This window comes from Megalops cyprinoides, chromosome 5 (assembly GCF_013368585.1).
Source record: "Megalops cyprinoides isolate fMegCyp1 chromosome 5, fMegCyp1.pri, whole genome shotgun sequence".
In the NCBI taxonomy this organism is placed as follows: domain Eukaryota; kingdom Metazoa; phylum Chordata; class Actinopteri; order Elopiformes; family Megalopidae; genus Megalops; species Megalops cyprinoides.
The window spans coordinates 14,703,282-14,775,370 of NC_050587.1; the positions used below are offsets into that span (position 1 = coordinate 14,703,282).

Sequence of the window (72,089 nt, forward strand, 5' to 3'; positions counted from 1 at the left end):
TAGTTCAGATTACTGTCTTGAAGGGTAGAACTTATTCTGATTTTCAGAACTGATAAAATGATAACAAACAAAAAACTCCAGTGACAATATGAGTAGGCCTATACCTGCCTGACTTAAACTATCTGTTAGACTGTTTACCTTCCAGGGTAAGGGATACTATGGCTTATTGTCACTTAGTTTCACTGCTTGTAAATTCAATTCACCCTGTTGAGAGAGGAGCGAGAGCTTGTAAGGCAACTAATGCAGGGCACTGTGCTTTTGGTCAAAAAAATAGGTCAAGTCTGTGTTGTCAAATACGTTCACACAGACCACAGAACATTTTTACAACTGACAGACTGAAGAACTGCAGCTACAACATCCCAAAAGCTGTCTTCAATCACTCATCCGTGACTACCGAATCAATCCATGTCCCTGTGTTCGGTACTTACAACACTAGCCCATTCACACGAGAAAATGATGAACTTGCCTATACAAGTATGTATGACATAATGAACACATGACTTGTCCTTTAAAACAATGTGGAAAAGTGTTTCAGCCATTTCCAATTCCATATTAAGCCACAGTACATACATTAAATTTTGAAATTTTTCTACACAAAAGGATGGAATGTACAAAAAAGTTTGCTACATGGTTCATTTTTGTCTTTGTGCATGAAGAAACAAGTTAAAATAGCCACAAACTGATAAATGAAACGAAAAACTGGTACTGGGTACCAAATAATTAAACACTGCAGTCTCAAAGCTCAGCAGGGAGTCTCCCATTCAACCAGCTGGTATTCCACAAAACAACAAAAAGGACAACCTTTCATAACAATGTATATATACCCACAGATGCCTCTACCCACTAGCACTTATTGCAAGACTACAGCTCACCCGTAACATGTTTTACCTATGTCTGCCACTGGGTGGAGACACTGGCCAATGAATTTGCTTTATCAAAGGTGCAAATTACCAGCACATCTAGCAACAGCTTCTTGAAATGGACCGTCGAAGGAAAAACAGCTGTTTAAAGACAAAAAGTAATGTGGGAAATTAAATGAAATATATCAAACCAGTAGCCAGCAAGGTGTCTGGAGCACTTCTCCTGAGCACCCACAACATATCACAGAACAGGCAGAAATAAAATGGACAAATCCTCATACTGTACAGATTCAAGGATTTCATCAGGGCTCTAATGTGGGCAGGTGCCGAGACACTGGGCAGTTGTGTTTGACTGTAGGCCAAGGGATTTGACTTTGGTGACACCATCATGGTAACAACAGTAGGATACCATGGTGCCCGAATGTGTAAATCAAACTAAAACACATCTACAGACTCTGATAGTGGAGACCTATCTAGCCCTGTTTTTAGTCTCTTTCCAGTTCATGTACACCAATATCTTATTTGGATCTGTTGTGAAAATGTGAAATCATGTGAGTAAATATTTACTTTGCAAATCTGTCCTGAAATGCACTGAAAAAGGCAAACAGCTGAAACCTTTGGCATTTATCCTGTGTAGCAACTATGTTAAGTAAAATGTTAAGTTACATGAAATCATAAATAAAGTGTGATTGTTTCCCAAAAGTTAGGAAGTCTCTCAGCTCAGTGCAGACCCAACTACCCAGTTTTACAGATTACAAGAGGCCATAAAAAACACTATTTTTCAACCTGTTTGCCACTCAGGGAAACATCTTGGAGAAGTAGGGACATGATAACAGCAGCAGTCATATCAGAATATTATGACTGGAGATGTAAGATTAGTTTTCATATAAACTACATTCTAAATTCTCTTTAGTTGGTTGACAATCATTTTGTAGAGTACAAAAAAGGGAATAATAATAATAATAATAATAATAATAATAATAATAATAATAATAATAATGACACTGAGCTTTGAGCACACCCTGCATTTTTCAAATCACATTTAAGATACTGTATAAACTCCCAAGAAGAGCAGAAATTGAATTTGGAGTCTCTTATGGACAGACTAGTTTGTTAAATCCAGCCAGATGTTGGGTTTAATATCTATATATTCTTTTTAGATTATTACTACATAGTTAAATACTTATTGGTTTTGTATTCTCCAGAATACAATCAATTTAAAGCACCAACAGGATATTGATTAAATTACAGTACAACTAAGCTTAGATTTTATTTATGTTCAGGAGCAACTTAGTGTCCTTCAGTATTATATATATACCTCTTTAAATATTATACAGGTGTATGATTGCATTTTAATTTTATAAATAGTCTTTATGAACAAAACAAATGGTTCTAAATACATTCATAATCATCACAATTATCATGACTTACACATAAGTACTTGGAATGAAACTGCAAATTGTAAAGCACAATCTGCTAATATACTGTCAGTTGAAGTTACCAACATCCTTTACATTAGCTATTAGTGATGTATACAAATATTGAATACAGTCCGTTTTAGACCTTGACAGCAACATTTTCCTGCTCTTCAGCCTGTCAACATAAGTTGCAAGATCCAAACCTTATGGTTTTGAGGCAGCCGAAGACTGAAGCTGCCACGCAGATGGAGGAGATAGCTGTTCTGATGATGTGTTACCGCTGAGTGCTTTTGTATACTGACCCTGTCTTAAACTTACTGTACCCTGATTGCAGCGAATACGTTTAGGCGTATGGTGCGCTCATTTCTAAACTCTTCCTGCCAAAGTAACATTGCACTTGTAAGGCCTGAGACAATCTACCCACAAAGATGCATTGCCCTTAACTCTGAATAACACAGAGAAGTGTTCCGTGTTTTCACTACTTACAGTGACTACAGAAATCAGTGACAAAATGGTATGACGCTGATGACAAAGTAACGTATTCAAAGCAAAGACAAACCGCTCTGCAGCTAGACAGAATCAAGCCCTTAGATAAAGCCATGTGGGCACATACAATCCACAACAGGCAATGTCTGCTTTAAAACAACCCGGGTGGGCGACGAACATCTTACATTAAACAGAACTGAAAGATCCAAGACCTCAGGGCTGGACTGGGTTCAGCATTAGTCCATAAGTGCTGGCTTCATAAATACTGACTTCCCACACACCATGCGATCGGTAGGTTATGAGGGAGCTCTCTTGTATTGAAGTATATATTACAGTAATATAAGATCACAGTCATTAGCTACAGCAGTACGCTAAACCAAAGAGCTCCTATTGCTCAGGTTTTGGCAGTAACCACAGAGCTCAAATATTACTCCCTAAAATGGCTTATCAGCATCAGTACAAATGAAATACTTCAAGCTGGATTTATAAAAATGAAAAGAGTGAATTGCAGCTTATAAATTGACTTGTTCAATGTGTTGCGTGTGTGTGTGTGTTCCTGCCTGCTAGCGTACGGTTCCAGATGTTCCGCTCCAGCGAAATGACTCTAACCATACCGTTCCTGCTCTTCAGCGGAGCAGGCGGAGCTGCTGGGAGCCAGCGCCGGAGTCTGTCGGGTTGCTGCTCCGTCGCTAATGAAAACAGGTTTAAAAAATAAAATAAAATAAAATAAAGAGAGACTGCAAAAGAGAGAGAAAAAGAACTCGTCTTGTAGTAAAGTGCGATTTGAGTGTATTTCACCCTTGAAACCGGGAGAGATTGTCAGGTGAGAGTCCCGGCTGCACGCGCGGAACGCCTGCGGCCCCCGGGCCTGGAGTCGTCTGTGCTCGGCCGGCGGTCTTCTGATGTCATCAGTATCACAGTAGGGAGGTTAATAAGAGCGATGGGCTACATTCATTCAAGGTTCCCCCCTTGAGGGGCAGAGTTGCAATGGGGGGGGGGGGGGCAGGCCAACAGGGCGGGGACAGGGGACGGGGGGTGGGGGTGGGGGGTCACGGGGGAGGCGGGGGTCTCAAGCTCTTGCATTTCATCTCATCCAGACTCTTCCAGTATTTGTAGTTCTCCGCCAGGTGCTCCATCAGGCCGGGCAGACTGGCAAAGGCTATAGAATGAAAGAGAGGTTGAGACAGGTTAATACAGACACACACACACACACACACACACAAAAACGTACACACACAAACACAGGGTGGGGGATAGCTTTCGGGCCGCCAGTGGGCCACGGGTTTGAGTCCCATGTGGGGGGTTATTGCTGTCAAACAGCTTTCGGACCCCCAATGGGGCACGGGTTTGAGTCCCATGTGGGGGGTTATTGCTGTCAAACCCTTGGAGAAAGTACCTGGACAAACCCCAGGATACGCCTGATGTAAGACAATGCCAGCAGCATGCAGTAATCCGCCCCAGAAGGCGAGTGGACATTTGCGAACATTCGCGTGCCACATTTCAGCAATTATGAGAAGATCCCAGTTGATTTAGCCTTGTTATTATATTCATTCAAAGTCAATAACGCTGAGAGCAGCAAAGCCACACAGCAACAGAGCACCAGGCCGAAGCTGAGTGAAATAATCTCTCTCGAATCGAGGAGGGGGGCGGGTGTGGGGGGAGAGTCATTAGAGGAGAGCAGCTGAAATAAAACCGTCTCAACTGTGTTGCCAGCTCCCTGAAGGGGCCTGCCAGACGAGCGGTAATAAACGGCCCAGAGGTTGAGATCACTGCTCAGACCCCACAGAGTCTTTTCATTGTCAGGGATATCTTTAGAAATCCAGCTGCTATCTCCCAGGGCTTTCTGCCCAGCCTCTGCCTGTGACTCCCGCCTGTATGAGACACACACAGGGCACGTTTGGGTGCGCTAAATCAACCCGCAGCGGGGGTGTCCCGCACCCCTGTCCGGTCAGGTGAAGAAAAGCACCTTGGGACGAAAGCGGAGCGACGGAGTGGGAGAGACCAGCCAGGGCCGTGTTTCCAGGGAGCAGCCGCACACCACAGTCCATGTGCCTGTCGTGGCCAGCGGTGCTCTGGAGGTTAGGCCGCGGCAGGGAGGTGGGCCCCTCCTCCACACGAGTTCGCCCCTCTTCGGGGTCTCCGGCCTCTCTCCGGGGGCCCCCCGACTCTGAGAGAGCCCCACCCAGCTTGTTCAGTGTGGGCTCAACCCCGCCGTGACCCTGGGATTTAGACCCTGCCGCGCTGGGATTCCGCCCCATTGGTTCTTGACCCTGGTCGCGGAAAGTCCCCCCCCCCCCCCCCCCCACCCCACCCCATCCCCATGGAGGCCTCTGGTCCCTGCCCGCCGTGCTTTCCAAACTTTCCATGACATCAGAGTGCTGTTGACAGTAAATATGTTTGTTCTCGAGGGTAAACGGGGTGGGAAAGAGCTCCCGTCTCTCCCCCCGGCCCTGTGTCCGCGGCCGCTACGGGAGGGCCGAATCAGGCAGCTCTACCTAATTTAGGGGGACGAAGCTTGCCCGGGAGGCATGGGAAAGCTGCACCCGCCCCCTGGCAAACCCCGACCCCTATCCCCCCCTCTTTCTGTGTATCCACAAAGTCCCACTAAACTGGCACTGCGGCTAATTGTATGCTAGCTCTGGTTTTGGTTTACAGCGAGCGGAGCCAAATTTTTGGCTCTTGAGGGCATGGTATCTGCCTGATATATAGGTTCTGACACCTTGGTTTTTATTAAAAAATCTTGAGGAAATAAAAAAGCAATGGGAAGCGCTGATTTTGGGACCAAAAACAGAAAACGCCTCCTCGAAAACATAAAACCCTCTTCAAAAGTGATTTAGGTTACGGGGTTGCTGTTTTTGTTTTCTCAGTGTTCTCACGCAAATATGTCATGCAATGAATTATTTGGGTTTAGGGGAGAAAAAAAAAAAGATACCTTCTTGCATTATGATTTCTAGGAAACCAAAACTATCTTCATCTGCAACCCTGGTTTCAACATAGCGCTATTAAATGTGACTCATAAAAAAAGAACAGTGTGTACATAAAAGCATCAGGGGTGAGCATTAATGAAACGTTCTGGCTAATTACCGTCCCAGGCGTCGAACATGTCCGTAATGAAGTAGTCGATGAAGGAGATCTGGGACTTGGGAATGCTGCAGGTGTTGCGGTCGAAGACGGGCATGACCACGGGCAGGCCTTGCCTCTTCTCCTCGTCCGTCTGGAAGGCGCACATTGCAGAGAATTGTCAGTTTACTCCGCAGAGGCCCTCTAAGCTGATCCAGCTGCATCAGGGCATTGCTCAGGGGTGCGGCGTGCCCCATCAGGGATTTGGAGTCCCTCTCCCCAGCCATTCTGCTATACTTCCGCTCTCACACACACGGACAGTCTCACATATATGCATGCACGCACAGATATACACACAAACGTGCACGCACATGTCCACACACAACAGCCATAAAATGTCTCTCTTGGGCATACACTCGCTTTGCCAACGCACGCACGCACGTACATATGTGCATGTTCACTTCTCTGTACAGCACTGATGATAGCACCACTCAGCCACACCAATGAGAAGACCAGATGGGGCAACAAGACCGATCATAAACGCAGAGGATTCTGCAGGCCGTTCTACAGTGTTGGCTGGGAGATGCAGCGTGAGGACGAGTCCTCTGTGCTCTACACAGCACTGCCACTGCCCCCTGCTCCCCATCCAAAGCAGACTCACAGGGCACAGGAGCTGCTGAGCGGGCAGATCGGAGGGTCACATGCGAGAACAGGGAACAGCATCACTGGGCGGGCAAACCTGGTGCAAGCCACTCCCATTATGACATCCTCAGGTGGTAGGTGTGCTTAGCACTCTACGGCTTGGGAAAAAACCCTCTCTGCTGTTTTTTTTTTTTATTTACATATTTTTACTGTATTTTCACAGCCCCATTGAATGTGGCATTTGACTTCATTACACTCAACATCATTAAAGTGCCCAACATGAAACCAGTAGTTATACACGAACACCTGGCTGTGATACACTCTGTGGGCTTCATGACTGATTTGATGGTTCACGGTGAGGTATACATTCACACACTAATGGCTCTGAAGGCCAATGAGTCATTGAGCTCTTTAGGTTAACACACTGCATCAGGGCTGGATAATGAGTGGTTCGGTGGCATGTTCAGTCAGTACTCCTCATGACTCCTTCTATCAATGACATGAAGTGCACCTCCCTTTACCGGACCATAAACTATTCTCCCTCAGTGACACAACAACACCGGGAAATGATGGATGGTACATACAGCCGGTCCCTCTCTAGGCCGTTACCTGGGCGAAGTACTCCTCGGAGATACGCCCCGCCCACTCGATGCAGAGCTCCAGGGGGCGGCAGGGGTTGGCCACGTCAGCACACTTGATCATCATGCGCTTGATGAGCAGACGGTTCTCCGGGGAGTTCCTGATGCTGGCCTGACCCTCACAGTCGCTGCCCTCGCTCTGTCACACACAGACAAACAGGGAGATTACTGACAATCAAACACACACACACACACACACACACACACACACACACACACACACACACACACACACACACACGACACACACAGGGAGATTACTGACAATCAAACACACACACACACACACACAACACACACAGGGAGATTACTGACAATCAAACACACACACACACATCACACATACACACACATCACACAAACACACACACACACACACACACACACACACACACAGATATCGCACACACAGGGGGATTACTGACAATCAAACACACACACACACACACACACACACACGACACACACAGGGAGATTACCGACAATCAAACACACACACACACACACACACGACACACACACACACACACACACACACACACACACACAGATATCGCACACACAGGGGGATTACTGACAATCAAACACACACATCACACATACACACACATCACACAAACACACACACACGCGCACACACACATACACACATCACACACACAGGGGATTACTGACAGTCAAACACATTGACACACTGACCACACACAGATGGGATTACTTATCATGCAATGATCACACACACAGGGGTTTACTTATAATCACACACACTGATCACATTTGTAATATGATTACTTACACACATACACACACACACACATCCCACATAGATGGCATCATTAACAAAACGGGCTAAAATCAAACACACTGATCACAAACACAGGGGGGTACTCACACACAACAATCACACAAAAGTACTTACCAGACTCTGATCAAACAGAAGATCTTACGTACAATCACACACTGATCACACACACACTCTCATGCACTAGAGATAACACACAAACACAGGTCTTCCCCTCACACAAACCGGTTACACAGACAAATCCCTCGGATCACTCTGGCCATTTAGCAAGGATTGATGTTTAAACCCAGTGTTGTACCACTCAATTCTGCATTCATACAAACAAAATGGCTATTATCTAATCATACACTCTCCTTTTGCTAGACTGCAGTCTTTGTTCAAACAGAGACCCTTTCCTTTTACTTTACAGTGATCTGACGATCAGTTTAATCTAATTCTTTTAATAATTTAGGCGTACAGCACTGCAAAAGGAAACAGGCACTCAATGTTACAGAAGTGTCTTTAATCATCTGGCTAACCTGCCCATCCACACACTGCCCGGGTTAGTGCAGAGGCCACACGGGGGACTAGGAGCACAGAAACAGGATCTTACATTGGAGCTGGACTCCTCCATGGCAGCCATGGGCTTGTTGATGCTGTTCACGAACTTGTTGACGTGCTCGAAGTGGCGCGTCATCTCCGTGGCCAGCACCATGTCGATGATGGCCTGCCTCAAGGTGCGGAACTGAGTCCTGCCGCCGGGCCGGGGGGGGGGGGGGGGGGGGGGCGCAAAGAGACAGGGTCAGCCACCAGCGGACACTCAGACCAGGGGCCTATGCCACTGACCCAGGGTCAGTGCAAAGACCCCCACTGTCCGAGCTTTTCCATCACATGTGATTTTACCATCGAAGCATTACAACTACAATGCATGGTTAATAAATCGTATGCATAGTAACATTTTACACACATTTCTATTACAGTCCCTCCAGCAATTCTCCTACACGCAAGTGTGAGGGGATTTGAAAAGCTTTTATCATAGGCACAGTAATTTAGAGGTGTTGTGACTTGTGACAAACTCAGTATACCTATAACCACAATCACAAAAAATTTATTCTGTTTCTTTCCTTGGGCTACAATGGAACAGACTCCATTCAATGTATTACTTATTGCTATTACGTTTGCTTAGCAGAGTGACTTACATCACTTACATCAATTTTTACATGTTATCCATTTGTACAGCTGGATATTCACTGAAGCAATTCCATTAAGTACAACAGCAGCGGCCCACCTGGGAACAGAACCGGCAACCTTTGGGTTACAAGCCCTGCTCCTTATCACTGTGCTTTCGCAGCTTCATCACTAAAACACTGGCTGAAATCACTTGATGGTTACGATCAACCAGGAGAAGCAAGAGGAGGCAGTCAGTCTCTGGCCCTGCTCATGCGTAATGTGTGCGGTCACCCAGGTTGAGCGGTAAAGCGCTAGGCCGTGACACTGACCTCTCCATGTTCTTGAAGATGTTGCACTTGTTGTCGCGCACGGTCAGCTGGAAGGCCAGGGCGGCGTGGTGGCTCTCCAGGACGGCCGTGTCGTTGTAGAGGATGGCCAGCTCGCTGCCCGCGTTGCACAGGAAGGAGTTGGTCCGGCCCGGGTGGTCCACGTCGTGCACCGTGGCCGCGATCAACGCCGCCACCTCGTCCAGCTGGTCCAGGCTGCCCTGGGCCGCAAAGCGCAGATGGACACCAGCGTTAACGGGCTTCTCAGCCGGCCACTGCAGCAGCGTTTACACAAGCTTTGATATGCAGGTCAAAGAAGAGCCAAGAATTCACCAGCAGTCAATGTTCTCTGAGTGGCAGCTCAGCTATGATAAGGGGCACTGCTGAAACTTGTTTGAGTTAGACTGTGATGGTGAGCAATGAAATAAATATGCCTTGAAAAAACAAAAGAACTCTTTGCTAATAACATAGTCTCACTTGCTCTGAAACATATTCATATAATTGTGACCCAGACTTTTTCCCAACCTTACAACCTGTATTTCTATGCTCATCCTCCGGGCATCTTTGTGGGCACTCGGCGGCCTTGGAGCAGTCAGCACAAAAATTTACGTAGTTACTAGTTATGATGAGGGTGGAGAATATGAAACATGGATGCATGAATGTCAAGAGGCATGGCATTGATTAATTGAGATTACTGAGATACTGCAATGGGATAATCATTTAGTAAGTGGTTAACAATTTGGTGCTCGAGCACAGAAAACAATTGAGAAGGGCCCCACAATTAATCAATCAGGGCCAATGCCTTTTTTAGTGATGTGTGATTGGACAGAAGTTAACACAAAACAAACTTACATTAACATATTGCAGCTGAAATAGACACATTGAGCAATTAGGCCCTGGCGCAGCACTCCGGAAGAGAACATGTGCATTTTTGGGGTGTACCTTGACCCTCTCCTTGCGGAGGAAGTAGGCGGTGGCGTGGAGGACGTCAGCAGCGTGCGTGGAGTTGTGGTAGGAGTTGGAGGCGTGGTAGTTGGCCTCGATCACCTGGAGCCAGGACCGCAGAGTGGCCTCCGTGCAGTTCAGGAACTCACAGACGCCGAAGCGGGTGAAGATCTTCAAACCGAGGTAGGTTAGGGGCCTGGGAATAGACACGGGGGGGAGGGGGGGGGCGGTGAGAGGATCAAAATGGGTCATTGTGTTTACTTGTGGGCTGCTTCAGTGACGTTTTTCTGCTTTGGATTGTGGCTGCTTTAGACATGATGTCACTATTGCATTCTCTCTCTTTGACCCCCCACTTCCCTTTCAGGTCAGGTACTTTATTTACATTGTGATGGTGCCAGAGCGGTTGCATAAATGTCGACAAAGAAGCAAAACAATCAAACAAACAAACCAAAAACTGTAATGATCAAATGCTACTGATGTATGTAGCTCCGATGTATGTATTTCAGCAATTAAAGTCGAAATGTTATTATCAATAATAAGAGTATCTCTCTCTCCGTCCCTCTTTTGCTAACAATCTCTCTCTTCCTCCCCATCTCTCCTCCTCTCTCTTTCCTTGATTCTCCCTCCCTCTCTCTGCCCTTGTCTCTCCCTCCTCCCCCCTCTGTCAGTCTCTCTCACACCCTCCCTCTACTTCTTGCTCCTGTTCTGGCTCCCTCCCTCTCTCTGTCCTAGTCTCTCTTCACCTCTCCCTCTCCGGCACTCTTTCCCTCCCCTCCCTCTCTCTCACACCCTCCCTCTACCTCTCGTTTGCACTCTCTGTACCTCCCTCCCCTCCCTCTCCCTCTCTATCACTCCCTTCCTTTCCTCTGTATGTCTCTCTCTCCCCCCTCACCTCTTGTGTGTGGCAGCCTCCAGCTCCAGGATGTTGAAGTCCCAGCGGTCCTCACCGTCCAGCATCTCGGCGATGGAAGGGGGGATGTCGTTGAGGGTGACGGGCATGGCCATCTGACTCTGGGTTATGTCTGTGGAGAGGCACACACAGAGGACCAGGGGGGGCAGAGGGGGCAGCGTTCAACACAACCCTTTGTTACAGCCAGGAGGAACATTCCTGGGAATATGTCCGTTTCGCAGAAAAGAGATGTACTGCTTAATGGAATGGATTTCAGTCACTATCCTTCTGTGAATCATGACTTGAACAAATGTAATGACATTATGCAATCATTAATATTCTCTTTCCAAATGGTAATTGATGAAATTACATAAGGACCTGAAATCACATTACTGTACACCAAAGAATGTAATCCTTACAAATGTGGAAAGAGGCTCCTGTTGAATGTATGTATTGGCAAATTTTAAAAAGCACTTCTTTTCATTTTCAAATTTAAAAACACATGTTCAAATTCTGTTCAAAGTCTAGATTACATTATATTCATTCTCCACCATGTTGCCCTTCATAATATTGCACATTGGTTGTAAATTTAACATTAGAATATGGCTTGTGAAACATCATGTTATCATAAAAACACATCTGTGTTTTGTCATAAAAAGACAGCTTTAAGGCATGCTTCAGGGATGCTTACTCTGAAACTTACTTTTTGAGAAGACATACTCATTCCCAGATAATCTTCGTAAGCCATCCTATAGAAGAAGGTAAGAATGAATACTTTTTACCCATCTGCCGAAAAAGATTATTTTGAAAAGATGAAAAACATTTTGTAATTATTTCATTTCACCCCCTCCTTGATATGCTACCTTCACTGTTTTTGTAATAAACCTTTATTTCAGACATAGAAGACATACTCATCACAGTTTTACTGTTAGTGTTTGTACATAGAGTATTTTGGTGTGAGGCCATTTAAAAAGTGAAGACATTTAAAAAGCCATTAAAAAACAAAATGTAACATACAAAACAGCCAGTTATTCAGATGTCATTACAATCAGGAAACTCTTATATGAAACAGGGAGTGGTCTGTGCCAAACTGCGCGTTCGACAGGGCCAGTAAGCTGAGGGAAGCAGGGCAGGGGAGCACAACATAGAATGTGGAATTCAGGTAACATATTGCAGTAGACATGCCCGCTGACAGTCATTGGATAATGTGTTGCCGGGGTGACAAATTCCAAACTGTGATGACAAAGCAAGGAGGTCCTGAAAGAACTTCCCCTTTGCTTTCATTTGTAGCCAATATATTTGATGGATTGATCTGAAGTGTTTACATATGGGTACAGCACAAACCTCATAATGCATTGGTGGGCTGTTTCCTGGCTGGCTACCAAGCTGCCTGTTCCCTTTTTAACTAAGTGCATTGCCCATTCATTACAGGTACATACAGTACCTCATCCTCAAGGATTGTAAGTATTGTTTCAGGGATGACACACCTATGACTGATATTTTCCTTTGATATTATGAGAAAGTGTAATCCTATGCACACTGAAATAAACGTTATATGATTTCTGACAGATTCATTCCTTTATTTAGAAATTAGAAGGAATTCAAATCGATTTTGTCCTGAGTATCCAGTACCATGTTGTTGAATATTAGCATAAATAAAACTCCATTTATGCATAAATGTTTCTAGAAAAAAAGTATATGGATTCTGGGTACTGATTAACTGGGTACTGTTAAATGTTGATCATTCATGACATACTTTAATGCGCCAGAGCCTATGAAGCATAAGGACTACATCACCTCTTTAGACAGAGGTGACCGGGCGAAGATGATGAGGTCATTTGCCCTGCTGAATGCCAAAGCTTGTGAGCATCAAGCATAAAAGAAAAACACAGGGGCACCGATGTGCTCCCATTATTAAGAGAACGCTGTTGTGTTGTCGATAACCCCCACCACACAGGAACTGCTTAGTCTACAATCAGATTGAAAACAAATAAAATCAAAAAAATCACGAAACCAAAAGCCTCCCCGAGGGTTTGAATGTAAACAGCGAACACACAAAGCGAAAGCACTCTGTACACAGACAGAGAACCGTGGGTCGCGACGCCCTGCACGGCTCGGGGGCCGCAATCCGATAACCCCCCCCAGAGAGAGGGGCCCGTTCCACTCACGCTCATGAGGCCTCCCACCAGGTCGTTGGTGTGCGGGTCGTCCTCTTTCGAGGCCAACTGCGGCGAGTACAGCTCGGTGGTCCTGAGGATCTCCAGCACCCTGTCCAGGGCCTCGGCCACCGTCACCGGGCTGCTCTCCTGGGCCGCGTTGATGATGTTGATAACCTGCGGAGGGGCGGAATCACGAGAGATCACGCCTCGGCCTCGCAGGGCGCGCGGCACAAACAGAGCCAGGGGGCAGCGTCAGCCCTGGAACAGAGCCCTCCTTTCTTACTGCGTGTGGCATCGGAGTCACGCATGTGATCACAAGCGCTAAAATCATGCCTGGGAAGTGAGGCTAAATAAGGAGAGGGAAACCAATAATAACCTGGGAGCGGCTGGGACGGAGGCTGCTTTCTACACAGTGATTTATTGTCTTTCGGGATTGAACAGCAAGCCACATGGGGGAATTCATTTCTCAAAAGGAAGGGGTGGATTACCTTTGTGATCGGAGCCTCTATGGTCATGGAGTGGATTCGGGCCATGGAAGAGTACCTGCGATTTTGTAAACTTGGAGCTGGAAAACAGACATTTGTAAAAATGAAAAGATAATAATGTAACACTGACTGAGAGCAGAACCAGAAATAAAGACAGCCACAGCTGGTAGCCTACAACATCAGTGTTACATTATTTAAAGGCTTTATAGGTATTGTTATGTCCAAAGCATTTTATCCCATTAGAATTGCATGCCAAATGCAGGTTGTAATGAATTTAAGATGATCACTTTTAAATAATTGAAACAAAAAAGAGGTGAACGCAGCCCGGTAACATGGCTCCTTTAAATGATATAACTGGAACCGCAGATCTAAACAGGCCTTCGAAAACAAGGTCTGAGCAGAGGTGAAACGAGGCTGTCTGCTACGACATTCCCTTACGCAATGCGGTGAGGTAAACAGGAGTGAGAGGGACCTCTCAACCCAGATCCCTAAAATAACGATGGCTGCGTCAGAGGGGCCGATGATGTCATCAGAGCCCGCCGCGTCTCCGAGGCCCCTCTCCGGCGGAATTGCAGCCGTAATGCGTCTGACTCACTCCCTTCCACCTCTGCTATGCCGCGTCCCTCCCTCCCTCCCTCCCTCTCCCAACAGGAGCAATTACGGGGCGCACATCTTCCACTCCCAATAGCCCAAGGAGGGCTACAGCAATCATACCATCGCTGCTCCGCGAGCTGATCGACCTGACGTCAACTGACTCTTTCCTCCTGTCCTTGTGACGCAGGGATTGGCATTCTCAGGAGGGACAAAAAAAAAAAAGACAAAGGGACAAACAATAAGCCATTCTGTCTGGGTGCTGATGACAGTTTACCACAATACAAGCTAGCACAGCTTTACCCCTTTTAGCAAGGTCTAACGATCCTTTTATTAATTGTAGCCCCAGTGCATGAAACCTACAACACACCACACAAGCCAAAAAGCCGGGACTCACACTACAATATTCTTGCAGCACACATGACATGTCACTCAGTGATATAACATGGCAGTATTAGACAGAATTTAGACACATCCAGTGATCTGCACAGAGAAACTCATTGGTACCTGACTGTGAATTTTCTCCGCTGTATTTGTCATCCCGGCTTATCTTGTGCCCCTAGCAAGACAGGGAGCTGGTTAGTGTCTACTGTATATAGCATGCAAAACATTCATCACTATGTTCTTAAACATTTCTCGTAGCCTCGTACCGATGTGTTCATTCAGAGGCAATGAATTCCTGTAAAGGAAAAATGAGGACTCCTGGATCTATTCCCATGTAAACAGAAATATGTAGTTTTGATTATAAAGTGTCATACACAGGGCAAATCCATTTAGGATTCCTGATGAGAAATGGTTTACATACATATTTGACATTCATGAATACTATTCTAAACTGTTTAATGTTGAAAACATCTCTAAGGGGAAATTAATGTAGCTCAGTCTCAGCAGCAAAAAAATGCAATTGTCAGGATTGAACAGGATCCCTTTGCCCTTCATTACAGGCTTGCTTACACCTCACACTTTCTTATTTAATCATGTATTTATTTACTCTGTGGTCAGAATGACTGATATGAAAACCAACAGCTTGAAGATCTAACTAATTTAGCCTGACACAAATTAATTATCTAACCTAAGGCCAAGACTCAATAATAAACATTTCTCCTTCACTTTAACAAATAAATGTAAATGTTAATACGACTAAATTGAAATTTAATTCATTAATCTTGGTGATTGTTGACCTTGCCAAAGTGTGCTAGTGAAGAATAGAATTCTTCCATTTGTATTAATTATGAGTCAAAGGCAAGAGCAAATATCGATTGAATCTGGGCCTTAATCGCACCCAATCCCAGGCTTATTCTGGTGGTCGGGGAGCTGTGGCAGAGCACAAAGGGAGGGGGCTTTACACCGCCCCGTCAAAGGGTGCACAAACACCTGCAGTGTCACAGCCTCCCGCCCTCATAAAAAAAAAAAACGTGAGGACAATTCACACAGACAAATGACCAGAAGCTGAACCTGGTTCCAACTCTCGCTCCGCTGTGTGACCGTGCTGTGAGCCCCCAGAAAACAAGTGGCGCGGGGTAAAAATAGCTGGGGCCAAGGGTGTCCTGCGTCTCCTGTGACATGCCGCTTCCCAGAGCGGGGAGGGGGGGGATTGATGGGCCGCACCGCGGCTGGGCCCGCGTGTGGGAAAGAGAGAACCGCAGGAAGCGTGTGGGCCGCTCCCCCTGACCCCTCTCTCTCTCTCTCTCAGTGCCGCTCCACAGGACGGCGGTGGGCCCTGGCCTCCGTCAATCAAGCTAGATGAATCACTTCCTTGCCCCCCACATGCAGCGTAACTACAGTGGTGCCTCAGGCCGGGCCTCCAGAAATTGTGATTCAGCGGGGGGGTGGGACGCGGGCCTCGCCTGCTCCCCAGCTGACCTGAGAGAGGGCTATTTTTAAAAAAGGCCACTGCTAAATAAGTCATGAAGGTGGAGACACGATGACGCCGTGACATCTTACAATCGCAACGCATATCCAAACTGTCTGCATAAAGTAAACAGTACTGGAAAACCTTGATCTGTCATTATGTTATATGTTGATGCTGTCTGTAAAATCAGTTTTACTTGATTTAACGCATGTGACATAACAATGCACCTGAATGCTATCACACAAGTTTTTTGCCAAATTCCAGGTTTTGCATGTACAAATTACAATCCTCACACAGAATATAACAGAGATGGATTATGTTAAGTAATCCATCCATCCACATGTGAACAGAGATAGAGTAAATGTTAAATGATCCAAATAGCACAAAATGTGTTTTTCCCCATAAACATGTTTTTCTTAGAAGACAGACAGTGTAAGAGAACACAACAGTGTAAGATCTAGTATTGCTATAGTACTCTTATAAGATAGTACTCTTATTTTCCCAGTTTACATTGCAGGTGGTAGGATTCCACACATACAGCACATATGCTTCCTAATGGGTGATATTGATGACCCCAGTAAACCTGTAATGTTCTGCCTCTCCTCACTCTGCTTGCAAAATGCCATGATGCACCAGGAGAGAGGGAGCAGTGACCAGAAACGCCTGCTGACTGCTGGGCACATGCGCTAATGGCTCCATCACGCACAGCCGCGGCTCTGAGAGAGACCGTCACCCGCTGCGCAGGCCCGGGCCGAGGTGCCCGGCGGTGACACGCCAGCTATTTGTGCCTGGGAAAAGACGGCGGGGCGGCTCCTCTCTCAGTGATGCCCTCCCCGTCACGCCGGTGCAAAAATAGCAGCGCATGGCGCTGGTGGGGGAGCCTCTCGCCCCCCCTAGTGCAGAGGTGACGAAAGCTGGGGGGGGGGGGATTCACACGTTATAGAGGGTGGCGGTTACGGGCCTTTCATTAATCAGCACTGAGCGCTGGCTGGACGGGGAGCGTGTTTGTCAAGCTCCGTGCCAGCTGTTAGACGGCTGATACTTCAAGCTTTCAGCATCACTAGCTGTGGTGCTGTGTGTGTGTGTGTGTGTGTGTGTGTGTGTGTGTGTGTGTGTGTGTGTGTGTGTGTGTGTGGGGGGGGGGGGCTCACAGATTTGCCTTCATCCTGGCCCAGAACAAGATCATGAAAAATGAACATTGTGTAATCTGAGATTAATAACCGGTCAACTAATCGGTTCCTTATCTCATCATTTCAAACAGAAATCTGTCCAAACGCTTGCACATTTGTTGACGCCACTCGTAGCGTCCAGCAGCCTTTTCCCGACACGCATTTACTAAACAAACGGGAGATGCGACAGGAACGTGCAGGAACGCTAATCTCCCTGCCCTTCCCTGTCAAGATGTGACTCAGTTTCGGCCGAGTCCAGCCACGTTGCTCATTACCTCACAGCAAAGCCTCTTGGGAATGTAATACCCCCACAGCTCATGTTACCAGAGCGGCTCGAAGTTTGCGGGGAGGAAGGGAGATATCTGATCTACAGGGAAGATTGTGTGGATATAACCCACTAATCCCATTACTGGAGCCTCACAGCGCTGTGGGATTATCTGATGTCCGCACACTCGTCTGCGCTGCCATGCCCCTTTGCCAGTGGCCCCTCCCCACCAGATGGGCGCTGCACCAATGAGAGGCTCTCTCCTGGCACACAGCTTTACTGTGCGCCATCAGAAGCACAAGCAGTAAACCCACCCTCTCCTGGCACGTAGACTCTGTCTGACGGCATCTCACTTTGAAGAATCAAAGAAAGGGCCGAAGGTTGACTTTCGCGTACCCTTTGGCAAGGTGCTTAGCCTGCAGTGTTTCAAAAAACATCCAGCTGCATAAATGGATAACATAAAAGCTGCATTTCATACTTACCCTTGTATTGAATTTTAAAGTTAACCCCACCCCCTTTACAAAAAAGACTAGCTAATGCTTCCTGAATCTTACTGACATTTTAATGAGTAAGATAGTTTCACAAATACAGAACACATGTAGGTATGTTCAACTGTCAACTTCACTCATCTAGTAGAAAAAAGCATCAACACTCTATCTCCACTCCAGTGCAAATCTACACCTCCATCACACTTTACCAGATCAATGCCAAGCAAGCAATGTTCACTGTTAGCCACGATAAAGGCTAGACTGCTTGAGTGAAATCCAAACCGATTAATCTCCCCTTACTGTCCTGCACAGCCATTTGACCATAGTGTAGTATTTTCACCAGCTTCTTTCTTTTTCTCACTGAGAGAGAATGGAACACATAGTGCAGAACATCATTCTGAATCACACTAACACACAATATCATGCATCAAAATCCCTGTCACTACTCCAGGAAGGCATATAGCCTCCTTTAAAGAGGCAGAGGGACAAAATGTGGGGAATCAATGAAGTGAATAGTGTACGTCGAGCAGCATACAGTGAACAGGACTAATTCAACTCACCTTCATCATACTAGATGAAAGCATCAAAAAGCTATTATTGGCAAGAACACAGCTTTACACTTGTAAAAATAGCCTTGGTCCCTGGCAGCCAGCCTTACCCAGCCTTAACTGGGATCCTACTTCTTTAATGGCACGATAGCTTTGAACCCCACAGAAATCCACGCATCCTGCTTCATAATGGGCTTGGACATCACCGTAACAGCAAGCGGAGCAGCTGGTTTTTCAACTTAAAAAAAGGAATAGGTGTGAGGAAAACTCCATATGGAAGACTTTCTCTCAAAAAAATGGTTATGTGACTGTCAATGCTGCACTGGTAAGCAATTTTAAAGTCCCTGTAATTTTACTTAATACTGCAGTGTGATCTGCAAAAAATGATCTCCAACATTTACATCAATCAGTTATTAACTTAAAGGCATACATATCCCTATATTCTGAAATTATTTTGATACAGCCTGATATTTTGCTGGTTCATAGTTTAATTTACTAATTTCAGGATGTAATATGTGAAGACATACAATATATTGATTTGTCCACTAGTACATGTAGGCGTGGTTTTGAGCAAGTTGGTGGCAACATTCATAACACTGAAGCAGGCTCATGGAGACACCTCTCAGTTCTAAGAAGCTTTCCAAGCAGGGAGATGAGAATGAAACGCAAGGTTACTTGATGTAGACTTGGCATTAACAAAAAAACATTCCTGCATTTATCAAGCTGACACGCACAGGGACATGGACTCCTCTAATTTATGGCGACATTCACAGCTTCCTGCTGAAAATTCAATGTACCAGGGCTGTGTTCCTCCAACCTTGCAGGCACTTTGGCTTCTGAGGGAGCCATCTGTGTAAAGCTACCCCTGAAGGTAATTCCGTGGGTGCTACAAGATGTCAAAGCTGGCTGTGCCAACGTGGGAGCCAATTTATGAACGTCATATCTGCTTACATTTTCCATAAAAATTACCTTACATAGTACATAGTACTTGCATTGGAGGTTATAACTCTGACAACTCTTGAAATATTCTTAAAATGAAATTCTGAATCACATGATCACTCTTTGGCACCTGCAAGCACTCTGCATTCTGAAAGAATCACCTGGAAGAGTCTGATAAAAGCCGGAGTTGTACATTGCCTCACCTGTTTATTGTTGTCACTGTGAGGTCTCTTGATTGACACAAAATGGCGGATTTTCCTGAAAAGAGTTGCACGGCAATAAGTAAATGATGACTGCCACTCCAAAACTCCAGTGTCACAGCTTTGATCATCTGAAGGAGTTACACATTTATAAGACATGATGTGAATGTAATGTCATAAGCTCACAGACACACAATATGGACCACAATGTGCACGCTGCAAAGTGACAGATGCAAAGGCCTACCCTCCTTGACCAATGACAGGGGTGATTTTCACATGCTGCTGTATGCTGTCCCCGCACTTCCTCCTGGCATAGTAGATACCCTGCCACTCCTACACAGGACACAACACTTTTAAACAAACTGCCACACACACACACACACACACACACACACACACACACACACACACACACACACAAACAAACACACACACACACACACACACACACAAACACACACACAAGCACACATACACAGACGCTTGCACATGCACAAACACACACACACACACACATACACACTTGCACATGTACAAACACACACACACACACACATGCACACGCACGCGCATGCACAAGAACATGCATAAACACACACTTGGGCACGCATACACACATACACACAAACACTTCCTCACAGTGATCTTTGCGCATTTACATTCAGCTCATTTGAGATCACTGCAATGACACATCCACACAGAGAAATACAGCCTCAGTCCAGTGTTGAGCCACAGCAGTCAGGCACCACAGAAGGCTGCTTATTACAAAGCCCCTGCTTCCAACAGCCAACCACAGATACACTGTGCGTTTCACTACAACTGGCAATTTGTGTTCAATTAACTTCTAGACTCAGTACACAGACATATTCACAGCTTAGAGAGTAATCTCTTTTCAGGAGCAGCAATGGCGCATATTTTAATGTGTTCAGGCATCTCTCCATAGCTGCATCCTCCTGACTGGCCCTGCTGTTGACACACACTGACCTTGCCTTTCTTTATGCAGGTGTTGATCGTGTCCAGCAGGTCAGCCCTGTTCTTGTCGCTTTTGGGTAATTCCGTCAGCTCTTTGCCGATGAGCTCTCCTTTGTGATACCCCATCATCCTCTCGAAGGCAGGGTTTACATACTGCCACAGGAGGAAAAGGTTGTCAAGATACTACATGTACTCCATTACCTCACAAAACAACAGCCACAATACAAAATTGCAATATGCTGTTTGACATAAATTCAGTTTTAGTCTGCTAGTTAAATAAATCTGAAAAAATGTAAAAGCTTAACACATGATGTGTTGTTGATACAATATCATTTTAGGTCCTTAAACCACATGTTGAATGTACTAAGATGAACATATCAGTTCATTTTAGTGATGTGTTTTCTGTCCAGCTGGCTGATTGTACATTGTGCTTGTCCATGTAGATATGATGCTTGATCAAATTATGTGCATAGGTATAACCTATAAAAAACTTTTTATCTTTTTATATGTTGATTGATGCATGGCTTTACGCTTTATAGATACATACATTATAGTCAGTGTAACTGGATCAATCCTAATTGTTTTAGGGTTTTTTCATAGACACTATAAAGTTAGATTAGTTAGTGCCTATACAACAGAGTAGCAATGCCTTTAATTCATCATTGGAAATACAGACAAAACTTGTTGGTGAGAGGGCATTGGTCTTGCTGCTACAGCACCATGGTGGCTGTCACAGGTATACACAATACCTGAATGACGTGGTCCTCGCTGGTGATCTCCACCGCCTCCTGACAGTGCTCCAGTGCGGTGAACACAGAATTACAGGCCCTGGAACAGCAGTCACCATTACACACCCCACTTTCAACAGACTTTTCTAGGACAATCAAGGGTTTCACCTTCATCATATTGAAACTTCTCAACAGGAAAAAATGTTATGAGGGGTCTTTGGAATAAGTTACTATACTGAATCATTTTAACAAGACGATAGAACAAACAAACAAATGCAAGTGCTTTTTGTAAGTGCAACACATTTTCAATCCAAATCATCTACAGGTTGAAACAAACATTTTTTGTGGTCTTCCTGAGGTGGGGTAAAAGTAGCGTCCCACTGCCTCAGGAGATCAGCTGGATATAACAGCATGACCCTAAGACTAACAGTAAGCTCTGTGCTGAAATGGTCAAGGCCTCCATTGGGTTTGCCTGTAGTGGTGGCTGATGTGATTCCACTGGGCATACCTCAGTTTAAACTGTGAGCGCACTTCTCCATGCTCTATCTGGATGAGCTCATTGTAGCAGGCAGACACACTGCTGTTCTCCACAAACCTCTGGAAGAAAAGACAACACGCCAAGGACATGGGTGACAATGGTGTCAGATATCCTGCTTAAAATACGCTGGCCAGGAGAAAATATAACCCTGTCTGTAGATCATATACTGGGAGTTATGCTATGATTGTAAAGGGATTATGTCTTGTGGCAATTGTACTGTGCTAGCGCAATAAAAATATTGACGAAGATTAAGTAGCAGAGATTCGCTCAATCTAAGGACAAAACAAAGTATAAAGGTGTTGATGTTTTGGTTACATACATTCTTATATTTCATAAAATGGTTGTATATATCATTGGTTATGTAGATAATTTTTAATATTTGATAAAATCTTAAAATGTTCATCTATATAAATTTGAAGACACTGTATTAATAATGGAGCCTCACTACAACTTACCCAACACTTCAATTTACACACCTTTCCCAATGATAGCACTTCCACTATGCAAACAGTCTTTCATAAATACAATAAAAAAAAGAAAAAACAGGCACCCTGTAATTACACACAAAGCTTCTCCTGTTCAGATTTGAAAAGTAGTTAAAGCAGAGTGAAAGCAGATAGAAGCAAGATAACACACAAATCCTATCCATTACATCATAAATTACAAATTGGATTCCATTTCATGGCTAAAATCGATGTAGCCATGAACATGGAACCTGAATGAGAGTTGCATTACAATCAGTTCAGGCGTCCACCAATACAGTACTCCACTTACACAACGCAGGGAAAGAAAAATGCTGCATGCGTAAACAAATGAATTATTAATGTGTCAGCATATGAAAAGGGACCATCGCTGACATCACCAAGTACTACACAAGGCCGGTCAACCACAGCACGGAAAGGTGATAAGGATATCAATAAAGGCGCTTGTCAGCCCTCGTGCAAAGCAAACGAACACAAAGCGTGGCGTCCCCTTTGTGGAATTTTATATCCTTGGCGTGCTCTCTTCAGCTGGCTTTTTGACACTAATTGCATTGGTAAACAGGCTGGGGTCATATGCTGAGCATATGCTGCCTTTGGTTAAACCTGGCACTGGGTTTAGGCAGAGCCAAAATCAAACAGATCCAATTCCCAGAATGCAGGATTTATTGACGGGATATAAATGGTAAACAGTCCAGCCCAGTCCAGATATTTGCTGTTGATGGTGCCTGCCCAGCGTAATCCGTGTGGAACTCTTGCCAGTTCTACTCTGAGGCTCTGTTTTGGCAAACGATAACCAGCTCATCTATGATTAATTAAAGAGGCAAATATGTTTTTCTGATTAAAACCGTGAGCTGTGCGTAATTTAGGCTAATCTACCTCATTGTCCTCAGGGCTCATGTTACGTTACTTTGCTTGTGCACATGGATTGCGTTTGGTCTCCAGGGCTTTCCTGTCCGGGGGCTTAGGAGAGCCTCCAACATCACTGAGATCACGCTTGTGCGCTGTTGGATGGAGCTGGTATGCATCTCCCTCAAAGCCTGCACTAGCTACGCCTGCCGTCTTGATATTACATGGCGCTGCTTTAACGAGGTCATTGTGGACATTCTAAGTCAAATGGATTAGATCCATCTTGTAGCCGCAATCACACTGGTGGTATAAAGATGATAAGTTCAAACATTAGGGGCACTCCACAAGTTGGTATCAACAGGCTGAGACACTGTGGTTCAAGACTTCACTGGTTGAAGCAGTGGATACATACTCTGCTGAATCCTGCATTCAGAAGGGGCAGGGCTGAGGGCTCCTCCTGATCCTGGGGTCTGAATGACAGAAATATGAAAGAAAAAAACAGCACAGATTAACATATCTAATGCCTAGATCTGGAGGGCAGCAGGTTCTTTGGGTTGTTGTTTGTTAAATAATTGGGTAAATAATTGAGGGTTAATTAAGGCCACAGCAGTCAGTAACAAATAGTCATGCGATACAAGAAGAGGGCTGCAGCAATGCATTATTCCAAGAACAGAGACAAATGCACTCAAGTTCATTGCGTTATATTTCCTTAGCAGATGGTCTTACCCAGAGTGACCCACATAACATCCAATTTTTACATGTTGTCTATTTATACAGCTGGATGTTTCCTGAGGCAATTTGGGTTAAGTACCTTGCTTGAGGGTACAACAGCAGCGCTTCTCCTGGAATCTGAACCAGCCACCTTTGAGTTAGCCCTGCTTCTTTCAACTACAAACATTTCTGCACCATGAATTCAAAATCTATCTTACATTTATTCAAAAAATACCCCCTTAAATCAACACGTCCAACAGCCTTGACTGCTACCAAAAGCTGCACATCTGTGTTGATGGGGTCATATGGTGGCCAAAGGTTTAAATGATCTCTGACCACTTGTAATAGGGAGAACACTCATCGTGCCCACTAGATTGGGAATACTCACATTTGTGGCACCACTGCTAAAATCACAGCGTGTTCAGAGGGCTTGGTGGCACGGATTGACCTGGAAAATTAAAAAAAAGTGTTAGTGTCAGAGACTGTGATTTCAAGTGCTACTGTTGCCGTTTATAAAATTTCAAGAGACACTGACATTGGATTTTGATACCGCACCAAACCATGCTCTGTCTGCTCTCAAGCAATTTTCAAAACTATTACTGTACTCTTTAAAGCCAGATGCAAAATATGCCAAAAGAGTGCCAGAAAATGTGTAAGGGTCATTTGATGTGCAATAAGCAGCTACAGATGATGCCTCCACATTCCCCAGACCTGTGCTAGTGTGCATGCAACCTCTGAGCGCTGCCAAACAGAGCTGTATTACTGCACTAAAAACTGTTCTCATAACATTGTAATCTTGATATTCTGAATAGCTCTTAACATTGTACCAAATAAATGCTTTGGCCAAACTCATGAGGTAAGCGTAGTCCGCACAGCTAATATCATTCTAATGAGGCACGTTCAGAGTTGAGACCTTTAGTATTGCATATGCCTGAGACATAATCAGCCACGCTAGATCTCTGACAAACGACCCTACGCAGGAACCAGTATAATTCTGTCAATGTTGAACAAACAACAGATCGCAGTGTAATATTTATAGTTTTAGCATAAATTACCCAACAGGTGTGCGATAAGTGTATCAGTGGGAAGTGCTCCATACGGCTTTCGTTAACGCTAAACATGCTCCTTCTGAGCAAAGTCAAACCTGCCTTGCTGCTACTGTGCCACTGTCTGGCACAGCGGCAACGAGGCAATAGGTTAACATTAACTACGTACGCAGACTGCATGCATCTGGTTCTGTACTTATTCAACCATAACTCTGAACTGTCAGCCAGCCATAGGGTTACTGCAGAGGACAGGACAAAGCGGGCGAGAAGAGCGACCAGCTTCAGCTCACCTGCAGACTGCTTCAGCTTCGAAGTATCGGGAGTGTCTGCCGTCGATCACGATGATCTCGTGGTTCTTGTCCAGGAAGCACTCGACGGCTGACTCGGGCGTGCGGGCGATGTTGCACCTGAACCCGGCGCGGTCGCATGCCCACCAGAACGCGTCGCTCTGGCTGTCCTCCTTTGCAAAGACCAGCAGCACCTGGGAGGGCCACAGGAACATCGTTCAGTTGCCAGGGCATCAAAGGGAAATCTTTATAAAAAGCCTGGCTCCACATTCCACATCTGCTTAAACTGCATCGAGACACCGTCACGCCCAACCGTTCATATTCGTAAATGTCAAACTCAAAAGGCAACAGCCCCCCCCAATGTTTCAGCTATTTATTCAAAGCCAGACTGAGGTCCTCACCAAGAAGAAGATGTCAAGTCAAACTCATAATTGGATCTGGGCCAAATGCATTCCATTATGGTCACACTGCACTTTACATGAATCATACATTAAGTGGCTGCATAGCCGTGAGCGATGAGTGATGCTATATCTTCACTTAATCATAACTCATTACAGACCTCTGACTCAAATTATGCTTACTTAAAACCAGCTGCTTTTTGTGATTGATAAACAAAGCAGAATTTATTTTCCTCCTGCTAAAACAGCTTATGAAAATTCCTTAATACAAATGACCATGGGAAACATATGGCAAAATAAATACAGGCTGCGCTTTAATCTTTTAGGAATAGTTTCCAGAAGAGTTTGTGATGTGATATATGGAGACAACAATGAAGGATTATGGGACCTCTCGCAAACACAGGTGGAATCTAAAATGGCAATTAATTATGGTGCAGTAGAACAGCCATTGGCAGGACAGGGCCTTAAAGGCAACACACTGCTTCAAATGGGGGTCTTTCGAGTATTTGATACATGGCCTTCCGTTTCTCAGTCTTTTGCTCCGTCGAAATTATTTTTCCAACATCTAAAATTCAAGAAGATGCTGAACTGTTACTTGACAGTTACCATAAACCCAAGGCCTTCATCTCCTGATGTTTTTTATTGTCTGTCTGGCTATTTATTGCTGGATTTGGGCGGCTCTGGTATGCAGCGTCGGACGCCTCAGTCATTACCGAATGTTCTGGGCTTTTCGGTGGTGGGCTCCACCTGGGTTAATCCCGCTGTATAATTCATTAGCGCTGCATTCCTGCAGGCGGGGACATGTGCCCCCCCCCTGTAATCTCTCATCCGCATAATCCTCAGAATCACAGGGAGGGTGGACGCATGGAGAAATACCACTCTCAGATTTTCATTTTGAACATTTTCTGTGAGGCCCTCTGTGTTCAGCCAAATTTGGACGTAAGTCTCGGTAATGCTGCTCCTGTGTTTCATTTTGTTCTGTTCTCAGTTTGATAATGCACCATTTTCATAACAGATGATCCCATCCATAATAAACAAAGGATGAGTAGAAAATACAGCTGAATGGAGCTATGACCAGCAGGGCCAGATGAGCAAGTAACAACACAAACATGTAACACTTCAAACTGAATTTCATTTATGTGTTTATTTATCTGCTGATTTCAGAGGACCGGGTCTTCTGGTGTAGTGGGTTAGTCTGTTGTAATGACTAATGGGTAAAATATGTAGTTTGGTCAAAAACTGGGCAAGAAAATTTAGCGTGGATCCAGGGTTTTGGCTACAGCCCCAATATCATTAATGAATCACAAGGGAATGTTTTTGTAGATGTGGGGACAGGACACCTTCATACAGACAGAAACTGAAGGCACATAAACTCACATAGGTCTGACCGTGAGAAGTGTGATACAGGCAATTGAAGAAAGCACACATATTTAAGACGCCAGAAACACTCCCACCGCTTTTATCTTGCTGTAAAGAGTAATAAAATGTTAATGAAAGATAAATCCAAGTGACCAGATGTTAAACTTAAGCTTGGGCAGCATCTGTTGCTCTTAATAGGTCAGTCCAGGAACTAGCTCCCCTTCAAACAGTGGGAGACAGGAAACAGAGAAAAACTGTCTACAGCCAGCTGGCCAACGTCCAGTATCAACAAGCCAGTTCACTACTGTCTCACAGCATCAGAATCTCTCCAGGCAGGGGAGCTGGGAGGACAAGGAGAGGTTTCAATCAAGGTAAATACAGGAAAGGCACTGGGTAACCAAAATAAAACCAAAATGAAGAGAGAAATAGCAGGAACTGAGCATAACAAGCTGGCAATATTTTGTGTACAGTGTGTACTCTCGCCTGGCGATTATGAAATGAGTATGACATAAATATGAATGTTTCGTGAGAAAAGGCTCATGAGGCTCCAGCCAAGAATACAATATTTCTGTGCGGCAGCCCTCCACATGTCCTTAGGTTCAGACTAAAATGTTCATTAAAAAATGGAAACTTCTACATGCAAATGGGAGCAGTTTGCAGAGAAAAGGCTTTGGCCAAAAATTAATCTCACCACAAAGAGCTCTGAATAACATAACAACATGAGTTAGTTGTTGCTGAAATCAGTAAAAAAATATAAACAATGAAAATATGTACCAACACTTCTTAGTTTTCTTTAAACAAAAAGTTAAGTACTTTGTTATCGAACTTTAAGAATCAATCACAGCGAGGTTGTTTTGAACCTGGGTCCTAATTTCTTTTTGATCTCAGAACTCAAGGTTGACGAGAAGTTTCTAGTCGGCATTTAAGTGGGGTAATTCATGCAGTGCTTTGCGCTCTCCCGGATCTTGCCCCAGTCGGCCTCAGGCGTGGCCGTGAGGGAGAGGATACGGAGGACGCTCTATGAGCAAAGCCCTTCCCCTCCCCCCCCCCCCCCCCCCCCCCCCCAAACCTCTCTGCTGCCCAACTGGCCTCACCGTGAGTCATGAGAAAGGCTCCCTCCACAAAAAGCCCGCAGGCTGGTCTTACAAGACGGCCCGTCACGGTGGAGAGGGTGTGAAAAAAAAAAGAAGAAAAAAAAAAAACCTTGAGAGAAATGAGACGATATTTGTGGACGCCTGCGAAAGGTCAACATGCTTTCATCCTCTCGCGGTTGTGCAACCATGGAGCTCCCCTGTGAAATTCTACACAGCCGCAGTGGGGGCGGGCCATCTAAGCCACCTCGCCCCGCGCCGCCGTGCGCTGACGGACAGGGCCGCACAGGGTCGCCACCTCACCGCTGCCCCCGAACCCCGGCAGCACCGTGCCAAAGGGGGGCGCCGAGGCCAGGGGACCGAGGGGGGCAGAAGCACCAAAAAAGAGATAAAACAGACAGGGGCAAAGGACACTGAGACAACAGGGGAAGAGAGAAGGCTCAGGAGAACACAATATCATACAGACACAAGAATTAGAAGAAAGGTGGAAAAGAAGGAAGGTGAAGAAAGGATGGTAAAGGAAGGTGCTTGCTGTGCCAGAAAATCATTGGCTTCAGAGCAGGATCGCAAAGAACACAACATGTAAGACCACAAGATACAAGAGTGTGAGTTTGACCAAAACAGAAGTGTCAAAATCATGCTTCAGGTTAATGAATACCAGGAATATAATCTGTGTTTACACACGTTTTAGTCTATCAAAAGGAATGCTGCACACTAAAATGAGTTCCGCAACAGATTTGACTGTATCTTTTTTGACTACAGGACCTTAAAGGCAGTGTGGCTATGACTTGAGTAACAAAAACTCCCACTCTATCACAAGTTCACAAAGCAGAAAGGAGTCGATGTACTTTTCAGAGCTTTTCAGAGCTTTCAACAACTTTTGGTTACCCGTGAAAATGTGTGGCATTATTTTACCAGCTCAGTGTATGAATGGTTTCCCATTCAAAGGAATGCAGACAGGTCTAATATTATTTTGTTAGCTCAATGCATTAATAGAATTAAGGCCATAACACTGGAGCATGGCTGATGCACAGAAAAGAATGGAGATGGCATAATGCTGGGTTTAGCCTTGATTCCTGACTGTGTGATGCTACTGATCAGACATTTCAAGACGGTGAAAGGCTAATCCACAGAGTTCGCACACCCCAGCCAGACATTTCAATGTTTGGGTGACACCCAAAAATAGAGCGGTGTTGTTTAAAGCTGAATTGTCATTGGCATCTGACCATGTTGCCAAGCCTATTTAAACATCCAAGTGCTACTACGCACATGCCACACCACAGCCAGGAGCAAAGTAAAGCTGCAAACACCTATTACTATACTTCTGTTTAAAGACAAGGAGTATAAAGCCTTTGCTTTGTAATCTATTAAATACACATCAAGATACAAGGACATCAAACACACATAAAGGACAAATAATATTGATGGGAATACAACTTCATGGCAGCATTCAAATGCTACTGTGACCATATATTCACACCAATCAACGTATTGCAATTTCAAAGGCCTGGATAAGATATCATGCCCCAGACACAGAATATATATGCTTTATTTAAATTAAAATTTTAAGCATTTACTAAAATGGCATACAGACACAAGCTACCACGTCTCCATGGAGTTACTTTGCTCTACAGAGTTGCTCTAAAATTTTAATCACTAAGTCAGCCTTTAAAATAAACAGACCTCAGCTCTTTTTTGAAGTGTAAAATGTGCATACAGAGTAAAATATGGGACCCACTCCCTCATCTCTGAGTCTCCAAACTGGACCTCACTCAATCTCACCAGTCACACTATCCTTCCAAGAACACCATAAAATAAGCATCATTTCAATAACAGATAAACCCTATACTGAAACTTAGGCCTGAATTTATACCTTTACCTTCTGAAAACTGAAAAACTACTGTTATAATTCTTGATGAATACAGGACAGTACTCTGTAGTGGTGACCGAGCTATGCCCCCAATGAAGGCTCATGTAGATGAAATGCTTGGGTGTTATTCTTGTTTTGAGTGTCTTGTTTTGTTCATACTGTATGGAAGTGCAAAGAAAATAAAGAAGTCTAAAAAACAGCTCTGGCCTTCCATCAATGAGAGTGCCGTGAATCCAGATAATTATGCCTGGCTTTTCATAAACATCTTTACTGGTGCTGTTGGGGCTAATTTCTCCTTTTCCTGTCTCCATAAAAGAGCCATAATTTCTTTCAATGCGCACCCTAATCTATTGCCTAAGCTTTTTCCTGCAGTAATTTCTCTTCCATGAGCAAAAGACAACAGCCTGCAAAAGCATCAACATATTCCATTTCGGTGGTTTTATGATAAAGGATAGCGGCCAGTCTAAAGGAGCGCTCAACTTTGCGTGTGACCGGAAGGTTGCAGGTTCAGATTCTGGCTGGGATGCTGTTTCCTTGCCCCTACGTGAGTTCCGTAACTAGATTTGCAGCAGAATAGATCCAGCTGAATGAACAGTATCAAATGTAAGATATGCAAGTTGTTCTGGAGAAGGCAATGAATGCATAATGCAACCCTGTAAACTAGTTTGATTGCTGATCATTGCAGGCTGTGTGTGTTAGAACAACCTGTCTGCAAGCCTGCCCCCAGATCCTCTCTGTCCACACACCTGCAGACCTGAGTCAGGTGACCTTACACTCCAGCTGGTGGTGAAAGAGGGCACTTTTCTTCTCCAATGATAGCAACCAGGCATCTTAAGCATACTTAAAATGGTCCACCCGGACTTCTTATAGATCATAACAGGGTCCTGAGTTCCTGTGCAGTGATATAAATTTTGTCATATTAAAATAAGTATTGCAGCGTTTACCAACAGAGAAAGCACATGTACAACAGAATTCTAGTTGTAGCTCTTGGTTAAATATTAGCCTGGAGAGAATAAGTGCAGGAATATCCAGCTGGATCTGTCCTCTGGCGTGTACATGATGAATGGACAAAAACACACAGTGCCATTTATCTTTGCACCTGCTCTGTAATTAATGTGACAGATGGAAAATTAAATTATCTTAGGGTCTTTAAAAACGTTAAAGTGGATTTTCTCAGTTCTGACCTCGGATGGGCACTGCCATGGAGCAGTGGTGGCTTGTGTCATGAATGGTAGGAATATAATCAGCTATTGTCAAAACTGATCTCTGTGTGATGAACGGGACGTGATCATTTAATGTACAGCCAGAAAGCAACACCTACACAATCGTGTGAGAAAAGCCTCTGATCACACTTACTGAAAGTGTTCTATGCGGAAAAACGGAAAAGTGAGATAACTCTGAAGAAGCAGAACTACAAGTAATAACATCCCTTTTCTTGTTGTGTGTGAATAATGAGCGCTCCAAGTTAAAAGCATAAAAACACGATCTCATTTCACTCATTTGTGTTTAACGTATTTACCTTTGGCTGTAACTGTGTTGCTTCCATGGATTACATTATATTTATTACAGGTAGACCCTGTTACTGACACGGCTGTCAAACATCAGATATAGAGATGATGGTGGAGAAACACACTATGCTGACCAGACGTTTACAGTTTAAGAAACAAAATGCAGTGATTACTTTGCATAGTGAACCTACTCGGCAGATGACCTCATGCAGGGTGACTTGCACCACCTAATATTCCATTCATTCAAGTAAAAAATGTGCCACTGGGGATCAACACCCAACCCGCTAATTACAGCGTCCAATCCACTAACCACTGCCTATGGCCCAAAGACCAATTTGGAAACCACGTGTATCATTATCTGAGATCAGATGCAGCTCCATACAAATACAATCATCGCCATTATCATCCGTGGCCAGCCTGCAAACAGCACATGACATCATTTATCAAATTAATATATGCCTGAGAACAACCAACACTAGGCAAGAATCAACAAAACACCTCTCTGTGGACATCTGCATGCAGCAAAGCATTTCAATATGCGATGAGGGCCCACAGAGAAGAGTCACCCCACTGGATTACTGCAATACCTCAGATCAGGAGAACTGGGGTGTGTAGAGGGGATGGAATGAGGTTTTTTCACCTACAGTGCATTACATCTCTTTAGCAGGGGGGTACAACATGCAGAGGAATTAGGTCATGGCAATGCTGTCTTGTTCAGTTACTTGGTCAGGTTTATTGGAGGAATGTTCATGACTCCAGTGGGCTTTAATAAAGCAGATATTCATTCCACCTGTCCGTTCCTTTGCCAAGGAGCTTTCATATGTTTTTATTTATGATGTTAAAGAATGCTTAAATACGAACCGCGGGGTGAAGTGAGGTTACCTCATGCGTGCTGTACGTACAACAAGCTGAACCCTGTAATTATTTTGGAATAAATCTGAATCCCTTGAAATCTTCACGTAGAAATAGAACTGTCCGAAATGCTAAAAATGAAACAAGAAACAGGCTGAAACAATGAAATGTCAGCAGCAGATAACCAATTTGCAAGTACAGCGATATGACTAAATAGCAACTCACTAAAAAGCAAAGGTTTTACGTATGAGACGACCACTGAAACAGACAAACTCCAGAATAATTGCTCTTTAATGGGTTTGTATTGTTTTTTTAACTGCTTTCAAGACACACTTCTGTTTTGTGTGACGACTTAAAATGCCTTTGGGTCACATCAACTGGTCAAAAGGTTAAAGCTAAAATAGGATTTGGACAATTAATCTCTTACTTTAACAGACTCCAAACATTACACAGTCTGCCAATGTGATTGTGCAGGTATTATGGACAGTGGACAGAGGACAGAAGATTAAGTTTTTGCAGAGTGGTCAAACAGATGTGTGTCTGCTTGCCTCGTACATACAGTACTCCATGATCTCTGTGAGACAAATCTTTGAAAGTTTGAGAGAAACTGAAGTCACAGGATTAACACAGAGAACCGCTGGCGCCTCAATAATTTTCCTAATTAATCAAGTAGCGGTACTACATGGTCGTTTCCGCCTCCCACAAGGAGCAAGTATCAAACAACATAATGAGGGCTTTCCCCTCATGATTTTATTTGATATGACAACACCGGAAGACTCAACCTGAAAACACCCTCCAACAAATGAAGGTGGACATGGGAAATATGAGTTTCATTCATAGTTCTAGTCATTATTATGAATAAGTGATACATACAGTGATACATACAGTGGATGTACAACTACAGCGTGGGTTTCAAATCCCACGCTGTAGTTGTACATCCACTGAGGAAGCCATGGGGACAGAAAACCTATGGGCTTCTTGGTTTAGAAATGAAGACCAAAAAAAATTGTGGTGACCCATAAAATAAGGAGCGCAGACTGTTTTGCAGTGTTAAAAGGTACATTGTTTTTACCTGAATAGGTTCTTGGGTCAGTCGCATAGGGCCTATGCATTCCTCTGTTGCAGAAACCTGCATCAAAAAAACAAACATACAAAAACTTTAGAACAATAAACAGTAACAGCAGAAAAGCGAGGATCGGCAAGAGGTCAGCAATTATACACGGAGAAAAAGCACTCATTTACCATCACAGAACCTCCATCCAGAAGCGTCTCTGAAAATCCAGCCTGTTTTTCACCATTACACCAACCTCAGTTCTTCCACTTGGAAGCACTGCAATCACCACAAAGTAAATCCTTGGTAGAAGAGCATCTACTCTGAGGAAACGGAGTGTGTTAACCCTTGGCTGCCCGGCAGGCTGTGTTATTGCTCTCTGTGGGTGCAGCTGAGAGGGAGCACGGCGTCCGCAGAGAGCACCTCTCCAGGCCCGCGGGGACAGGTGCTTCCGCTGCCATGTGACGCAGCCTCCTGTAGCAGCCGAGTCTGACGCACGCCTCCTTAGCGCCCCGCGTCACTAATGCAGCCATTAAGCTCCTCAGCAGGGGATTCCGGCGTGTCGTGCCGGGGTCACCACGTGCCCGAGCACATGCACGCATCCCCCCCCGCCCCACCCCGAACCGCCGGCCTGTCCTCACACAGCACCGGCACAACTGGGGCAGAGCTAATGCTTTCTGTTCTGAACTGCTAAAAATAATCCATACTGTTGTTGAGGCATGAGTCATTACAACAAACGCCAGCACCTGGTTAAGGAAGTTAGCAACTTTAACTTGTGAAAAATAAGCTGAGAAGTACCAGACTCATTTTGTTAAATAAAGGACACAATGAAAAAAAAAAAGCAAATCATCAAAGAGGTCCAGCATGCTCTGAATAGGGTTCTGAGAAAACACAACTCATGATACGCCATTATTCATAACTGGCACTTTTGTTTACACCATTAGGCATTTTGCCTGATTTCTCTTGTGTTTCCCGGAAATTAGAGAAGATCCTCAAGATACACTGTGCAGGACAAAGCTTCAATTCCATTCTTTGAGCCCTGCCTTGCAGAAAAAAAAACAAAACAATCCCCAGTCTGTCCAGGTGAGATGGCCAGCACTCCTGCGATGGCTTTGATCTTCGGACCCTCAATCTTCAGCATACAGAGAGGCTTCCCCTGACCTACTGTTCCCTATCACTCAACCCCACGTCCTCCGCATCTTTCCTTATCCCTTAGAGCCGACACACAGATTCGCACCGCTGGAGTGGAGTGATTCACTCCAGATGAAAGGCTGCATTTCTGGACCAGCTTTTAGACGTTGATCGTCAGGTCCCCTCCCCCCATATACTCACTGTGCAGTTGAGATCTGTGAGTAATGATGTACAATAGTCTGTTCAATAGTTCCGTACTCTCAAAGAAGATGAGCTGCCAGTCAGCAGACATAGTTATATTTGTCTATCCATCACTGTATACTGGTGACTATGGAATATTAGTGCTCATGACTGACTTCTAAACCAATTTCATTTTTTATAAAGTATAAATTCCAGCTGACTAACAGAAACAAAAAAAGACCAGCTGAATGCTGTTTTTAATATGCACACAACATGGCACAATGAGAAGAAATGCCTATGTTATGTTATTCCCTGAATTCAAAAGCTTGAGGTTTGTTTAAAACGGGGGGGTTGCAGTTGATTTCAGGAGAATTTTCTACTTAGGACATTTGGCTTGCCACCTGTACTATGCAGCAACGCAACTTATGCAGCAGAGATGACACAGCATTCAGGAATATCATATGGTATTGATAGCCCTTAAACAGAGCCTTTGCCTTTTGTACAGAGGTGCTATTTTTTCAGTGACCTCCCAGCTTTACTTGTAGCCGCACCTGCCGCTATGCTGGAGTAATATCCATCTGGACATTCTGCCATCTGCCCTACTTAAGGAAACATACAGTACCAGTCAAAACGACACAACTTTTATTCATTATTTTAACCAATTTCCACATTTTTGAATAATAATATTTCATCATCAAAACTATAAAACAAGACAAATGGAATTATGCAATGACCAAAAAGTGTTGAACAAATCAAAACTATCTTATATTTTAGATTCTTCAAAGTAGCCAAAAAATATTTTTAAAAAATAATTTTCTTTTTGGAGAGAAATTTATACATAGGCATCAACCTCACTATTTACATTGCCTAAGAAACAAATTTCAAGCATTTAAGCATAAGTCTCTAGATCAACATGTCTTTCAATACGCATGTTTCCCTTCATCTTAATCAGGTGTGTCCAAACTTTTTACTAATGTATGTGCCCAAGATAGGGAGCAGTCCAAGAAACCACTGTGGGATATCTTTGAAGCCTTGTGTAAGAGCTGGTGCAAACAGACCAAGGCGCAGCCAGTCTGTGGGGATAGTCTGCGGTGTCACAACAGAAATAACCTGATGCTCTGAGTGGGTGAGCAGTGAAGCCGAAGAGCCCAAGATGATTGTTTCTTTCAGAGAAGTAACCTCCTGACACACTCCGAGGTGCAGCAGCGGCAGGGACGATTTCAGCTGAAACATCCATGATTCTGGGCAGGCCAGCGATGGGACTGAATCATAAAGAGTCTTTGTGCTTTAGTGGAGTGGGGAAAATCAACAGTCATCTTTACATAATATCTTCAAGTCACTGAGCAGTCATGTGCTTTTCTAGAGCACACAACGGGACAATAAACAATTCCGCATCTAAAATCAACAACGACTCTTTCATAGATAAGTTTCTTTTATATAATCTCATGAACCCTAAATTCAGACACAGCTTTTAAGGGTGTGGTATTCCTTTAGACAAAGTGTCACTGTACTTGTCTTTAGACACACGTCAGTGTAAAATTAGAATTGGCCTATTATCAACTTCATGAGATTAGTTTAACGTCTAATTATTCAGATTTAATGTCACCATAAGCAAATCAAATTGCATCTGTTTTTACGTAATTGCAGTTCTTCATAAAGTCGTTGAAATGCACCACAATGTTTTTAGGAGGATGAATTGTTTTCTGTAATTTACCCTATGTGATAGATTAGTTCACAGATATGTGGATGGGGGGGGGGGTTCCTCTGGTTTAATGACAACAATATCACCTGCTTCCGTACCTGCACACCAGTCATCACTGACTCTATTGCACTCTATTCAGAAGCAGAATGGTCTCTGTTGCAGCATTCATCCAACGACTCACAGTCCCAAATTTAAACCGGTTACATCATTATTCATGTAATCCTCGTTCATAATCTATGTCTGCAGACACAGTTCTCTTTTTGCACGGAGAAAGGACACCACAAATGATTGACCTGTGGGTTACAGGAGTTCATCTGAAGTTGTTCAGTTCATTATTTTCAGTCCTATTTGGTGTCATATAAATGCTCCCACATTGAAATACCTCAGTCCTCTCAGTATCATAATACTGACCCACTGGGATCATTTGTCTATACTGAATTCCCTTTATAAGAGATAAATTATCACTGTTTCTGGGATTATTACACATTGCTTACCTGATCACAACCCTAAGAATTTCCTCAATACAGTCCTTGTGCTATATTATAGTCATGAATGTACAGTACAATTTTCATTCTACAATTGTTCCAAAAACAGGGATTAACAAACTAGATTATTTCCATATCATATCATCGCGATAAATACAAAACAAATACAAAACAAATAGTTCTCTGACCATTCCTTTATAACATTTCAGTCAGGAACATAAGTGCATGCATCAACACAAGATGCTCTTTTAACTCCAAATGCCTAGACATTTTGTCAACAATGGCCACCGCTTTGATCTGCTGCTCAGAGATGACGCAACTAATGAAGTTCTTTCAAAAAATTTCTTGGTAACTGTTTTCTGACAGTTTAAGGCTGAGACCACTTCAACTGGTCTCAAGGCAAACCACTTAATTGTTTTGTGTTTGTACACACCTAATTTTCCCTCTCAAGACAAGGATCCATCTGAACCACATCTTTGCTTAAACTGCAGTATGTGGTAGTCTTGACAACTAGATGCATTTCAAGTTACATTTCATATGACTTCGAAGTCCAAGTCAAAGGCCAGAAATACAGAAATATATGTTGCTGATCTGTTTGTGTCATTGAACGTGACAAAGTGAAGCATCGGTGTGGAGTTGTTTATGGAAATAACAATAATGCTGTCTAGTTTTCGTGGCCTCTTAGTCTAGTTTTAAAGACAGCAAAACCAATCAAGTATTGTACCTAAATTACAGCCTTACAGATGAGGGGATTTAAAATATTTGTAGCAACAAACATGATGTATAAAATGTTTTACCATAGAAAATGCAACCCATTATTTGCTCCATATAACATAGCCCTTTGCCATCCTAGCATCCAGAATATGATCACTCCCATCCCCAATATAGTCCAATATGGCCTTTACAGGTTATTCTTATATGCTATGAGTGAGTTTGCATGATGTAGGTGCCTTTTTAAAGATCATTGTTTCACACCATGCGAACACTATGATAAAAGGTAGTGTAACTCTAACATATCACTCTTAGTCATTTTGTATATGTTTGTATGGTGTAGTTATGCTGCTCTTAGGTGTAACTGTAAAGCAATATATATTTGTAATACTAAAAAAACTACAGTTATTGGGTATGGTTATACCCCAGCAGTTCTTTTTGCTCATTTACTGTTCTGTGGCTATGCTGTTGTAATATGCTTTTAATGTGCCATGTGCCATGTGTACATTCATTTAAATAATATGTCATAGGAATACATGTTCAGAATCTTAATGGCAGAAATAAAAAAAAAAGGAAAACAGATGTCCTCCCATTTCTGCGCAGACTCACAGTTGTTAAATATTTCAAATAATGTTTTGTTTATATTATGATACTGTAACTGAATCTCATGTAAACATGAGGCCACGTGGCAGTTTCTAAAATCGAAAAAGCATTTAACAGAAACATGAGGAAACCCTAACAATGCCACTGATTCATTGTTTACAGCTTGTTTATTAATTTGTCACATTTCGTATACCTTATTGCGAAATACAAAAAGAAAGAGAAAGAGAAAGAGAAAAAGCCTTGTGCACTCGTATGAGAAATTGATTTAAGCTCAGCAAGTCACACTGCACACACACATTTTGTCACATTGTTTTTATAATATAATGATGCACAATAACAGTGTGGTTGTACATTGTTGCTAATTTTGATAAATGTTGATAAATATGATAAAAGAATAGTGGCACAATAATGTCTCACTGATTATGAATCAATGTGCTCTCATGCTTTATGCAATGTACACATCACAATACTTCTTAATAATTTTTATTAGAGATACATCTCTATTCACTATTATTACTATTATTTGCAATTTGTAATGTTCTAATTTTCTGAGAAAATGTTACTTGATCGAGGTTGATATTTGTGTATATGGGTAAGCCTCAAGACATAGTAGGAGTTCACACATTCCCTGCGAAATTTGCAAGAATATTTACACAACCATTAACAGTGTGGGAAAATATCAGGTTATATGGTCCAAAGCAGAAAGGTTACCTCACATTTAACTGGAGTGCTCAAGGCTGTTTATTAAGGAGGACCATCAGACGTCAATCATCTTCACAATCAAACTATCTAACAGATGTACAATGTATGTGACTTATAGAATCGTTCTAGTCATGAAAACCAGTACAGAGGAACAAAGGGAAAAATCTCCCACTTTCACCGTGCAGGCCACATTGCAGCTATAAGAGTGCCAGTCCTTCCTAAAATAAATTACCTATTCATTGTGACCCTACCGCTCCCAAAATGCATTTGCCTCACGTCTCTAGGCAAAGCTATCAGTAAATTCTGCTCGTGAGACGATCCTCCAGTGCGCATGAGAACTTCAGATCCTTCAGAAATGAAAGTATCGCGCCGCTCTCGTGTCTCTTAACTTTCTCCCGTTCAGCCTCTCCTTTCAACTTCACTCTCCGATTAAATGGATACAGAAAGAAAGAACTAACACGCCTGCTTGGATAATGGCTGAGAGATCAGAGTGTTCCACTCACATGGCGATCTATCCTTCATTGGCACTAAAATAAAAATACTCCCTTCTTACAAAACCCCCAGAAATTCAGGCATTATTGAAGCCCGGTGGATTGAGTCCAGTATAATAACAAAGAATGGCATCTCTGTCTGTGCACTCTATCCTCCATCTGGCACAAGCCTAATTTCAAAATTGACGGCAATCCATTTATCTTTCAGCTTGGGTCTCAGAAGGGAGTAACTCATTTTACACATATCAGCAATGGCACTCTCATACCATTTCAAAAAAAATGAAAAAGTTTCTCAGAAGCAATAGTGTTCATTGTGTATCCAGCGCTTAGTAACTCAATTAAGGACACAATGGACATTTGAAATTCACTCCTAATAACATCTCCTCTCTTTCTGGAATAACACAAAATATCATCATGAAAACACACAGCCCCCACAATGTTCTACCTTAATTGACAAAGACATCTTCCTGCTGACACTTAAATGCACCAAAGATCTAAGCCTAAATGATGTCACCAAACTCTGGGTGAACATTTGCACCAACCCTTCCTCCATTACCATAAACTCAGCATTTATCCTTATTGACTCACTGGGTACAAAACACTTCACAGAACCCAGTAGAGGAAAAAAATGCTCATTCCTATAGCAACTGCTTACTTTCAATATGTATATGTGTGTATACATAACGTATCATACAGATTCAACATACACACATACACATGCACCCTGGCGCTGGTTACCAGTTAAAAAAATAGGGGGCAAAAATACAGCAACACAGTAACAATAAAATCACTGTCTCAGGTCCTGGACAATAGCATCTTCCCCCTTGGAGGAGCTCATCTGGTTAGATATACTGGGTCACCCCACCAATCTGACCTACTGATACTGTATGGCAACCTACTGATACCGGTCGACTTTGTATTAAACAAAAGACAGATCATCCAAAACTGGGTAAATAAACAACATCTCAACCACTGGTGTAAAACAACCAAAAACATAAAGACAGACAGTGAAAATGTAAGATCATTCTAATGAATCGGGTCCCCTTTTCTCTCGCTAGAATTTGGAATCGACCTTTTCAAGCATACAGTCCTGTGTCTCAGTAGTCACACACTGAATGTGGTCATGTGTCTGTGTCCCCTCTGCTTGCTAGTCTTCTGCTTGGCTACCAGTTTCCTGTTCTCATATTTTTGCCTAATTGATCATAGTTGCTGTAGCCTTAGGGGGATGGCATTCAGTTCTTGGGATACAATTCTATCAGCTACGTACACTATACATCACTTCTTTCAAACCCTTGTGCACAAAAACCAAGCCAAATATATATTCTCTAGTATCAGTATCAAGTATACTAAACTGTGGGATTATCAAATAAACATACAAAGGGGAATAATAATACCCTATCAAGACTGTTTTTATTTGTTTGACTGGGGCGTCATTAAATAGTGTTATGCACATCTTACACAGTGTTTTTCTATAGATGTATTCACTTTCTGCTGCTATGCATACTCATATGAAATTGGGTTCCCTTCACAGTGTTCATATGCATGCACACTACACACCCTTTTTCCCTGTAAACACTTCAGTGCAACACTTGGATTCTTGTGCATGGCTAAAAAAGGAAAACATGCACAGAAGCAAAAAGGAGTGAAAAACAAGTAAAATATCCTCAGGGTCCAGACCGCTGGTATTATATATCAGCATCACTCCAGTCCAGACCCAGCTGGGTTGAAAACAGTGCAAACACATATAAATCGAGCAAAACACCAACTGGAAAAAAACTACACACACATTCTAAAGAGGCCTAAAATCAATTTGTTTTCCGAAATGTTCTACTTCTCATTGTGGAGATAAACAGTCACTTCATGTCTTATGTTTTAGTACATAAACTGCTTCACCTAAAACACACTGAGAACACAGTGCTGTCTGTGTCAAACATAATCACCAGACTGGTTTAATGTGTTCTGTGTAATATGTGAGGAGAGCTCTCAGGTGATGTGTCAAAACGGGCTTGGGTGAGAAAACTACACACACACACATCCTTCATTCCCTTTTGCAAAATCTCATGATCGATCTCCCGATACAGCTGAAAGAAACCGCTAAAATGTCATGGTTTTCATCCCATATGAAATGTTGCTTTGGCCCCCACCTCGCTGGAGTTGGAGCACGGAGACACTCTGGCTGTAACGTGTGAAATATGAACGGCTCATCACGCTAACGTGAGCAGTGACTGATGGGCACCTCCTCATGTACAGAACAAGGTCATTGGAAAGATGACCCCCTCCTCTTTGAATGAGAAGCAAAGCACCCACAACGGTGGCAGCAGAGGCCTGGTCTACGTTTAACATAAGGTCACAAGGGTCATCACACTTAACAAGGCAATATTATACATTACACATGAGAACTGTTCTTAAAATGAAATTAAATTACTGATACCATAAAAATTCCAGGAAATTAAAGACATACTCCAGAAAAATCAAGAGAAAAAAATCTAATAATTATGTAAATGCTTTCAGCAATTCCAAGAAGAGGATTAATTTTTTGCTTAGATTCAAATCGCTCTCCTATATATTTCATTAAGTAGCATAGCAGATAAGGCATACTGTGTGCTTTTTAATCTTAGAATGTAACATATGTTTCCAATAAATTGCTTATAATTTCAATATTGCTTTCCAATAAAGTACTTCATGAGCACACTGTATTGGCTTCAAGATACTGTCGCAACTCAGTACAGACCTTCTATTCTATAGGATCTCTGATTTGTCCTTGATTCAACATACAGGAAATAGGTGATAACGTGCATTTGAGGGGCTTGAGAAACGTATAAAAAAGGTTAGTCTAGAAATTACATTACAAGGAGAGTCATTCTATACAAATGATGATCCTACAGTAAGGCTGAGTTAATAGTGATTGACATTTTGGGTAAACCATTCTCAAGATTTAACCATACATCATAATTATGCATGGACAAACCTTCAAATATATTGCTGATCATTCCATTATTTTTTTGCAGAACCAACAGAAAAGTCTAACATGCTTATGGTTGGAGTCATTTATTCTTTCACAAAATATTTTAATTAAAAATTCTGAGAGGACATTGCCTCCATTACTGCAATACAGTACTCTCAAAATCTTACAAACGGCTTTGTTTTATTCACAATGCTGCAGGGTTCTAGGGCCACAAGCTCTAATAAGAAGTGAGGCATCATCACAGAAGGAACCAACATAAAACTGTGAATAAACATCTGAATTCTTTTGTGGATATGCTCTGTCTTTAGCTTTTTGCTGGTCCATAATTTTCCCTACATGTTAATTGTGAGGGGACAGTGTACAGTATCTGCTGACTTACAGCACTTTCTATCTTAAGGTCTCCGATCACATTTCCCACCACTGTTTGATATTAGATGGTAATTCTTTTGAAAAATACAAAGACCTATTATGCCGTGTTTATTACTTCTGTGTGGTGTCTTTTCAAAAAAGATCTTTGGAGAGTTCGTTATCTTAAGCACACAATGCGGTAGATTCACAGAGGGCTGATGATATCTGTACACATAAATGCAGTGAATTTGGTAAAAAGCTGGTACTCGGTCCACTCATGTCCATAAATAGCCTCAATACTGAGGCAAACCTTCATGTTATGGCTATTTATTGAACTGCACTCCTGAATCCCAGATCTGGGTCTTACCATGTTCCACCCAACGTGTAGCTGAAACTGAAGCTTTAAAAATGTAATACCAAGTTTGTGAATCTTCCTCTTTCTGTTGGAACCCTCCATTAGCAGTTTTCTTTCACAACCACAAGTAACCAACCCAACTCCTAGAAAATGCATTTGAATAAGCATGCTTACCTACAGTAACTAACATAGGCTTTGGTATTTTACAATGATATGGATATCTTTTTTGTGTGGTTACTACCTGTAGGGTAGCAGGGCAAAGTAACTTACTTTCAGCTTGCTCAGCACATAGCTGCTCATATGCTATATTGAGAAAGAGTTATGATAAAGAGGACCTGTTGTGAAACCTAAAGTAGTCCAATACTAGCTTACATTAGTGGCTAATGGAATGATATCATTCATCTTTTGTCTAAATTTAGATTTATACAGCACATAAATACGGTTTCAAAACATACAACATGCAGATACAAGTTCCCTGCTTACATAAAGTGTTACGGGAAAAAATCTCTTTCATCTCTACCTTTTTTACAGCACTTGCATTGCATTGGCTCCACATGAATAGAAGACACAGCCGAATCATTGTGTTTGAAGGAGCTTCCCTCAATGGACCCCCCATTTCAAGTCTTCTTGAAGCTGTGGTCGTGTCGCAGTCTAACAAAAGACATGCTGTGATGTTGCCATACAAAAGATTCTGAGAATCCAGGCCTAGAATAGCCGTGGCATGGCCTGATTATGAACTATGGGCACACAGGGCACACTGACCCAGTTCTTTTATCCAAATTCAGACCCTGCAGGAGCTTCGAACATCCATACACAAAACATTGGTCTCCTGCCACATTTTGACCTCTTTAGTCCTCTGCAGAGACACCGATTCACAATCATGCTTCATGGTTTTGACATGATGAAGGCTGAAAGGTTAAAGGTTGACTGGCGATAAAAGATGGTAGCAGCAAGTAAATAGTTTTTTTTTTCTAAACAACGCACTTTACGAGATGGATATAACCTTTGCGGAGAGTCATTGGCACACAACCCAACAGTTAAAGTCTTGTTCGTGGGTCTTTGCCCTGCTACAAAGGCTTCAGCGGGATACGGGCTGTCCCTCTGTGGCCATTCCTCTATGGAAGCATCTTCAGCGGCTAACTGCCAGAACCGTACGAGATCCTGCCGGACTCTCTGTATCATTGACATGATGTGCAGATTGATAAGTGTCATGCTAACACAAATGATGGGCAGCCATCATAAATCACTGCCAGGGAGCTGTCGGCATCTCAGAGAACAGCTCAAAGGTTTGGCCCCTCCCCACGTGGCCATTAGACATCACTCGTCAAACTCAGAGAAGGCAAAACTTCTAATTCTACAACAACATGAACACACAAAACCTAGAAACAAAGTCACTGCTGAATAGAGGCCTCTCTCACCAGCTATGACTCTGGGTAAGCTAGTGAGAGAGGCCTGGATCTGAGGGTGCCACAGCCTTTGAGCACTGCATAACAGCCGTTATACTGCCATTACATAGGCACTCTCATTGGAAAAAGTCTCCATTAGTATAAATAATGTATTTCAATATATATGTACATACACATTTACAGTATTTAGTTTAAGTACATTTGGCATTAATTCATCACTCAGACTCCATCTCTTCCTCCTAATCTTTTAAAATGAAAAGCAATCAGATTTAATATTGGCAAACAACACTCTATTATTTGCGCACATTACAAATGCTACATGGAAGTGCTGGTGCCAATCATCTAGAGTAACAATAGCACTATCTGTCAGTCTTGACCTCTGAAGTGCTATAATTCTGCCAAAGCTCTTGGTATTTCTTACTGTCCTTACTGTTGAGAAGCTGGTTCCAGGATGAGATTTCAAACGCTGAAATAGCCAAGCAGAACACCCTCCACAAAGATGAGAAATGCTAAGCTGTTTAATTGTGCAGAAGAATTGTTTAGGGGTCTACTAAAGTTCTTTTGTCCCACAATTACTTTGTGGGAGAAAAGATTCAAAATCAATTAATATTCTGCAATCGGAATATTAATAAAACATTATTATAACCCATACTTTTGCAGTGCTGTGGTTACACACACCACTATTCTGATAGTATCTTCACTTTTAAAGGCAAATACGGCATTTGTAAAGCCTGCATGGACTTCCAAAAATCTAAAACCAATTCTGCATTTCCAAAGAGACTGCATATGTAATCATAATTCTGAATAATTGACAATCAAGTATCACATTTTGTTGCAAATGTGCGTGATTGATTTTTCTGTGTATCGCCGGGGTATTTGAAGGAAAAGAGAGAATGCGTGATCCAAAGCTGGCATCAAAAAGCCTCTCCATTGCTCTGCGTCATAGGCTGGTTTACAGACCGTCACCTGGCAACCACTGGAACAGACCCAGATGTTAGCCTTTTATCTTGCAGGCTCTCCACAGCTCCATAGACAGAGAGCTACTGCAACAGTTTCTTACAGATGAGGCCTCTGATTAGTCAACACTTTCAGGGTGAGTTTATCCTCATCTGACCGTGCAATATAATGGCCACAAAAAACACCCAACATGCATTTTAATCCTTATGACATAATGACCACAAGAAAATGGCATACTTGTTAAACCCTTCTCCTGTTGTACCACATGCTCATTCTAGGCAGTAGCACTGGCAAGATCACTGTGCACAAGGCAATGGCTGTAACTGTGCAAAAATGTGCTCAGAGATTATCATAAAACAGCAACATTGGATGACTATTCCTTTGATCTTTATTGATACTAAAACCCTGATTTGGGCTGAGTCTGGCTACACCTTACCATGGCTGGTCTAGGATAGGTTTCTCTGCTAATCTCAGGTATATCTATGTATGTCAACTATCATGCCATCTAGGTTCATTGGACTATCTAGTATTAAATGTTGCAAAGTTAATATTCACTTGCTGGCAATCAAAAATAATTATCCATATGTATAGAAATGCACACCTACTGAACCCTGTTTTGAAGGGTTTCCTGAGATGTGTGCAGGCAGACATCATGGGTGCATAAAACAACAGGATAACACATCACAGTGCCCAAAGTGTGAATGTGAAGGGGAGGGAATGGAGACTTACATGGTCCCCGAGCAGAACCCTGGGAACGAGAGGTCTGGGCCGGTGCAAACACACCTAGTGATGTGCTGTTGTAGTAAGACCACCACAGACAGAGTGACACATCACTCATTTAGTCCAACCTCCAGGTTCTAAAGGGAGGTGGGGTCTGTTGAGAAGTGGACATAAAGGTTCCTTTCTATGTTTTTTCAGTTTCAATTTTCATCAGGGTTTACATTTAACAGGTTAAACTACCTACACCCAATCACCTGCCTCACTAATGAAGTGCTATAGAGCTTGTGCAACAGTCCCTGCAAGGCACCAATCCAGATACGAATGGTCAGTTAATTAAAATGAATGCTAAAAACTATAAATATTTAATTAAAATACACAATCTTTATGCAACATCCTAAATACTTTATTCTCCCTCAAGCATATATGCATAAAAGAGTTATAAGATTATGAAGATGCTAACGATAGACTCAAAAGGTTATCTGTTGAACACTTAAGACATAGATACCAGGGCAGGAGTGTTTATGATGTCAAAAAAACATTGGCTTTTTAAACCGTATTCGTTTCAAACCTGACTAAACGGGTTTTGTGCTGTTTACTCTCTTTGAGATTAAGTCTTGCAGACGTTATGCCTGACTGGTAACTTGGTAACTTGAGCGTAGATTTGTATTTACAACACTGGTTCTCACCATAAATTCAGTCTCTAACAAAATAATGCACTGCCTGCGGGTTTAACTGAGGTCTCTTGCACGTCCTTCAGTCCATGACCGGGGCCTTTCCAGCAAAAGTTGTATATGTCTTGTGTAAAAGGGGTTTTTTAATGTCTCACAGAGATGATGTGACATTCAGGCATGCAAAAAGGAAGCAATGCAAACCACAGCCAGTCAAACAAATGCAAACAAAAACAAAATAAGTGGGGAGGGGGGAACACACAGCGGACTGATCCCAAAATGACTCAGCCCTCACGTCACGCAACCCGATGAACGATCGATCAGAATATTCACCGGCATTGTTAAACATTAAGCATGAGACGGAGGTCTCTCGTTCTATACGGTAAGACGGTGTGAGTCACCTCGCGGCATCACCGCTCAGCTGAGCGATGCAGTGAATGTCAATGGAGTCTCAGGGCTGACCTCAGTGCGTACACGTCACTCAACAGGACTCTCACATCCTTCTGACATCACCACTAACTCAGATCAAATACGACTCTCCCTAACTTGCTTCATTTTCAAATGCTACCTTAAACGCATTCCTGAAATGTTGTTCCTGTGAAATGTTCCCTCCAAATATTGCTGATATATTTGCTATTATGTTGATCTCAGGAGCACTAAATAGCGAAATTACTAAGTTCTACTTTACAAAAAGAGTCCTACAAAGAAAAGAGCCTTACATTATTGGCATTTAGCAGATGGTTTTACCCAGAGTAACTTACATCAGTTAGTTTTTTACCCATGTTACCCATTTATGCAGCTGGATATTTACTGAGGAAATTGTGGGTTAAGTACCTTGCCCAAGGGTACAGCAGCAGTGCCCTGGCAGGGAATCAAACTGCTAGCCTTTCGGTTACAAGTCCTGCTCCTTATGTACTATGCTACACTGCTGCTTTACAAACAGAGTCCAAATATTACTGATAAATTTGCTATTATGTTGATCTCAAATTAATTAAGCCAAATTACTGAGTTCTGCTTTACAAAAAAAAAAAAAAGATTGCGGTGTAACCATGCATTCTCTCATTACCAGGTAGGTCAAAGTTTGGATTTAATTGCTGCCTGCTGTAATGTGTGGAAGTGTGCAGCTCTTCAAATGAAAGCCTGACTGCATATGTATGCAGTGGATATACAAAATTATTGAAACACCAAGAATATATGAATAGTCCTTTTCATTTTGCGTTCCAATGTTTTTTATAGATACAGATATATAGAAGATACACAGACAGTAAACACACACACACACACACACACACACACACACACACACACACACACCAGTCCTTTGTCATTAAGTAATCTGGGAACTTTGATTATTTCCTTGTTAGCTTTCAAGTTTGTATACACAGGGGTTAAACTAATAGAAACACCAAATGGAAAAGGACTCACATTTTGACGTAACTAAATTGCAATTAAAAAGGAGTCTACACATGAGTTTCACATTAATAAATACTAATAAATACTGATTACCAATATTATGTTTCTGCTATAAACCCATTGAAAAAAATTTGATACCGAGAACAGGTTTTAGAATATATTTTTAGCTCAATCAATATATCGAAAACACGTACATTATTGTTGTTTTAGTATATTGCACTATATTTCTGCTTTTAATTAATATATTTTGAATGCACTTTCAATATTTTCTTGGGCTGAACAACATATTAATCAATATAATACAGTATATTTCATTTTAGATGTGAAAGATGTTTTAAAATCAAACTTTAATACGTGACTTTATAAAACAATATGAGAGATTTTGAAGGAGATTTTGAAAGAGGTAAAATAGCTGGTGCAGAATTGGACGTGTTTCAGTCATAGAAAAGGCAAAATTATTTAATGTGTCAAGGGGAACGGTGTCGAATATCATGATGGAACACGCCAAAAAGTTAAAAACTTTTGGTTGCAAGTCAAAGTCACCAACAGGGATAGGGGAACACTTAACAAGATAGTTGCTAAAAATCATAAAACAAAACAACTGCCTAAAAATTACCACAGAACTCCAACTATCCATGACCCAGTCTCAACAAAAACTGTATGTTGTGAGCTTCACAAAGCTGGTTGGGTTGTCAAACAGACTATAACCAAGGCCAATGTGCAACAATGCATAACCTGATATAACCAGCAAAAAAACCTGAACTTCTGAGCAGTGGAAGAAAGTAATATGATCTGGTGAGGAATCTTTTATGCCTTTTTTTCTATATCTGGACAGGTGTGTGCTTGGAAAAAGCCAGAGGCAGCTTTCAACTCACATTGCCTATTCCCAACCATTAAACATGGTTGTGGATCCGTTATGGTATGGACAGCCATCTTGTAAGAGTCTTTGTGTCCGATTTTTATTGTGCATGGTAGAATTATGGCTAGGAATATGAAATCATTTTAGGTGATCAGATGCAGCCTATGGTGCAAAACAATGTTTCCTCAAAATGTTCCCATATTCCAAGACAATGACGTTCCCATACACACTGTGAAGCAAATTCAAGCAAGGTTTCATAGACACAAGGATTAAGTCCAACACCAAAGCTTTCCTTCTTAAAGAATAGTCTAACATCCCATGAGGACTGAAGCTGTTCTGGAGGCATAGGAAGACCCAACTTGTTATTAGTTAACATACACTATATGGACAAAAGTATTTGGCCACACCTGTTTTTCAGGGTTTGGGCTAGGCCCCTTATCTCCAGTGAGGGGAAATCTTAATGCTTCAGCATACCAAGACATTTTGGACAATGCTATGCTTCCAACTTTCTGGCAACAGTTTGGGGAAGGCCCTTTTCTATTCCAACATGACTGTGCCCCAGTGCACAAAGCATGGACTATAAAGACATGGCTTGATGAGTTCGGTGTGGAAGAACTTGACTGGCCCGCACAGAGCCCTGACCTCAACCCCATCGAGCACCCCATGAACTGGAACGGAGATTGCGAGCCAGGTCTTCTCGTCCAACATCAGTGCGTCCGAACACTGTTGTCCATATAGTGTATATGGTATATGTATATGTTATATTTCAGAAAAGCTTCTGTAGGACACTTGTCTAGAGAGAGCACACACAAGCTATGACTGGAGGGGTAAACAGACCTCCAACAGCCTCAACACCCTCACCGTGATACTGCAAAGGCGTCACAGCTCTGCAGCAGTCAATGCAATTATTGACACATTTTCTAGGCTTATAACGTGAACAGCTGATCTCCAATCTCAGAATGCCATCCCTAGCCTTTTTTCCCCTCATGGCAAAGTGTACGAAACTCTCATATTGCTGAACATTAGTATGTGGTTTTGGTTTATTACATACACTATATGGACAAAAGTATTCGGACGCCTGACCATTACATTGTAATGACATTGTATTCAAATACATATACTTTAATATGGAGTTGGTCCCCCTTTTTCAGCTATAACAGCTTCCACTCTTCTTGGAACGCTTTCCACAAGATTTCTGTTTCTGTGGGAATTTGTGCCCATTCATTCTGTAGAGCATTTATGAGGTCAGGCACTGATGTTGGACGAGAAGACCTGGCTCGCAATCTCCGTTCCAGTTCATGGGGTGCTCGATGGGGTTAAGGTCAGGGCTCTGTGCGGGCCAGTCAAGTTCTTCCACACTGAACTCATCAAACCATGTCTTTATAGTCCTTGCTTTGTGCACGGGGCACAGTCATGCTGGAATAGAAAAGGGCCTTCCCCAAACTGTTGCCACAAAGTTGGAAGCATAGCATTGTCCAAAATGTCTTGGTATGCCGAAGCATTAAGATTGCCCTTCACTGGAGATAAGGGGCCTAGCCCAAACCCTGAAAAACAGGTGTGGCCAAATACTTTTGTCCATATAGTGTACTATGGTTTACAAGTAATGAACCTTCCCACAGAATTTCTGCCATGAAATGAGTAGCTTAGTATGTGATGGGAACCGATGCCTTGGATCCACCAAATGATGATGATCGCCATAAATATAGGTAACACACATTCCTTTTACTTCATTATTAAGCAAAAGCATGTGATGAGATCACATATATGCCTTTTGCTTCATTATTGCAGTTGGATATCTATCGTAGGTTTTTGTGTTGTTCAGTATAATACCTGTAGTCCAAATATATGTGAGTCAGGCCATCCAATACATCTGCTTTTTGGAAAATTAAAAATAGAGATTTGGCCATGGTTGGCCCAGTCTTCGGAACAGTAGTTTACTTTGTGTTGAGCTCAACTACAGGACAAATAAGAAGTCTGTTGACTGTATGACTGTCTGATTTGCAGGCAAAAACCTATTGGTGGGTCAGGCTCTACAGCATGAGAATCATATCCATTACAACAAAAACCAAACTGCTACTAGCAGGCAACAGACCACTACACTAAACACAGAAACTACACTCAAACTAAGAATAATGATGCTGATTCCCTTGATATGAACTTAATACCACTGTCTGTATTTTTTGGTTATCAACTCAGATATCTATGGCACTTCCTCTGAGACAGAAAGACACATTCCCTTTCCTCAGTGATGCTATGCATCATGATACCTACACTGAAAAGAAAAGGTCGAAACAGTTGTGGCTATTTCACCATATTATGGATAATATCTGAATATATGATGATGCCAGAGAGGCTTAATGCCAAATTCCATCACAGTTTAGGTTGTCCGTTTTATGTATAATTGTTTGCTGCAAATAATAGCTTCATATGAGTACACACAAACACAGCCTTAAGTGGAAAACCAAAACTGAGACAAATCCTTATAATATCACTGCTCTTATTGTCGCTAACTTAATAAATGATACCGACGCTCAACACTATTTTATAACAATCAATCAAATGCTCGTGAACGTCAAGCCTCTGCTATAAAGATACTGTGACAGAAAACGCGTACAATGAAATGAAAACTGATCTGACTTCATTCTTATGGGCCTATAAGCTCTCACATAATGAAGTGCGGCTGGAATGTAAAGGATAGGTTCCGTGTCGTTTTATGAATCAGCACAACTCGCTCCCATACCTTAACGCTGGCGTGGCTCGTCTGCGTCTCGGCCTCTATGCAGATGTGTCCTGCGCTGTTTTCTCTGCGGTCCCGGTGCGAATTCGTTCGCGTGTGCCTGCTTTGGTAAGCGATAACTGAAGGGATGGAGTCTGCCGCGTCGGTCTTGATAAAGAGGCCGTGGAGGGTGGCAGCGGTACCCTGGGAGATAGTCGTTGTCTGGTGAGGGGAGTTGGACTCGTCCGAGTCCCTGCAATAGATCACCCCGCTCTGAGAGACGTGGATACTGGGAGCGCAGCCCATACCTCACACAACGGTCGCTGCGCAAACCCAGATCTCTGATGATAAATCCAGTTGCTTCTGTGTATCGTTTTCCTATTCCCTCGTTGCCTGGTCTCTCCTCGCTATCCTCTCAACACATCGGCTGTTAGTCGCTATCGCAACTCCCCCACCTCTCCTCTGCTGTCCACTTGAACACATCAAGGAAAAATATTTTAATGTTTCCTCTGTTTCACCTCCGAGCTATCCCGTTTATTCCAGCGCTCAGTGGATCTCGAGGTGCTTTTCCTCATGCGCTGCCCGCACGACTGCTACTGTAATAGCATTCCACGGTCAGCTAAAAAACATCTTTGGTAATAATGTACAACACGGCCACTGTCGTTATTAATAACAATAATGAACTAAAGCGTTCGGTTTATGGCAACACATCTTGCGTTACATCTTGTTCAATTGATCGCTTTCATCTGCACATAAATAACGTCCTCCTGTCATCGTGTATGTCTCTCGAGAAGAGTGATCTCACGCCCGGCGAGGCGCTAATCTGAATGGGTCAATAAAAACTCACACTTCTACAGGTCACTGTATTGTCAGAGATTCTCGTTTATTCCGCGGATTGCTAATATGCATCATGGTCGTACATTTCGGCTTCGGCATTTCAGCCGTTCACACCTCTGCCCGTACCACAATCGCACTGATAAAACAGTGAATGCTGGTCCCCGTACGCATCTTATGACCATGAGTACAGTACATACACCCTTCAGTGAATAATCATTCGAAACATCTCATCCACGCCCTTTCTGTCAGACAACCTGGTCCAATGGTTTGATCAGGACTGCAATATATTCCAGTCCAACACACAGAAGGTTGCTTAGAGAATCGCAAACAGCCTACACATTCCCATTGGTGCGTATAAAAATAAAAAATTCCGTACCACCATCTCATAATTAGTAAGTGCGTCCATTAAAATAAATAGTTGCAATAAAATTAGTGGAATTCATAGAAATGGGACTGGAAAAAATGTACGTGGATAGCAATCACTCCAACACCAGCTGCTTACGTAGAGAAAACTTGAGAGGTAAATTCCTGTGGAAGACTGTATGAAAGATAATTTTGGGGAAAACAAATTTTATTTAGAAAATAGTACATAATTCAATAACTTGAATTATGTACTAAAAATAGATAATACAGCCACTGCCCTCTTCAAAATCGAATAATTGGAAGCTGTTATGATTCATTCCTCATTCCTAATGGCATCTCAGACAGTTCTGGAGTATGCACAGAATCGCAGGAAGGATTACAAAATGCTATATTTATGAAACAACAACAATATAAATGGCTGCTTTAAGAAATTTAACTCAAAAGGAGGAGTGCTGTGTTATTTGTGTTGGGTTCTTCAGGTGTTTAAGAGACATTTCTGAACTAAGTGTTCACATGAACATAATAACTGAGTGAACTGGTCTGCACTGATTCAATCACTTGACTCCCTGCGTCTCTGATATGATGTGAATCCCCCAGTGGAAGGTGAAAGATAAGAAGAAAATGAACTCACGGAATCAACCAAATTAATCAAAGCAGAAATAAAATAAATAATGAAAAAAAAAAAACTAGTCTAACCAAAACAAGCTACCCGCTACATGGTACACAGCTGTTTTATTAAGAGTGTAACTCTTCATTGCCCCCCAGTGAAAGAATAAAGAAGGAACTAAATTCTGTTACAGACAACATGTACAGTACCAGGTCACTGAGGGGGAATTGCATCAAGTGCTACATCAATAGTTGCAGCAAGTAACCAATTCATGCTTACTGTTGTGAGAGATACTGTCACAGCCTCATCATTTCCTACCACTGCTTCATGACAGCAGCAACAACTAAAAACTAACAAAGGAGGTCATCCTTTCAACATCGGATTGGCTAGTAGGGTGGCAGTGTGATTTAGAGGTTAAGGAGCTGGGCTTGTCACCAGATGGTTGCATGTTTAATTCCCTGGGTAGTGTTCTGCTGTTATACCCTTCATTAACACAAACTGCATCTATGTTTCAGACACATCCTACTGCACCTTATAAATAAATCACATGTAAATGAAAGTACTGTACACTGTCCTGGACAAGTAAATCAACAATCATGTCCAAGGATACCAACACTGAGAATGGTCATGGGTGTCAGGAGCATGTCCCGAGTCTTCTCTGATCAAATGTATATCAAGCACACATGACATGCCATAGTCACGTGTTAGAGCAGTCAGTGCCTTCTGCTAATTCTTTCCAGAGTCAGTATAAAACCACTGACACTCTGTTCAGCTTGGAAGTGCACTGTGGCTTCCCAGACGTCCCAGGAAACTGAATAACCCTAAAAACTTTACAGTATTCTTGGATTACAGGTCTGTCAACAAACACAATGTCCTCATCTGAACATGCTTCAGCTTCGTACCGTCATTGCCCTGATAAAGCCTCCCACAGGCAGGATTGCTACATTGCTTGCATACAGTACACAGTGTCTTGTAGATAAAATGATAACATGCCAACATGCAGGCAGGCCAGTCTTATATCCCAGTTTCACCTTTGGTTGCTATTAAAATTGTAGGTGCCAAGAACCTTATGTGGTGGTACTTTAGGTAGTAAGTCCCATTCTGAAGTCAGAGGCTTTCTTTCCTGCTTCTGGGGAGGAGGGTTGTTGACTGGCAGTCATAAGGGTCTAATACTGCCAACCAAGCCAATTATATTTATCGGGCCCCCAGCACTGCAAATTTGCCCAACATGCGCCCCCTGGTGACCATGAGGCAGGACCGCAGTGAATCTATACTTTTGAGTTAGAAGCCCGATGCCGTCCAGCTGTGACAAAGTGAGGGGGTTCATTAGACAGAGGTTCTAAAACCACGCCGACATGTATATAATATGCTAAAACCTGAACCCAAAAAGCTTCTTCCTTTTACAACACATACGGTGTAACGCATTTTTTGCAAGTATCACCTTTGAATAGGAAATTGTGTGTAGTTTCATTATTTGCGCTTCAAACAGGAATATCAGAACCGTAAGTGAAATAAGGCTCAAAAATATATTATCTACCGATTGCCAGCATTTTATTATTTAGGTTGTATGGACATAGACCTCTGTCATCAGAACACATTGATTAAAAAAATACACCGTGTGCCGCACCTTTCATTGAATTTACATAAAAGTTAAAAGAAGCTACCTTGTAATCGAGCCTGTTGTGGCCAGTTCCTTATCTCAAATAGCTAAACAAAGACATAGTAAGTAAAAGAATGCCTTTACCATACAACTTTCAAAACTCATTAAAATACATGTAACCTCTGCCAAGCATGGCACTATGGAAAGCCCTTTACTTCTGGTCCCATAACTTAATTTGATCATTTATTTGGCTTATTTTAACAAAGAGATCAAGGCACTCTGTAAATGATTATGAACTAGTAATTATGTATTTTTCAACAGGATTAGGTCTGTAGAGTTGTGGACGTATTGCTCTCGCGCTGCATCCCTTTTTACCCACACATCTTATGTCCCCTTACCTCTTTCCGAGGTCCGTTGGTAAATTCTTTCTCTTTTTTCCTTCGCTGGTTCATTTCGTAACGAGAAGTTGCCGTACAGCGACAGCCGTGGGAGAAAGATCTCTTTAATTCCTGACGAGACGCAATCTCACCGAGACAGGTCCCGTTCACATTCTTACGACAGTTGCGTTGAACCACAGTCAACCTGAAAAAAACTTTCAGACTTTAAAGTCGGTGCACCCTCAGAACTTTCCCCTCACCAGCGCAACGGTGACAGAGGTTTGTGCGTGCGGTCCTAGTGCCCTCCCACGGCACCGTGCATGCTTTTGGCACGGGATCATACCCGGTAAACACAACCGCTCAATAACAGTGTGGCGTGCGCTACCCTTACAGAGACGCACACTGGAACTCCAGTGTCTGGTCATGAGGCTTTTGCCTCGCGGTAAAAACAACACCGGCTACAGCTGGCAGTATTTTAGCCATAAACTTCCCTCACAGAAAGGCACTGACAAACATCTCATCACGGTGGCCTTGAAGGCTATTTATTGCAGGTGGTGTAATATTAGTCATATTTGTCATTTTTGTGTAGAAGCACCACTTAAGGATTTTTAAATTGACACAGACCATCCATTTCAGTATTTATTTAGGAAATATCCTAAATTGTGTGGATGTTAAAAATGCCCATAGCTCGGCCAATTATGCATAAAATGTGGTGAGATCCCATGGTGGCCTCTGTAAAATGTCAAGGAGGCCTGTTTGTGTTTTACTTACTGGTCTGTAACTTTGCCAATTATGCATGGATTTCAAGGAAACTTGAGACAAATGTCCTGTCTGTTCCTCCCAATCCCTACCAAAGATGAACAACATAATAACCCTGACCTCTTGTAAGAAGGTTTTAATTCTTCTGTTTGCACTTGAATTTTTATGATTTTTTTGTACACTGTCCTCAGTTACCCAGTACCCCCTTGGTCGACCAGTTAAAAGAAAATGAAATGTCAAGGTTATGACTCTCAACTAATTTTTGGTGGTTTCTTTTTACTTGGGTCTTTAAAATTCTGTCTGAATTGATATCCATGACTCTTATACACACTTTACACAACTTCTAACCACATACTGTCTCCCTTGATGTCAGTAAATATAACTACACTATTTACATTACTTTCATTAAGTGCAATTATTACATAGACACACAAGCAAGTCCCAGGCCTCGTAAAGAATGCAAGAAAGTGAGACACCCTTTCCTAGTTTTAAAGGTTTTGAACATAGTACAAAACAGATGAATCAGTCATTTCTAAATTGAATTTGTTTATTTCAACTGCTAATTTCTGGCTCAGTTTACTGACATACATATTAAATTTGTTCTTACAGTCAGGGACTGCCAACTTCTTTTCAAAGTGGGGTTGCTACACACAGTATGGTGCAATTCAGATGGCTGCTAAGTATGGAAGATGATGGTTGGCAACATCACCATCCTCAATACTCCTGCAATATCTGCAGCCGAGGTTGACCTTGGAATGATTGCAAAACATGTATTATTCATAACATAGAGCGCAGCCGCTTGGTTCAAGCTAGAGAGGTTCCAACATGAGGCTAATTACTCATAAGCCATGCCTTTCAGAGGAACCGTAACCTGCTTCCGAAAAGGGTGCCAGTTACGCATGACAATACTCACAACACTACTCACTCACTCACGGGAGCAGAAAAACAAACCTTAAATTTACTTTGAGGGCGTGTCCATTCAGCAGCACGGCACACTGCTTTCTGTACTTTGTGTTAAACAGTACACTCTGCACAACATTGTACACTATGGACTGTTACTGGGACATCCACGAATCACATTAAATCCAAATTCTACATTTTAGTGAAATGTTCACAGTGTACTGTAAGGGTACTGTAATTACACAAAAACTACACTAGAAGACAAGTACTGGTGATAAAAATGTCTCAGACTTTTAAATAAATCTTTCAGGTCGATTGTGACTCAACACAATAATTTTATATATTTTCTCATATTTTTTAATCCCTGCCATGTATGTGAAACAAACACAGACCCTTCTAAGAGTAGCCAGTTTTCCAATACCAAATGATGGTCTGCATTAATTAAAAAAAAAAAAACAAACAAAAAAAAAAAACTGGTATTTAGTGAGTCTAGATCCCAAAAAAAAAAACAAGATGAGTACAAGTCAGTGAGACTAGAGCGCACAGGGAGAGCTAGAGAAGTTCCAGCACGAGGCTATGCTCTGTACATGTGCTTCTATTCAGAGCGCTGTGTCCACATGCATGAGTATTTCATAACCACTGCCACTTCCTATTTATTCTTTGTTAAGACTTACTGGTCCCTCTATCACGTCCCTAAATCAAGAATCTTGTGTAAAGGTGACAAATACCTGGAGAAACGTGACATTTATGAAAAAAAAAAGGCAGGAGAGCGGGCCACTGGAGATAGGCGAGACAAAATGTGATAAAATGGATTAAGGTTTCATTCTATTGTGTCTTACACATATGCGCAAGTGTACACACACAGACACACACAAATGAAATGTAACCACAGGAAACACTTCATTGGTTTTGTGTTATCTCAATGTCATTACTGCATGCATTGAACACGCTCCATAAATACGTATAAATTTAAAGGCTTAGACAAATGAATTTTTAAAAGAAAAATAATGTTTATTTATGTTTAAATAGTATGTAATATTAATAAAATAATGTTTATTCACGTTTTCAACCTTTGAATAATAAACAAATTTAAGAAAAATTCAATGGAACTGAGCACCACTCAACAGTGGTGCTAGACAGACAGCCACAACACACATACACTATCATAGAGGTACTTAACCATCTGTTTCCAACAATCATTACCCTCATTGCATTACTCTAAACTTTCTCCTTTCTTAATGGTAAAGGAAGTCATTTCCTTCTTCAAACACATATTCCCGTTCCACAGTCATGAGTCCTGGTCCTATTAAATCACTGCATCAGTCTTTGTTCTGCCACAAGATGCTCCTTTGACCTCTGTCCCTTCTGAAAGTGACATGTACCGTAGCTGCGACAGGAGCATGACTGTATCCAGTCCTAAATGGCCCTGTTCCAGAAGACATTCTAATAAGCAAGTGAATACAGGCAGCCATCATCTTCCATATTATGTGTTTTGTAAAACAGTATAACATATTTGGTGATAAACTGCCACTCCTTCCTAGACTACTGCTAAACAACAAAATGTCCACATTTCTTGATGGTGACATTCACGAGGATTGCCCTCCTTAGGCATTTTCAAGACGGACTGCAGCAAAAATAAGCCTTTAGAGCTGGATCTTTCTTTCTACTTGATGTAACTGTGCACTGAAACAGGTGAGGAGGAGGGGATTTCCTCTGAAATTTAAGTGAGGGCTGCTATTCATAGTCTCATCCAGGAATCACTACTCTACTCAGTTGTGAGAGTAGACACCAAATGGTAGGGGAGTACCTCATAAAGGTGAAAAACCAATGGTTTAGAGCCATGCTAAACAAGGTTTTGGATCACCACGTGACTAGAGCAGGAACTACTGTAAAGACAGTACTGTCAAGATCAGGATTCAACAACTGCTGATAGAGTTCACTGCAGGCCTTCTGCTCTATCAATTCCAGGCTCATCCACCACCACTTCAATGTTATTTACCTAATTGTTTGTATTAACAGTACGGTACTGCTTCCTCTAAAGATATGTGCGTATACATACCAATGTGTGCACTGATGTATGTGAACGTGTGTGTGTGTATGAATATGCATATTTACACAGATAGACAGCCTGTCTATCCCCGGGTAGCAGGGATTAGGGGAGGGGTTAAAGGATGATGGACACAAAGCTGCGGCTCTGTGGTACTGATTACAGTTTGTATTATGCATGTTCACATGTTCTTTTCAATATATGCAAACGTAACTCCAGCCTCATCACCGTGGAGACCAATGAACTGCAGACATTGTTGTGTGAGGATCATTAAGACTTGTCTCATATTGTTCTTACATACACAAATCGTAATAAATTTAATGTTCCACAATGTCCAAATTCAGCTGCGTTGATAACAGGCACTCTAGATTTATATGTGTACTGTTGATTGGTTTGGTTGGCTGGTTCTGTATTATTTAGCAAGTGCATATCAGTTCTTTACCGTAATGACAGCACCTTTCACAAGAATATTTAAGTTAGCTGCATGGGATTTGTCTACAAGTTCTGTGTTAAGGAGGGTACTGTCTAATCTTACCACTGACCCTAGTACAGAAGAATTAGAGTGTAGGCAAAGTACATTACATAGAACATGTTTCTACCAACTCTGAATAGGGACATTGTACAGCTACAGCATGGTTTATCCACATTAAAAATGTTTGTAACTGCTTACCAGCTTGCTATATCTGCTTGCTACATTTTTATCCTGAGTCTTTTCCACTCCTGAATAATGAGAGCTGCAGGGCGTGTGACCAGATAAATCAAATGGAAAACAAACGATTTCCACTCCATATACACCAAATTAGCTTCGACGATATACCCAACAAGGAAAAGAGTTGGACCGTGGAAAGAAGGTCAGCGCATGCCACTTTTAGCCATTTTTAATTGGGAAAGTTGGGAATGTAGGAAAGGAAAACCAAAAAGTCAGCAGGAAATAAAAACCAGGAGGACAGGACCTCCTGTCACACAAACTCCAGCCGTGATGTTTCCTCTGAGGACCGCTGTCATCCACAGATGTGAAGCAAACTCGGATCACTCGGCTACACTTTACCACCCTCAACGACCAACTGCGCTAAGATGACGTTTGATTACCACGCTTAATAGCCATATGAAAAATAATAACCATATGAAGAATCTGACTTGCCCATCCAACGGTCGATCCAGATGTCAGTATCTCATGAAATGCTTTCACACACTGCAAAACAACATGTTTATTATATACAATTCCAATACAGTCAGCTGTCTGGTGTGCAAACTTACACATATGTCATGTAATAACAGCATGTGTGTCCTTTTCAACAACATAGGAATACACCAAATCTCCAACATGGCGAGGATGTGTTCTCAACATAATGCACACAACGTAACAACCTCTCAACAGCTTAACTTCTCAAAAACTTAAAACATACATCTAACTAGAAATCTATCCTGCAATCCTGCATCATTTGGATGACTCATCCACGTTACTCTTGACCCACGACTTGGGAACATCTTTCTCTTTCTTACTGGAAGCGTTCGGTGTCTGGCACGTTTCGGCAAACCTCTCCCTCGCCTTCTCCCAGTTCTCTTGGTTTTTGGTTCTGGCCAGGCCGGCGTCATCCACAGACATCGCAGTGGCAGCGCCCAGGCCTGCATGGGACTTCCTGATCTTCAGCTGGATCTGAGTGACAGAAAAACCCAGAGGAACAATCTAAACTCCACAGAGCATACGCAGAAGAGCGGGTGTCACTCCATGGGAAATTCAATATAATCCGTTGGATAAGCACTGCATTTGCTCAATAAATATTCTTGTTCAAAGGATCCAATATCGTGTTAACGGAAGATAATTTCTGGTGCACACAGCATGTTTTCATCACACCACGCCAGGTTGGGCATGATATTAAACATGTGTTGAGGAAAAAAATCTCTATAGAGGTGGAGAATTACAGTGACTACACGGTAACCAACAGGCATGTGAGGATACATTTAGCTCACAATACAAAATGATCAAAAATAATATTTTCCAATAAATACTTTCTATAGGAATAAAAAAGTAACATGACTGAATAAGTTTCTTTTTTTCCCCTTTATTCTCTTATTCACACATCAAACCCCTAGCTGTGCAAATATCCATGATATATCATGGGTCTCAGTGTCATAGTGTTTTTATAAAATGAATCCAATGTGGGGTGAACTTAAGGTTTGTTACTCGGCACCATAAAGTAAGAAGACAGACAGAATTTAACAGTTTGTACTGACTACATGAATCCTATAACAAAAGAAGTGCCAAGCCTGTTATGATACTGTTGCTACAGTCATATTCCCAGTTTCGTTAAAGACAGAAAACTCTGCAAGAGTTCAAGGTTTTATTCGCTGGTTAACACAGCACTTCATGGGTATTTCATTGGTATTTATCATGCAGCTCTCAATACTTACTGGTTCTTTCCTTCCTGCTCCGCCTTTGCCCAGTCCTTCACCTTTATTCCAGCCCATCTTTTCCAGCATCTTCCGTCCCTTGTTGGAATCACTGATTTCTCTAAAGTTGAAGAGGCGTTAAAGTAGCAGTATTCATTAAAGGTGAAAATTAAAAGGTAAATTTCTGTAAATTCCATATTTGGTGTATATGATTACATTTTTAAATGCTTACTGTTTTTATCTTTTTAAAGTTTTTTTTATTGTTAAGGGTCCTCAGCTTGCTTCAAAATAGTTTTCATTAAAATCAGTGAGAGAGAGAGAGAGAGCTTCCTTTTTGACTTCACCATTTATGTTGTTTCTAACAACAAAAAAAGTCAGCGTCCCTTCTCTTGTACAGCCAAGTCAAACTAAGTCATGACATGGAGACGCACAGGAGACTGTGCCCTGTAACACTTGCACCGTGGAACACTGGCTTACAATGTCGAACAATACCTTCAATGACGTAATTAAGGAAAGCTGCATGCTGGCCTGATCCCAATGTGACTGAGCTCGTACTGTAGAGCAATCAATTCTGCATGTGCTGTGGGGCGGCATCTACTGTAAACGCTCAGTGTGAAGTGACCATGATTTCATATAACTCTGACACAGCTTTGTGGCATTTCAGTCTTCTGACAGGCAATGGAAATCTTAAGGGCATTGCACGTGTGATTTTTTTTCTGCCCATGTAATTTTGCACTTTATAGCTTCACGCTGGCAGTGTCATATACATACATTGTGTTAAACTAGCCAATAAGGGTGTGCCATCTACCTCTACATTTTAATCACGTAGCCTAGGTCAGGTGGGTTAATTGTGAATATAAGGGAAAGCACAATGACTATTCCACTGACAAGAGACAGAATAAAGCAATTTTGGTAAAGTGACCCTTTGATGGAATAGAATGGAGCCAGTCATGTTCAGAAAACATGAAGAAAACCACAATAAATGTAATTATACACAATATGGCTACTTGTAAACTGTCGCTGCCATGTACTGTGTAACATGCCTTAATTCCTTCAGAGATTACACCTAAATCCTTTGAGGTATGCCCTTTCTTGATGCATACTTTAAAACAGGGCTAGGCCTCTCAGATTCACCAGGACCAAAATGTTTAATAATGCTGATCTGAAATAACGGAAATGTGACCTGGGGTTCAAATGGTTACTGTGAGTAGGTAATGAAAGTCTGAAATGAAATCTAAAATGTTGCACAATGCACATTTTACTTTTAATTGGTCAGACAACAGAGTGTCTTCAGTCTGAGGCTCCTTCAGCTCCTTCAGGAGGTCATTCCTGCCCACGGCAATAGCCATCTACAACGACTCCCCTCTGTGCCAGGAGAGGAGACTCCTCCACTGAGTGGCAATTTGGACACTTTTTGAGGACATTTTACTTTTACTTTTAATTTGCACATTCTGTTTTTTCTTCTGTAAGTTATGTGTGTCTTTTGTCATTTTGTGAATTGCTACTGTAACACTGGAATTATCCCTTGGGGATAAATAAAGTACTCCATCTATCCTGTTCTGTTTCACAAGGGCCTGATTTGCCGCTCCCCCTCTTAGGTTCCCGCCTCAGTACTCACACGTCAACAGAGGCTGGCGCGTCATCTCTACAGAAGGTCCCCTCACTCCCAACGACTTGGCGACGCTTTTCCGCACGGTCCGTATATTTGGAGTTCTTCAAGGCTTTGGATCCCTCATATTCGCTGTTCTGCAAATTATCGACAGGAAATAACAGAGCCCTTAACAGCCAAGCACTCGGACAAATGTCCCATTCAAATCTCTCACATTCACTTCAACACTTCAGTGCAAGCCCTCCTGCTCTGTGCGACAGGTACGAGCCATTGAACCTCCATCAATGTTTACTCTAAATCAAACAGACCGCGTTAATGTTAGCATTGTTTCAGGACACTAGTGGTTTGTGAGATTGACCGGATTCCTTGAACAAGGAAACCTGCTAGAAATTGTTAAAAAAAAAAAAAAAAAAAAAGTGAAGTGGGTTGAAATACTAACAGACTTGACCTGGATTCATCAGCCACACCTGCAGTAAAGAACACAAAAGGCATGCTAGTGCACCTAAATACATCCACAAAGATCTATACACAAGCGTTATATAACATGTAATATTATATCATGCTGAAGCTCTGAAGATAAGGATTCAGCATGGCAAGTCATTTTATGAGGCTATTCAAACTTCTTTCAAATTATTCATTAAGTAGAAACGACAGAGGCTAATTTTCATAAGAAACGGGCATATCTAGAAAAGCTGATCTGTAGATGGTAAAATTTCATACAAGCTCATGGAGTTATGATTGGCTCAGTGTGTTCAGAGGCACTCTTGCCTTGTCGGCATGGATAAATCTCTTAAAGCAAGTAGCTGTGCGCTTGTCTGAATAATTTAGCATGTCCGCTTAATGACGATGAGGGATTCGGTATGTTTGTTCATATCCTAAATCACAAATCCGGTTTTTATGCGGTGCTTGGTCCAACCAGCACAGAAAACAGGGTTGTTGTGGTTTAGGAATTAGAAATATATGGTTTCCCAAGTTACACTGTAAATGCTTAAATCATTCAAAATATACTGGAGATGGATGTAAGGGACAGTACATAATACAAAAATAATGAGCACAGATGAATTAATAATAGATAATATTAATCAGTACTCACGTGTAAAGAGGGCAATTAAAACTACTAATAAATCCCTATTCTGTGTGAGAACATGAAGCAAAGGAAGGGGCAGCAGTGTAACAGTGGTAAGGAGCAGGGCTCGTAACCGAATGGCTGCTAGTTCACTTCCCCGCTGGAACACTGCCATCATACCCTTGGGCAAGGTACTTAACCCACAACTGTCCCAGTAAATATGCAGCTGTATAAACAGATAAGATGTAAAAACTGTAACCTATGTAACTCAGAATAAGAGCGTCTGCCAAATGCCAATAAGCTAGTGTAATGAAACAGTACTTTGAATCAATACCTCAAGCAGTCACCCTTTAAGGGGAATGATAAATGGCAACATCTGGTGGACATTTGAGAGTACTACATGTCTGTCTGTTTCACTTTTTTTCACCAGAATGTGTTTTTTTTTTTTGACTAATACAGACAACAGTGATCCAGATTTTGTAATCCTTGTATTCATGTTTTTCTGTCATTTTGATAACTCCCTCCTGTGTTCCACTTCTGTGAAGCATGTTTTGGGAAGCACCTCTTCTTCAAACTATTTAACTGCAAGTTAGTCAAAACTTAACATATATAATACATGTGCATTCATGTTGTCATCAGTATTGCCCTTTTTTTTTTTTTTTAAGTCTGACCCATTTCTCAGAGAGAGCTGTTCTGCAAATTCTAACATAACAGTACAAATTTAACAGCAATTGTACACACCTTGATGTGAACATTTGTAGCTCATTTGATACAGGAAATGTTTAGACTTGAGTTCAGTTTGAATGGAATTCCATCACTTTGACAGGCTACCTTAACATGACAATTTTTATGAAAATGTTATTTCACATTCTTTTCATTTCAATATGAAATCAGTTTAGTGTTACCCGCCATGTAAGTAAAATTACGTTCATAATTAAACTTTTCCAAAGCATGAAGAATTGAAGTACGTTACTACTGACTGAAACTAAGAGGGATGTCAGTCTCTTTAAATATGAAATATGCAGAGGATGATGCTGTTCCCTATGCCACTGACAAAATGTGGGCTGTGGGGGAAAAAAGAAAAAAAAAAAACAAACATTCTGCCTTACTTTAGGGAGAAACTTACTTTCAAGCCGTATTTCACTTTCATTTGCTTCAGTTCTTTCTGCCGTTTTACTTCCTTATCCTCTTTGCTTATCACCTGACCTGCAAAGACACAACCAGATTCATTTAAGGCACTACCACCAACAAAAAGAAAAAAAAATATATTTTAAATGGCTCCAACTAATTTGCCATTTTTGGACAAATATCAAATGTCTCCCTCCAATAACGTCTCCTTTGGCTACGGCCGAAGGATGATGATGATGTCTCTTTCCACAGTGAGGTACCATATGAAATTCTAGAATTTATGAATGACATTCTGTTTTTGTTGTTGGCTTGTTGAAGGAAAATTTTATTATGAACCTGAGTTCCACTAAGCAGGAAATGGCAGAGGAGACTGAGGGTAAATAGAACAGGTTAAGGGCTATATAACAAATGACTGGCTGTTCCCAGTTCTGTCTGAAATATTTTATTCTTTAAAAATTAATGCTGCTCATTGTGACAACTGAGCTAGACATGAATGTGAGGGCATCTCATAGCATCCATGTGGTCCTGCAGCAATACAAGAATGATGATGACTGTATTAGCACGCTGTGCTTGAACACGTCTTAATAGTACTCTTAATAGTACTCCACCATTTCCAGGCAATTACTCAGCCTATCAAATATTCCACAAACACAAATAGGGTGCTTAAGTATGTGAATAAATGCTTAAGCGCTAAAGCATCCTCTATTCAAGATCTTACAGTCACTGCTTTCACTTTATCCGATTCTGGCACTAGTGTCCTCTCAGGCTTTAAACAGGGGTGCGGTTTGCTGCTGACACGTACCACCTGACTCCTCTTTCCGACGGCGGCTGAGGTGGGCGATGACCTGGCCGGGCTCGCAGCCGTCACACGTGTTGTTCCCTGAGTGGATGTGGAAGGACAGGACCGTCTCCCCCATCTTGATCTCGTCGCCGTGCGTGAGCGCGAAGGGCTCGCTCTTCACTTTAGGCTGGAACGAGAACCGAAAGGGGAACGTGTAACGTGCGGGTGACGGGCAGCTCCACAGTCTGTTATTTCAGGCTAAATGTCTAGCGACATATTGAAATGTCTGACCTGCAGGATACGGTTCCCGTTGATGACGGTGCCATTCTGGCTACCCTGGTCCACCAGCACGTAGCACTGTAAACACTGGTCAAAATACACCTCTGCATGGAACTGAGAGAACCAAAGCAAGTCAGCACCGAAAACCTTCCACAAAGATACAGCGTTACATAACTGATAGCAGGCGTCTACATGCTTACAATGTGCAATTATAAATTATGCTTAAAAAATGAGACTTTGACGGAAACCATTTTAATACAGATAGCATTACCTTACTAACTCCCACTTCAGGTATTCTGATAGCATGATCCATGTCCTTTTCTCTGCAAAAAAAAAGTTGTAATCAATGTTGGTATAATTCTTGTGGTAAACATTAAAAAAAAGTTTTACACCCACTGAAATGCCACTGTGAACAGATGAAATCATGGTCATAAATGATGCCATAGATCATCCCTTATTAGAAAAAAAAATGTATAGATTATACAAAATTGCGTTGTTATGATCAAAATAACTGTAGAAATTAATGCAACAATGTTTGCTGTGAACCTACAAGGTGAAGAGAAAATGGAAAGATTCAGCCGCTGGTTTTTGGTAATGCGTAAGGTCAGAGCCTGAGGCAACCAGAACACATACCTCCCGATGGTGGCCGGCTTGTCAGCTGTGAGAATGTAGAGATTCCCGGTCTGTAGCACTGGAGAGCGGACAACTGTCACTCTCACACATGGCGGCCAGGCTTCCTCTGACACTGCAGACAAAACAACACTGAAATTACATGCTTTGTAGTGTAATGGCACCTGGAAAAGTCTCTGTTGGATCAGATGTGAGAGGTGTGCAAATTTTGAGGCAGGTGATTGCCCCAGTCACTGTGGCCTTAATCATAGTGAATGTAAATTCTTCCGTGATTCCCGAGCAATACCCGTCATCAAGCTCTGGCATGGAGGAAAGCGCATCCGCGTTGCCAAGTCTCTTTTTTTAATAAATGCAGATAGGCATGACCTTTATTCACCATTATCGCATGTACAAACACCTGCTACATCCACCTATATGTAACATTAATGCAGAGCACAGGACCTGTGCAAGTTCGGACACAAGAGAGACATGCAACAATTGTATTGACATGAGCTTACCTCCAACGTAAAAGAGATTAAAGACTAACAGTCCCACATACAGCTGTGTAATGCAATCTGTGCCTCACAGAAATGCCTTCAATGACAGCTGACCATCTGTTTGGACAGCGCATGCCATTAAGGCCCATGCCTGATGGCCACTCGCTCCACCAACTCCCCCGTGCCGCTCACCTTCCTGATCGTCGCTCTCCGACTTGGAGCTATCAGTGGTGGACGACTCAGAGGAGGTGTCCTCTTCACCCTGAGAGTCGGTGATCTCGCCCTCCTCTAGCTCGCTCCCGCTGGAGGCGTCATCAGAAAGCGCCTTCTTCCGCGCAGTGTGATTGGCACGCGACCCCCGCTTGGCCTTTTTATGATCCTCTGCCATCGCCAGCTCCCCATCCTCTAACGCGCTTGAGCTATGGGACCTCCGCTTTGGGCTACGGGACCTCCGCTCTGGGCTACAGGACCTCCGTTCTCTATGCGATACCGGCGTCCTCTTTCGCTTCTGATGTGACTTCTTCCCATCCAAGTCCCCCTCTGCAGCTCTGTGGTCCTGCCGTTGGACACCGAACCAGTTAAAACTGCAGACGCTTACAGCTTTCCCTTGCGTTAGGCCTTCGGTGTTTCAGTCATGGAGAATTTGTGGTTCGGATTTGGACAGAGTCAACTCTGATGTAAAAGTGCACGTTTATGCTTTTGTGTCACATGGAGTCTCAGTTTTCAAATGACAGCTCACCATTTCTCATTCTCTGAGCAGCACCACACAGTCAAAGCAGTGCTAACGTACCTCGTCCCATCAATCACCTGTGACCTCAGTACAACATTGTCCTGCCACATCAAGCAACCAAGTCCCTTACTGATGCCATTAAAAAACGCCACCCTCACAAACACACCACCAACCAAATACAAACTATTCTGAGAACTGACATGAACAGAAGCCTCCCAAGTCTCTGGACAGAAACGTCCAGTTCAGACACTGTGCTGCATTAAATCGGCATTAAAGATCCACTGGCTTGATTTGATATGTATAAGCAAGTGCATTGATGCAATAGGTGTACCTTTACTTGTAGCACCGTTTCCAAAAGAAGCAATCTTCATACTAGCCAATGAGTTAGTCAGCTCTTGGACCTACGGGAGGAACAGCAGACAGTCAACTCCATAGTGGGGGGTGACAGTGTCTCTCCCTATAGGTCCAGGGGAGACAAATACATAAAGCGCACCCCTCTACATCACACACACTTCTTACACAACTGGGTAAATATAGATGAACTCTCTGCCTCTTACTCTAATGCTTAATGTCCCCTTAACCATACCTACAGAAGAGTTATAATAAATACCAATATTATGTGGTTGACAAGTAAATCTTTTCTCACATATTTCAAGAAATTTCTCTCAATCACCTTTTGGACAGGATAAGGGAATGTTTTTACAGTGTTTCCCATTTAGCCTTATTTTGGGATTTTTTAAAATTCTCTTCTGGTAACAGCGTGCAGTAAAGTACTTTGTGACAATCAGATTGTAAAGGGCACTATGCCAAACCAAAGCTGACTGACTCACTGACTGTGCAGAAAATGTAAATATACAACTCAAACAATCACAGCTGTTGTGTCAAGAATATTAAACTCAAATTTTCCTCCAATTTCATACATTTAATCTGTACTGTTTAGCATTTGAAATCTAAGACTCCATGTTTAATAATAAGCAAACACACAAATTGATTAAGGTCCAACTGGAAGAAAGCTAAGAACTGTTAGGAGGGGGGTGCTAGAATCTCTTTCAAGACAATGCCAGTTACCATGCTGTAAAACTGAATAAGACAATGATTAAATTTACATTGGAAAATAAAGATAACACATGATTGCTCATTAAATCCAAATCACAGAAAATCTATTTGAGCAACTGAGAAACCTTACAACAATGTCACAACCAGTCCAAGCATAAAGTGCTTTCAGTCAGTGTGGCGAAACACATGTGTTTACTAAATCCACATGAAGGTCCAATCAAATTACATTAAAACAAATTAAAATCATCTATGACCGAAGTAGGCAACCCTAGTCCCAGAGATGCTTCTCATTCTGCTTTCCACCAAAACCTTAATTACATAACTGGATATAATCAAGATAAATGACCATGGATCTCTCTGTGGTCCAGTATTTAGAGAGAGCTTCAGAATCTGCAGCATTCTGGCTCTTCAGGAAAATGGCTACCAGAACCTGATCTATGGGACTAAAACTGCAAAAAAGCTAGACTGATGTGAGTGGACATTTTAATAGCACATTGGGCATTACCTTATCCTCCTGGAGGGCAGATTTCTCAGTCCCCTTTCTTTTCTTTTTGCTCTTTTTGTCTTGGCTGGACTCTGGAGTTGCCTGGTATGCTGGCAACTCCACTCTGGAGTGGAACTGATAGCACCCAGTCTCTACATCAAAGTAGTAATACATCCCTGTGTTGGCATCGTAGTACAGCTGGCTGGTCTGGTGAAAAAAGGGTGGTAGCAGTGCTTTTTTGCATCATATTCACATAAACACTTCATTTATAATTTTAGCACATAATGTCTATGCTGGCAAATCTTGAGACAGATCTCCAACTCACACTTTGCCCAAATTGATTTTCACTGCTTAAAGTGTGTCTGAAACATTTCTGAACAAAGCCCTGGAAGTATGCTGACAGCAGAATACTCTATTTATCAAATGTTGATATTGCATTTCCAATGCAATTGGAAGTGTGTTTATGAATGCATTTCATGTCAATGAATACTTCACAACATCTAACAATAAAATGAAAATGCCACATATATTCATTTCTACAAACAACATTAAGAAGTTCTGCCTTTACAGTACTGGTTCTGTAAATCAGGTCCCAATGATGTTGTAATTTCAGCAGTGTTCATATAGGCTGTATATAAAAGTACTGCACTCCAGGGGGGCTGTTAAAAAGCATAGACCAAATGGGAAACCTGGCTGTTTACCGAGTCATAGTAGAAGCCTGTGCTGTGGTCGTAGTACATCCCAGAGGTCTCATCGAAGACAAACCCGGTCTGAGACACAGCCTCTTCCGCCGTGGCCCGTAGCATCTCGGCAATGGAGGTGCCGTCGGTCTCCTGAGCAAAGGACACCACCCAGAAAGGCACATACACTTTGACAAAATGACCCCACACCAGTTGTTTAAGCTGAAGGCTAAGTACTATGTATCTTTGATGTGTTCTAATTGATTGTGCATCTTTTCACACCACACCACACCACACCACACACACACACACACACACACACACACACACACACACACACACACACACACCTTGGGTTCAGAGCTGTCTTTGTGATTCTCCTGTGTGCCGCTGTTGTCCGTCACGCTTCCGTTCGCTGTGTGAGACGGCTCCTCTGATGCATGGTTTCTATGCTCCTCAGATGCCGTTTCTTCCGTTTCTGTGGCCTCTGCCCCACTCTGATAATAACCTCCATAGTAGTAGTTGTAATAACCTGCCAAATACATTCAGTCCAGTATAAAAATCTTTGTACAATTCTGTCACAACAAAAAGGCATTCCCCTTCTCTCCAAGAAAGGTTCCCAGGAAAGACCCAAACAAGTCTCCAAAAGTGCTTCATGTTCTCATGCTGACACCACCCTCATTTCTTGCTTTATTCAGCTACAATAAATCAATACAATGAGAATGCAACAAATTTAACTTGATAAATGCCAGACTCACCCCAAGTGTAGTCCTCAGTTTGTGTCCCCGTATCAGTTCTGTTTTTTTCTCCCTTCTGTTCGTGGAGTTCTGCATTTAACTGATAAACCTAAAATGACAGCAAACCGCAAAATTAGTACCAAATCTAAACAAACGTTCAGAGAAAGCTTTGCAAAAATGTATATAGTTATATAAATGCGTAATTACAATGTATATAAAACATCAAATAACGTTACGACCAATTCACAGCATAATAACTGGTAACTCAGAACGAACTAGTTAGACTATACAAGTACACATGGCACAAAAACGCATTATGTTTCAAGATTCGCTAGCTATTCTAACGACGATACAGACGGTTAACGTTAGTTTGTGAGGTTACCTGTTTTTGCAGATCATCGTAGTATCTTTCTGTGTTCTTCTGTAGCCGTTCCGTTCTACTGAGCTGCTTCTGCAACTTGTGAATTTCACTTTTGCATGTTTTCAACTT

General features: G+C 42.3%; 2 protein-coding genes across 3 annotated transcripts in view; both read right to left on the reverse strand.

The window, feature by feature from the left end:
* Positions 1–3,813: 3,813 nt before the first annotated feature.
* On the reverse strand, positions 3,814–56,032 carry pde8b (phosphodiesterase 8B). 2 transcript variants are annotated; one of them, XM_036529195.1, is made up of 22 exons: positions 55,868–56,032; positions 33,672–33,728; positions 25,525–25,715; positions 24,577–24,636; positions 23,890–23,947; positions 22,120–22,208; positions 21,633–21,711; positions 20,896–21,036; positions 20,156–20,244; positions 19,915–19,969; positions 14,958–15,009; positions 14,574–14,651; positions 13,863–13,939; positions 13,384–13,548; positions 11,919–11,964; positions 11,219–11,348; positions 10,324–10,522; positions 9,385–9,602; positions 8,499–8,637; positions 7,076–7,243; positions 5,849–5,978; positions 3,814–3,923 (listed from the first exon to the last, which is right to left on the reverse strand). In XM_036529195.1, the coding sequence occupies exons 1-22, from the start codon at positions 55,919–55,921 to the stop codon at positions 3,814–3,816; spliced, it is 2,385 nt and encodes a 794-aa protein (XP_036385088.1). In that variant the 5' UTR covers positions 55,922–56,032. The 2 variants fall into 2 exon arrangements, with proteins under 2 accessions (XP_036385088.1, XP_036385087.1); XM_036529194.1 differs by lacking the exon at positions 55,868–56,032 and adding an exon at positions 52,087–52,607.
* A 4,500-nt stretch (positions 56,033–60,532) lies between these two features.
* aggf1 (angiogenic factor with G patch and FHA domains 1) overlaps positions 60,533–72,089 on the reverse strand; it is a 12,407-nt gene continuing 850 nt past the window's right edge. Inside the window, exons 2-15 of the mRNA XM_036529039.1 lie at positions 71,982–72,089; positions 71,621–71,708; positions 71,213–71,394; positions 70,884–71,015; positions 70,204–70,389; positions 68,105–68,468; positions 67,440–67,551; positions 67,078–67,129; positions 66,819–66,920; positions 66,549–66,714; positions 65,745–65,824; positions 63,562–63,689; positions 61,965–62,064; positions 60,533–61,209 (exon numbers count right to left, since the gene is read on the reverse strand). The exon at positions 71,982–72,089 is cut by the window's right edge and continues 93 nt beyond it. Of these exons, the coding sequence (XP_036384932.1) occupies positions 60,991–61,209; positions 61,965–62,064; positions 63,562–63,689; positions 65,745–65,824; positions 66,549–66,714; positions 66,819–66,920; positions 67,078–67,129; positions 67,440–67,551; positions 68,105–68,468; positions 70,204–70,389; positions 70,884–71,015; positions 71,213–71,394; positions 71,621–71,708; positions 71,982–72,089 (2,019 nt within the window). The 3' untranslated portion in view covers positions 60,533–60,990. The remainder of the gene's footprint in view (positions 61,210–61,964; positions 62,065–63,561; positions 63,690–65,744; positions 65,825–66,548; positions 66,715–66,818; positions 66,921–67,077; positions 67,130–67,439; positions 67,552–68,104; positions 68,469–70,203; positions 70,390–70,883; positions 71,016–71,212; positions 71,395–71,620; positions 71,709–71,981) is intronic.

What these genes read in the sequence shown, in the direction of transcription:
- pde8b (XM_036529194.1), bottom strand. Translation starts at nt 52,368, where the DNA reads ATGGGCTGCGCTCCCAGTATCCACGTCTCTCAGAGCGGGGTGATCTAT. An exon ending in TAGAGGCTCCGATCACAAAG is followed by an intron (nt 13,549 to 13,862) that starts GTAATCCACCCC and finishes GCCCCTCCGCAG; the next exon opens with GTTATCAACATCATCAACGC. An exon ending in TGGAGGAGTCCAGCTCCAAT is followed by an intron (nt 7,244 to 8,498) that starts GTAAGATCCTGT and finishes TGTGTGTGACAG; the next exon opens with AGCGAGGGCAGCGACTGTGA.